At 39.7% G+C, this 52,571-nt stretch overlaps 4 protein-coding genes and 1 long non-coding RNA gene across 5 annotated transcripts; 3 read left to right on the top strand and 2 right to left on the bottom strand.

Annotated features, from left to right (window-relative positions):
* Positions 1 to 7,317: 7,317 nt before the first annotated feature.
* LOC145471585 (uncharacterized) lies at positions 7,318 to 15,164 on the top strand. Its single transcript, XM_081454867.1, has 5 exons — positions 7,318 to 8,954; positions 9,991 to 11,255; positions 12,622 to 12,770; positions 13,462 to 13,541; positions 15,138 to 15,164. The coding sequence occupies exons 1-5, from the start codon at positions 7,746 to 7,748 to the stop codon at positions 15,162 to 15,164; spliced, it is 2,730 nt and encodes a 909-aa protein (XP_081310993.1). The 5' UTR covers positions 7,318 to 7,745.
* A 1,616-nt stretch (positions 15,165 to 16,780) lies between these two features.
* Positions 16,781 to 20,800, top strand: LOC145471587 (uncharacterized). Its single transcript, XM_081454870.1, has 7 exons — positions 16,781 to 17,817; positions 18,221 to 18,250; positions 18,604 to 18,645; positions 18,786 to 18,809; positions 18,920 to 18,961; positions 19,441 to 19,470; positions 19,742 to 20,800. The coding sequence occupies exons 1-7, from the start codon at positions 17,751 to 17,753 to the stop codon at positions 19,936 to 19,938; spliced, it is 432 nt and encodes a 143-aa protein (XP_081310996.1). The 5' UTR covers positions 16,781 to 17,750; the 3' UTR covers positions 19,939 to 20,800.
* An 18,606-nt stretch (positions 20,801 to 39,406) lies between these two features.
* LOC145471584 (uncharacterized) lies at positions 39,407 to 41,469 on the top strand. The gene is made up of 2 exons (XR_014043088.1): positions 39,407 to 39,647; positions 41,360 to 41,469. It is a non-coding gene; the product is annotated as an uncharacterized LOC145471584 (long non-coding RNA).
* A 1,401-nt stretch (positions 41,470 to 42,870) lies between these two features.
* On the bottom strand, positions 42,871 to 49,255 carry LOC145471586 (uncharacterized; the record flags this gene model as incomplete). Its single annotated transcript, XM_081454869.1, has 6 exons — positions 42,871 to 43,855; positions 44,257 to 44,390; positions 46,543 to 46,635; positions 47,422 to 47,725; positions 48,128 to 48,342; positions 49,109 to 49,255. Coding segments are annotated over 6 exons (1,374 nt in total), but the record flags the coding sequence as incomplete, so codon positions are not given.
* Positions 49,250 to 52,295, bottom strand: LOC145471583 (uncharacterized). The gene is made up of 2 exons (XM_081454866.1): positions 51,912 to 52,295; positions 49,250 to 51,716 (listed from the first exon to the last, which is right to left on the bottom strand). Exon 2 carries the CDS (start codon positions 49,771 to 49,773, stop codon positions 49,312 to 49,314), a length of 462 nt encoding a protein of 153 aa, XP_081310992.1. The 5' UTR covers positions 49,774 to 51,716; positions 51,912 to 52,295; the 3' UTR covers positions 49,250 to 49,311.
* Positions 52,296 to 52,571: the final 276 nt, after the last annotated feature.

The following is a 52,571-nucleotide window of genomic DNA, read 5'->3' as shown; positions in this document are numbered from 1 at the left end:
GCTCGAGCGGGACGGGTGATAGCGGGCAATCATCCTCGATTTCAATTACATGTACTGCCGAGTTATCTGGAGCACTAGAGGAGCAAGGCATTTGTTCTTCCATTGCGAAAAAGGTGGTTACGACGAAGAAAATACCCGAGCGTGTGGTCTGTTGGCGTACTCAATGATGATGTGGAAAAAATGATTGAATGGTGCAAGAACGATGCTTTACGAACTACGAGAATTTTCACAGGTATAAAATAGGCTCTTTGTACGATCCGGTCACATGGTACAGAATTAATTCCGCTGGGACGCAAGTTACACAGTGGGATTTTCAAAACAAAGGAAAGTCGTCCTAGACTGGTGCGAGTTCCTTTGTTTTGGAAATCCCACTGTGTAACTTGCGTAATTAACTCCGTACCATGTGACCGGATCGTGCAAAGAGCCTCACTTCCTGTGATCTTTTTATTCATTATTGCATAACTTCATAACTTCACAGCTTGATGTAAGTTACTCTGCTCGATCTTGTACGAAGGTTATTTTTGCATGATTTTCTCGGATGTACTAGTTTATCAACTATTTAAATTGGAATTGAAATAAAGTTTGCACTCATGCGTGTACGCATTGTTTCCCAAATATAGAAATGAGACAAACAGCGGTGACAAACATCAGATATAAACACATCACTTGTTATCTTTTACTTGACGTTTCGTATGCTTCTGCATACATCTTCAGAAGCGGCGGTTAATGCAAAATTGCGGTTAAATATACAGGAACACTAACTTATTACCGCACCTTTCAATTACATGCGGACTCTTACATTCAAAGCTCAACCGAAAAATGCGTTTTTCGCTACCGCCAATCAAATGTTCGGCGGCGCCTCCCAGCTTCCGACCACTGCCGAGCACTGTTTCGTTGTCTGAACTGTGCTCAGCGATTTGATTACCGCGAGCTCGGCAGTAATCGGAAACTGGGAGGCGCCGTCGAACATTTCATTGACGGTAGCGAAAAACGCATTTGTCGATTGCGCTTTGAATTTAAGTGTCCGCATGTTACTGAAAGCTCCAGTAACTATTAACTATGAAGTTACAATAGAGGTGACAAAACACTAATAAAAAACGGTTGTTTTAAAGCGAGCTAGGGACGCACAAGCAGACATATTTCTGCCCAGGAACATAACCTCTTTTACTGTGATTAACACTTGAGAGGGCATTGAGAAAATAAAGACTGGGACAAAAACAGTCTGAACAATCATGCGAGCGTTTACAAGTTGAATGGCTGTTATTGAAAGACACGAAAGTCAAATTCGAGGTTCGATAAAAGTTAAATTCGTAGAAGACACGAAAGTTAGATTCGAGAAAGGTTATGCAATTAACTGTACAATTGCTAAACTGACAGTTTATATCGGCGGGCTAAAATAGCCCGTCAAATTCTCCATTTTATCCCGGAAAACGCGCCACAGTGCCAGACACAATGATAGTGTTGAGATATAAAGCAAAAAAAAAAATAAAATGCGCGCGGAAACGCGCTTTTGATGATATGGCATCAGTGCTGGCTGAAAAGGAACCCCAATTTAGTTTTCCAGCTTCAAGCTTGTGCGGTAGTATTAAACAAAACTTGAAAGGATTCGACAACAAGTTTATTTATACTCAGCTCACAAATAGAATTAAATGAACAGAAATAAGTTAATATAAAAAGAGTACATGGCCGCTTGAAATAACCTTAATGGATTCAAAAAAAAATAAATGACACGAATAACGTTGCTTAACTATAGTCGCTTAACTATAGGCTGAAGGGGTATCTTAACTCCCACGACACGGGATTTTGGTCAGGATTTGACTGAAAAAGTGGGTTATCGAAAGTGTGCTATTTGGTCTTCTTAAACTACCTAATAACAAACTTAAAAAAGACAATCTCATTTCTTTTGTGATTTTTAATACAGTACTAGGAATATCCGATCTAACAATGTTGTCAAAACTCTTGGGAGTTCTTCTCTGCGTTATTCTTTTCCATAAAAGTTTCACTTCCCTAGCTGGCTGCGTTATAAACCGTTTTCCTTTAAATATTCTGCAAAAATAAAAAAAAATAATAAACACTCACCTTCACATACAAGCCACCAATAAACTATGACGTTACCAGGATGCCCTAGCAGAACTCGAGAATTTTTTTAGTTCAAGCAGTTTCCTAATTAAGCGGAGCGACCTTTGTCCAACATTAAAGGCTATTATGCCAATACGGAAATAAATGTTAGGATTCTCTCACCCTATACAGCTAGTCATCTTCAAGCACTTGACTCCAGCGACTTCAGAACCCGTACAGCAAAGGAAAATTCCTGGTCATTTAACCGGACGCTGGTTTATCTTGTCAAGGATCGAATCCTACTTCAACTAGCCAATCTAAGCGTCACGTGGTTTTCTGCGAAAAAAAGAAAAAGAAAAAGAAAGAACCAAAACATACTAAGGAAAAGAAAACAACACTCAAATGGTCAAAGTGGTCATTTAACCGGACACTGGTTTATCTGGTCAAGGGGTAGTGCATTCGCATTGGTTTTGTCTTGTTTTGTTTTTTTTTTCCATTTTTATGACCTTTTCTTATAGAGATCCTTGGCAATGCCACTTGTGTGTATATAATGTGTATATATATATGTTATTAGAGTGGAAAAGGAGGGAATACTCAAAAAACAAGCAGGGTGATTTTTTAAGAAAAATCACCCTCAATGGGGTGAATCTGTTGAACAAGACACCCCAGAAAGGTGTTTTTTTTCCTTGAAATCACCCCACAAGTGTCCAGGATAACAAAAAATAACCCCAACAGGGTTGATTTTGCGTCCCACAAGGGTTAATATTGCAAATCGTGCCACCCCAGAGAGATGTGGCTTTCGGTCTAAAACACCCCAGTAGGGTTCGTAATCACAACCGCAAACCTTGATAGGGATGTAGTTTTCAAAGCAAAACACCTCACTGAAATGTTGTTTGACTTGAAATCACCCCAAAAGGTGTGAAATTAGGTGGAGAAAACCCACCCTGGATATGAAAATACCTAACAAGGGGTACGATTTGAAATTTACACACCCTGCAAGGATGAATCTGCCAAAAAAAACACCCCACCGTAGAAATTGTCACTGAATTTTACATACTGAAAGAGCTTTTGGGGGTGAAAGTTGACTGTGACCAACCCTCGGAAGGATAAATTTCTGAGAAAAACCACCCTTGGTATCGAAATGGGGGTGAAACGAGAAGATTAAAAAGCTTTATACCTCAATGTTAGGGTTAGGGAGGAATCTTGGCTGGGCCAAAGTAGGGTGTTTAAATCAATTTCCTCACCCCAAAAGTTTGAAAAACTTGAAAAGCTTGAAGCTTGAAAACATTGATTTTCACCTCTCTCAAACAGGAAAACCGATCACCAGTATAAAAAAAACATACCGCATCAGATGAAACCGCTAAAAGCCAGCAAGATAACAACACCCAAGATAATAATGGCCAGTTGCAAGTTCCCATGAACACTGAAAACAGCAGTGCCTAAAAATTATAAATGACATAGAAACAGTAATTACACATCGTGATAAAAAAGACCCTTCAATTAGTAAACAATTTCATCAACCTTTTGTTTTATTGCAAGGATATTCTCTATTGCCTTACTTTGTTAACAAGTTCATGTTGTGTTTTTGGAGGAGCCCTTCAATTTTTGTTCTGTTGTATTGCAAGGACATTTTGTATTACCTTACATTATTAACGAGTTCATGTCTTTTTCTGGAGAATATTACATTTTGAATACCATTACACCAAGTATTACTAAATGCTTTTATAGTGTGCATCCTTGTAAAATGGACACCCTTAAAACAAAATTTTCAATAAGACAATTTATGCTGTCATAAATTTAGTGAGGACAATGACTAGTATATAACCCTTGAACAGTAGCAACTCTACTCAGTCCCACATAATGAATGTGTGGAATAGTTGTTCTAGTGTTGAAGTTGACAACTAATTTTGACAATGTTGACAACTAGTTTCAATGAAGATCTGCCACAGGATGAGCTAGAGAATGGATTTTGAAGTAATCATCAATGACTTCTCTCATTGAAGAATATTTTTAGGTATGTTTTTTAGGATGTATTAGAAGAATGAAGTCACAGGTCAATCAGTCGATGGTCCTTGGGGTGAAATCATGATAAATGTTAAGCTTGAAGCTTGAAAACATTGATTTTCACCTCTCTCAAACAGGAAAACCGATCACCAGTATAAAAAAAACATACCGCATCAGATGAAACCGCTAAAAGCCAGCAAGATAACAACACCCAAGATAATAATGGCCAGTTGCAAGTTCCCATGAACACTGAAAACAGCAGTGCCTAAAAATTATAAATGACATAGAAACAGTAATTACACATCGTGATAAAAAAGACCCTTCAATTAGTAAACAATTTCATCAACCTTTTGTTTTATTGCAAGGATATTCTCTATTGCCTTACTTTGTTAACAAGTTCATGTTGTGTTTTTGGAGGAGCCCTTCAATTTTTGTTCTGTTGTATTGCAAGGACATTTTGTATTACCTTACATTATTAACGAGTTCATGTCTTTTTCTGGAGAATATTACATTTTGAATACCATTACACCAAATATTACTAAATGCTTTTATAGTGTGCATCCTTATAAAATGGACACCCTTAAAACAAAATTTTCAATAAGACAATTTATGCTGTCATAAATTTAGTGAGGACAATGACTAGTATATAACCCTTGAACAGTAGCAGCTCTACTCAGTCCCACATAATGAATGTGTGGAATAGTTGTTCTAGTGTTGAAGTTGACAACTAATTTTGACAATGTTGACAACTAGTTTCAATGAAGATCTGCCCCAGGATGAGCTAGAGAATGGATTTTGAAGTAATCATCAATGACTTCTCTCATTGAAGAATATTTTTAGGTATGTTTTTTAGGATGTATTAGAAGAATGAAGTCACAGGTCAATCAGTCGATGGTCCTTGGGATGAAATCATGATAAATGTTAATCGTTGACTCGGAATATAATGTAATAAATACAGTGAGATTAAAAGCATCTTCATGGATGTGGAGTGGTTAACCAAGTTACAACTCTATAAATTCTGGAAGTTGAACTGTGAGGCATGGATTTAGTAGTGGTGTAACTTTGGCAATTTTCAATCAATCATCTGCCGGGAGAATGAAAGATGATAGATTTGAACTGTTAGAGGTCTCATTAATATAAATTTAAAACACTCAGCCCAGCAGCACAATTAGAGCTGATCATATGTGGGACTGCTGTTACATTAGCTCTGAGGTTGATATAAGATTCGAGCTTTGCAAGTAGCAAGTCAGATGGCTTCAGAGTTCAAAAGCTCAACGACTACAAATCAGTAATATATGAAAGTGATAATTTTGCAGCTTAAGGCAAATGATAAAGTTGCCTTACTGTTAGAAAAATATTTATTTCTCTTTGAAAAAATACTGAATTAAAACTGGTAATAACTGTGGATGGAAGTAATTCCAAAGATCTCAGTTGACCGGGTTACTAGCATGATTTGATGCCCTAAACTATGCAATCACTCAGCTAAACAGAAAAAAATCTAAGAACAAACAAAGATCAAAATTGAACTGACTGTTCGGTAAATAATGGGATGGTGAAATCATGAATTATTCGAAACGTCAATACACTGTAAGAGATCTTTCTGTATTTTCTCACCCAACAATTTCAATATTACTACGATTAAAATTCGCTCTCTATAAATACGAAGATTTAGTCTGTAATTTGATTTTATCTCAGCACAATCCGTAGAAATCGAGGTCTTCCAAAGCGTAAATTCCTTGGAGACACATGCGCATGCCCCATGCATAACTAATGAGCAAATGAAACACGCTTGTGCTTCATTTGGGATTAATGTTTCTCAATAATTTTCATTGAAGTGTTGTGACTAATCTATAAAACTGTCTTTCGAAGGAAATACGAAAACAAATTGCATGCGTTGACCTCACAGCTTTGTTTGTTTTACGGTCAATTCGTATTGATGTGATGATGGTATTACCAGGGAAAAAGTCGGATAAGAATGAACATAACGCAACTAAAACAGCAATTATTAAAACGCTATCGAATACCTTTCTCGTCCCCGAGATCGCATGCGTTCACTTGTCTGCTTATCGACGATCCACTTCTCTGCGACTCAAGCCATTTCTCTCTGATGGCAAAAAGGGAAATTTAGCACTAACCAGATTCCGTGCCGCACTTGACATCGGACTCAGAGAACAAAAAGCATTTTACAGACTTTTTTCGACATGCCGCCATTGTCGGGCGAATTGAGCACGTCTTTTTCGACCACGTCATATGAAAGATAAGATACCACCCATATTTGGATCAACCTCGTCCCCAGGGCTTATTTGGATAATCACGATCAAATCGCTGAAAGTGAAAGGGAAACTTGTTATTTCAGAGCTGACCTGAATTGTTTTTGCGATTACTAAAATGGCAAAAGATTTTGTAAACAGTTTCGATCACAGTCCATTTTTGGTCGAGGTAAGACTATACTGAATAATAATGGCTTTTTCCAGCCGTAGAGAACTCCTTTTTTGCTTATATTAAGTTTACTTCAATTCACGGTTAAATTGTCCTAATCAAAAGAATAAATTTATCCTGTGTTTAAATTTTGTTTCTCCAAGCTGGATTAGCACTATCCAAGGATTAAACTAAAGGTTAAATTTAACCCACCTAGCGAGGTGAATTAACGTGCTAATCGGATGAAAATGCGGACAAACAAGTCAAAATGGCGGACATTTTGCTTAAAGTACTGGGCCCGGTACGGAATGCTCTGAGTAGTTACCAAATATGGACGGACCATTCTTCGGCGATACGCCAACTTTTTAGTTTTTTACACGACTAGTGCGAAGGAAGAAGTCTCAACATTTGTGCTCTCAGAAATAGAAATCGTTTCATGCTGTAATGTAAAAATGAAAGATCAGTGATTCAGTGATGCCTGATTCAGTAAGCTTCGCCCAGCGTACAAATCTCATTTTAATTTAATCATTTTTGTTAGTCTTCATAGAAGACAAGTATAGTTGAGATATAACTATCGGGCTTTCTGTTTCTCTTTATTCAACAACAAGTTCGCATCAATTTTGTAGGAAAACGATCTTCGCAGCGCAGCAACATTTGGACCATTTTAGGATTTGACATTTTAAATTTAAGTTTTTAATCTTATTGTAATTAATATACTCGCGTCTCATAAGTTTAGGATTTGAACTTTTATTATACTGCATATTTGTATTCATAATTTTATTTTCTGAGGGCCACAAGTTTATTAGCCTTTGGTTATTAAGCGTTTAACCCTCGTTAAATAATGTCTATTATTATTATTATTATTATTATTATTATAGTCTTCACGTAATGTTTGCTTAGAGTCCTTAGGGCCGAGACCAAACCATGGTCCTGGGGCACTAGAGGATAGCCAGTTTTTTTGCTTGATAGCACCCTCCTAAAAATGTTTATTAATATTATTATTATTATTATTATTATTATTATTATCACTATTATCATAACCATCATAATTATCCCTTCCCTTCCCTAATACTCCAGCTACAGACCGGTTTTACTAGCTTAATGGAGTTTAATCGAAGGATAGTTAAACGGTGAATAAACACAATTTTATTCCTCGATTAATTATCCCGCTAACCTCGGGTTATGTTATTCGGGTTTTGAACAACCGGGGTCTGGCCTTCATTTGGCAGAGTCTGCATTTTACGCGAAAATACGGTGGAGAGCAGATGCTATGGAGTTGTACGCATCTAGAGTCATTCTGTTCAAATAGAAAACTCTCTCAAACAGTTACAGCTTTAGTTACAACATGTGCTTATCCAATTCTATATTTTTTTCAGACTTTCGATGACGGTGCTACTGTACTGACGAAGTGTTCAGTAGAAAGACTACAATCCATCCTGAGCCCAGATGAAGCCAAGAACAACCGGCTGATCGTCAGCAGTTACAAGAACGCCGTCCAGCAGTTTTGTAATGAAGGCAAAAGTGACGACAAGATCATGATTGTCGCCTTCGAGAAGGAGTCCAGCGATCCCTCTGGCTTGATTTTGCTCAAAAAACGGAGTTACGAAGCCAGCAAATTAACATCTATTTCAGGGCATGCAGTTGCCAGCGACATGAGGGCCACGACCCGGAAACTGATGTGGGAGGTCAGCTATTGTGTTAGAAGAGCTGACAAGCGTTCCTTGTGTTTAGGAGACATTCTTCTTTCCTGTGCCATAGAAGAGGTTAGAAATAGAGCGAAGAATGATCCCCACGGAGCTAGTACCTACATCTGGCTTGTTCTAGCAGGAGGATTCTCCAATGTACCTGCTCTACGCCTGTATCTGGCACATGGGTTTGAGATCATTGGTGTTTACGAAGTAGAAAGCGAGGTCTTGATGGCAGTACGTAATGTTGGTGACGAAAGCACACGTAGGGTTTTAAAGCAGGTGAAAGGCAAATTGGAAAGCACTTTCCTTCTACCTGTCCTTAAGAATGCTGCCGCTGTACAGCCAGCGATAACATGGATGGCGCCCAATGACATTTTCGCAACCAGCAGCACCGGGGAAAGCCAAGAAAGCCAAAGTACAGAGGTTTCTGGGGTGAAGTTATTCTCACAACAGTCTTCTGTAGCTACGGGAAAAGCAACGGCAGAAAGCGAGTTGCAGGCTACATCCAGCAGTAGCAAGCTCGAAACCCAGATAGCGTGTCCTCACGAAACCCAGGAAGACCAATTTTCTGACGAGGAAGTTATCTGCGAACAATCACTCGAAATCCATATGGCGAGTCCTCAAGAAACCCAGGAGGACGAAATCCAGATGGCGACTCCTCAAGAAACCCAGGAAGACCAATTTCCGCATTCAGGAGTTTCTGACGAGGAAGTTATCTCCGAACAATCACCTGCGGCTACAAAAGTAGGAGACAACCCAGTAGAACAAGAAGATGAAGAGGACGAGGTAAGCAAATAAAAACTAAGACTTAAAGAGGAGAGGTTCTCGGGCCACTAGATCGTTACTGAGATAGAAAGCTACACAGTGAAACCTCCATATAAGAAAGTTCTGCATTGCTAAAAAAAAAACGTTTAACAGTGCTTTTGACCCTATGTTCTTGATCAGTAGAGTTCTACTGGTATACTAATGCAAATGCTGTAATCGGATTGACTGAGCCATTGAACACTATCAGCCATTAGTGTGCAGTGGCTGGAGATCGTCTTGGAAATGGCGACTTTTTTTCGTTTTTCCAAAGTTTTGGAGGAAAATTTTGATGCAAATGGATAATTGAATTTCTGACAAGCCTAAACGAAGGACATTTAGGGTTTCTTGACTTTTAAAAAAGTTGAAATTATTGAAAAAGCTGATGCGCAACTTCGATTTTAAATGGCACTTAAATCCGAGCGATCTTTTTCAGGCGCAAAGTTTAATAATGCGTCAAGAAATAATTGGAAACCGTTATTTGAAGTAAATTTTAGTAAGAGTTCTACTAAAACAATTAGATTATGCGCTCTCGATAGTTGGTTCGGCCATCGGCCTCATCAACTATCACCTTATAGAAATCTGGAGCTCATAATCTAATTGTTAAATAGAACAATGCATACAATATCTCTGTCTCATTGTCCTACGCACCAGGAATACGAGGACACGGCGGGCACTAAGAAAGGTACAAGTTGCGCTGTGCACGATGACGCGCAAGTCGGTGTTGATTCTAGACTTAATATTGTTTCGCAAGTGATCCGTGGTTTGGAAGGAAATAGGGAACTTTCCTCAGACGTTCGCGCCTCCTACACTCAATCTAAATTTTCACCATGTATGCAGGAATTATTTACTTCCTAAGACCTCGCCCTGATTAGTTTGTTGACGCTGCGCGCTTGGCGCGTTAGCTCTTTATGCCGGCTAGAGGTTGACCAGAAACTCGTAGCGTTGATATAGAATCTCTCTTAATTGCAATTCGCACAAAAGTCCTGATGGTTATTCTAATATTGTATCTTACTTGTAGGAGGAAAGTGAAAGCGAGACGCCAAGCCAGCCAAAAAGAAGAAAAAGGGCACATGGTTCACTAAAACAACGAGTAGCTAGAATTGTCGGTGGTGAAACTCAAGAAGATCTCGAGCGGTACGTGTCTAGCTTGGAGTTCAGGTCTTACAGAGACAATTTGAATCTCTTGCACGCGCAAAGCGTTTTAAGATGCGTGGAAGGAATTCCGCAACAAGAAATGATACAAAACATAGTATCTATGACTGAGAAATTGAAGGGAGATATTTCCCATCCTTTTCTGCAGCAACTACAATTAGCTAGACAGCTTGAGAGCTTAAGCAAAATTCGAGATGAGCATATCTTGAATACTGCGAAGTGGCTGATTGACGAAGGAATGGTATCGTTAAAAATTACAGCATGGAGGGATATCGTACGGATTGCCTGGATTGTTTACCGTTACCCCGTACTAGGCCAAGTGCAATTAAGTTGGTCAGAAGCAAAGATTGTGCTGCCTGCTTTGCGAGATCTTTTTGATGAAAAGGTCGCGAGAAACGAGCCCTTGCCTAACAACGTAATCAGGGCACAGCAGTCCAGATGTGACGCACCGTACCTGCGCATTTCCCTTGAATTTCCAAACACACCTCCCGGGGATGGGGATGGATTATGTGACCTTAGAGTTACACAGCTACATGGCGTGTTTGTTAATGACGAAAAAGTAAACGGTGTTCAGGAAATCAATTTTGTCCAACGGGTCTACCCCAGTTCGTTCGATCAGATCGAAGGAGTCCCAGCAGATTTTGTTGAAATGCGAAGCAGGCTATTAGGCTTTGACACACAAGAGGCGCCAAGGGGTCCCGGAAGAAGGGACTGTCAAGTACCACAACCTCTGTGGCGCGAGGGAAGACAATTTTTACAGGAGGAACTCCAGGGACTCAAAGGAGACATAGATTGCGATCAGGCGAGAATCCTGGGTGACTGTTATGGTGTGGACATCTATAACAGGCTATTGCTGGACATTCGTGGTGTCTATAACGCGGAAACGCTGCCAGAGGAAGATGAGCCTGTTCCAACACTACAAAGGCTTGAGATGGCCAAAAGGGCATTGCGTACAGGATATGCTTTTCCGACAAATCACTATTTTGTCACGAATGATTTGTGGCAAGAATTTCAGGAGGCTATCCGACAAAGAAAAGGCGGTTTCTCCGGAGAGCAGTTTGTTCATCCCTCTCTTTGCAGGAGGGAACGATACAGGATGGAAGTTAATGCAAATGCCAGGAGACGAAACAGGTATGCTGAATAAATAGCTTTCATTACTGATTGTTTCTATCAGTGAACATAAGAGCAGTGAGTCTGCCTGGAGATCCTATGAAGATTTGGCAAGGACGAGGAGAGAGCTGTATTAAAGGGACACTGTCACGATATATTTGCCAAAAGCTGTTATAAATTCACCAAATGGTCCCTACATTTATGTAATAACTTAATTAGCTCTAACTAAACGATTAAAAGCAATTTCGTTACGAACATCGACACAGCAGCATCATTTTTGCACACTTTGAACGATTTTCCAGCCAAACTTGAATTTTTTTAAACCTGACAGCCTAACGCTTTTTAAAAAATCCATATTGCAATCCGTTTCCATCCTCGCTATTGTTAGCCATTCTCACTTCCTAGTGGGTTTTAATCATTTGTCGGGTACTGCTCTGCAAAATAAAACTATAATTGTTCAGCTTCCAGTGAATTGTGAAACGACCAATTTATTTTCCGTTAAACGTGATCTCGACCCCCTTTACCACCCTCAGTGGTAAGTGCAGTGTCCCTTTAATAATAACTTGCCCTCTCGTGAAACCTGGTATAGGTTTGATATATGAAGGAGCTGTGAAGTTCTGTGACATTATCCTTGCCTGGAGATCTTCATAGTATTTGGCACCAGGGTCGAGATGGTGAACAGAAGGCTTTGGAGTCTAGATATAACAAATATGTATATTTTTGACCCACGATTTTTTGCAATATAAAAATATATAGTCCAATTTTACGATTGAATTGACGAGTGCATCCTTCTAAATTCATACGTTTTCTAATTTTATCATTTTCCTTATACACCCATTCTCAGCTAACAGGGACCATTGATGTCACACGCTTTGAGCTTTCTTTTATTTTCCTATCTGACATTCTATATCACTGAAATGTATTTTATTTAGATCTTAAATACCAAACGACATACCCAGAGAAATGTCATTGAATTAGCTTTTCAGGTTACTCTTTAGTAAATATTTGTATTATCCCTAGTTGCTGAAAATAGGTTGTCACATGGCAGAAAATTTCTTTTCAAATGTCCTTTAAGCCAGTTAACGCTTTGGACTTTCCAATGAAACCATGCTCATTTTGTACATATTTCACATAAGTTTATATTGAACACATTCTCCGTTATCTGTAACGGTAATTTACATTAAGCAACAACACATGTTATTATCCATTTAGAAGTGTATAAAAATATTTAAAAGATGATTTGAAAAGTTAAAGGGTTACCAGTTCCCAGAAATAACTAAAAACCTAAAAATGTCAGGCAACTGGTTTAAATAATGTAAATTAAATGTTTACAGCGGAGGTAATATAGTTATACAAAAAAATATGTTAAAATTATCCTCATGATTAGGACAAAGATTGTTTCTTCCGGATACGATGTTTCAAAGGCGGATTTTTTCAACGTCGTATATAATGCAGTGCGCAAGTTCCGAGGACACGCAAATCTAACGACTCTGCCGTATTCCCAGCTAAAGCGACTAGCAGAACACCTTCTGAAGGGTGAGGCAATAGACAGACAGCCACAACTCACAGTACCGGAACAAGAGCATCTTTGCAGTGACAGCTAATCGCAGTGACAGTTAATCATAAGACTGAGTTTGGGTTTCCTGTTGTATGGAACCATTTGGAAGCCGGTCACGGAAATCATCGTAGTTATATAAACAACTTACATAAACACAGCAGCTGTGAAATTAAAGCCTGAAAAAAGATCAGACCTAAACGGGATTTGAACCCATGACCTCTGCGATACCGGTGCAGTGCTCTACCAACTGAGCTATCAAGCCAACTGGAAGCTGATCATGTTGTGAGTTCGTTATATACGCGTAGACGGTGAAGAATGCAAGTGAATATATGAAAGATCATATATTTGAACTGCGGAGAAAGATATGAAGACACGATTGATCATCGCAGTTATATAAACAGCTGTAGCAGTTGTGAATTTAAAGCCTGAGAAAAGATCAGGCCTGAACGGGATTCGAGCCCTGGACCTCTGCAATACCGGTGCAGTTCTCTACCAACTGAGCTATCAAGGCAACTGGGAAGAGTATGAGAAGCGTACGGTGAGGCAGAAGCATACCTTGGGAGAAAATACAAAGAAGTCGAGGGAGTTCCAAATACGATGAAACTTCATTCTGCGGTTGGCAACTCAGCAGAAAAAGTACTGGTGAGGTAAACGTTCTTGTTATTGCAGTAGCTACCTTCATGACGAAGAATTCCAAGCAGATTCAACTTGTGGGTGAAAAGCAGTATTACAAATTGACCAAGATGACGGTGAGTTGGAGGTCTCCTTCATAATAAGACGAAAAGTAATAAGTTTCAAGTGGCTTGCTCAAAAGGATGGGTTGGGGCTTGAAAGGTACAGCATTATCTGCGTAATGGAGCCTCCGGTACCTATTGGCAAAACTGGACGCGCCTTTTAATGTTACAGATCGAGCAACTTAAAATCTTTGAAAATGAAAACAATGTACCTGATGGCCGCCTTACCACCAGTGTCTACAGGAAACCAACACATACTGATCAGTACCTAGCGTATGATTCACACCACCCTCAGTCAGTAAAGCGCGGTATTGTGAAGTGTTTGTACGACCGGGCTAAACGTGTCGTGACCAAACCATCAGTAATCACTGGAGAGAAGAAACATCTGTCATCTGTACTTGTTTCTAACGGATATCCCTCCTCTTTTGTACAGAAGATCACAAAAGCACGAACAACCCCAAGAAGAGAGCCCGTCGCGGAATTTAAATCCAACGCCGTTTTACCTTATGTCCAAGGAGTTTCGGAGTCTCTCCACCGCTGCCTTGAACAACAAGGCATTCGCACCGTCTTCAAGTCCGACACGACACTTCGGTCACACTTAGTGCAACCAAAGGACACCGTCAACCCGGCTAAACAAGATGGTGTTGACTACAGGATTCCCTGTGAGTGCGGCAAAGTCTACATCGGGGAAACAGGGAGATCTATGCAGGAGAGGATCAAAGAGCACGACAGGGATATACGACTCGCCCGTACTCAGACCTCCGCCGTTTCTGAACACACCCACGAGACCGGCCACTATCCTATCTGGAATGAGGTCAAGTTTATTGATCGAGATCCTCACTGGTACACACGTAGGGTCAAGGAAGCTATTCACATAAGACTTCACCCTAATAACATCAACAAGGATAGTGGAATTGAAATTCCTGAAGCATGGATGCCCACGATCAAAAAACACAACAACAGGAGAACGGTACAACAGCGGACCACTGAGGGAACACCTACTCGCCAGAACAATGGAACAATAGGAGGATCGAAATGCACCAATCACAGCCGACCTTTGTGATGTAAATGATACCGTGCAATCAGTCGACCTTATCGCCTGAAGACTAGCAGTAAGCAATCGAAACGTCGCGATCTACATCTCAAGTGACTACATCGTGAGACAAACGATAATACACTTTATTATTACATCTACCAGGATGAATAACAAAAACCTTTTCCTCGACAATGTACTAAAACTTGACTGAAAACACTAATTGTGGTACTTTTGTTAGAAAGAACTGAAAAGAGGGGTATTTTGATAACTGCTTTTCACATTCCATTTCCATTTAATTCAGTTTTTGCTTTGAGTGGTTGTAAATTACATTACTTAACGAAATTAAGTATATGTTGCAAAGAACTGCAGAGACTCGAACACATTGCTATTAATACTCCGTTCAAAGTCATAGTCAATTTTTCATTTTAATTGTGTTAAGTTTACTAGGAGTAGTTAACCAAGTGTGTAGCTCACATTTTCTCTCGTGAGAATGAAAGCTCACAAAGCATGAGTTTCGCTAGACCTGTGATTTTCTATCGTTACTGTCCTTTGTACATTACGTTATCATGTTTCAGGCCGTTTCTGCTTATCTTTGGGCCTAACATACCGTTTAAAAAGTTTGCAGAAAAATAGTTTCGTTTGTAGCATTTATGGTCAAATGAGTGCAGACTTTTAGATTCCCAAAGTAAAACCGTAACAGGAAACATAAAAAACGGAAGTTTCATATCGATAAAAATATGATTAAACTTGTAAAATTGCTAAAAAGTTATTTCTGTCAAGTTTCAAGTTAGCACAAATGATATAGCAAGTTAACTTTTTCCCATATACATTGCTAATTAAAAGCGACAAAACGTTACTTGCAGTGACATCTAACCATTATGAGTATAAATCTACTAGCATTCTACCACGAATGCTACTCTCTGATTGGTTACGCTACTCACTGTCTACTCTGTGATAGACAGTGAGTGGCGTAGCAGTGTGCCCTTGTACCTTGTAATTAAAATGACGGCCGCTTCTTGGCGTTTTGGAAGAGGATTTAGATAAAGTTTTGAAGGACGAGTAGATTTATACTAAAACAATCAGATTGCTCGCACTCCATTGCTATTGCGTGATAGTTGAAAAGTTAAAGGTTGAAGGGTTGAACACTTTTTCGTTTAACTTGCAAACTACTTTGTCGTTTTTTGTGGAAATTCAGAAAATGAAAGTTTAGATGTTATTATATTCAGAAATGTTAGTAACTTAACAAACTGTAATGGGTGTATAACCAAAAGTTTCAATCAAAATGAAAAAAAATGAATATCGTTTAATGGCATATTCCTGAAGACTTGATACAGTTTTGTTATTCTAGATTAAGCCTACTCGACCCAGAGCTTTTTAACTCTGCCTTAGATGTGCGAAAACTGTCATCTGAGCCGGTCCCAAGCCCGGATAAAAGAGGAGGGTTGCGACTGGAGAAAATCTCTCCATTGCATAAAAAAGTAACGAGGAAACAGTAATTTCTTTCAGAAAATCGCATTTAGCATATTGTGCAGTAAGTGGTTAAATTGCCGGTGCTAAGGACCTTACCTTGCCAAAGTTTTTGCTCCGCCAATATTTTGCAAACGTCATCACATTGAGTGTTACTTTACAGACATGAACGTAACCTCGAGTTCACTTTTTGATCTGTCGAAAAAGGACGAAGAATCCCCGCAATCGATAGACAATACATACATTTCCCCCCTAACATGAAATAAACTTTTCCCTTGAGCATACGGACATTCTTTCAGCATGCAAACGAGGTAGACCGCTGCCGTTTGGATAGCACCATATCATTTCTCGTCCCAAGGCCTCGCTCCTTTTGGTCAGCAACAAGAATCGCGACCTCTGGCCGGATCCGATTTTCTGAACATCCGCTGAGAATTTGTTTCGTACTCTCAGCCAATCAGATTTGTCAGACTTGACTCTGAGTATGTGCAGAGTGACGGGAAGTCCGCGATTCACGAACTTCCGGTGTTGAACCCGGCCAGAGGTCAAGAGTCCTGGTGCTGACCAAAAACGGCGCGGCCCCTGGGGTCGAGGATATGGCACTATATAAAACTGACGTGAAATTTGTAACCAGCCTCTTTCGTCTCGTTAAGTTGGACCAAGGTGAGCTACCTTAAAGACTTATCTGAACGCCGTTCGTTATTTCGGTAAAATTTAAAGCAAGCGAACTAGACCTAGGTCAGGAACATTTTAAACAAACCGAGGAGATTCGCTGATAATTTAAATCTTTAAACTAGACATCGAGCGAAACATTGATAGGTAGGCCTGTCCCGATTGCGCTGGAAAAATCGCAAGTGCTCAAAACATGGCAAAAAAGTACTTAACTAGTGCTCGATTTCTATAAAAAGTGCTTGAAATTTAGAAATGGTGCACGAAAATTGCTCGCAGTTTACGTTTATTTCCCAGCAGATGTTTATACATATTCCTAGTTTTATCAAACTTTTAACTAAACACGAAGTCACGATCCAATGAAAATCGCCTGTTCCCACGGTTAAAAGGACCATAGCACGCGCATTTCCATGACAACAGTCAGCCGATCAGGCGACAAGCTAAAATTACTCGTACTCGGCTTTACTGAAAACGTTTCAAACACAAAATATTGCATTTAACATATGGAAAATTGTGAAAAATGTGCTGAAATGTTTTCCAAAAAGCCAAAACATGCTCAAATTCTGCTCAAAAGTCAATTAAGTGCTCACAAGTGCTGCAAATGTAAAATAACGCTCCAATTTCGCCTACCCTCCTTTCGCGCGCTCCTAGCCCCCAGGATTTCGCGCGGCCATTTTTTTCTCGCAAATTTCTTTCGCGTCACGCACGACGGACTAAGCGAAAGAGGGACTACTCGTAGTCTAGTACAGTGCGGTTCGGAGCGGGCAAGATGGGCGTGTCTCTTGCTCGCTCGACATTGCTTGCATTGTTCCCGCGGAAAACTAAAAAACTCTCAACACCACCATGTAATAAATCCTTTTATTAGCAAGCTTTTTTGGCCAAGAGAGCTCGTCTGGCCTTTGTCTTGGTCAATAACAACGCAAAAGAACGAGGCCAATATTCAGGCAAGCATCTTGACCGACAAAGATTGTCAACAACTTATGTATAATGATACAGTTACAGTCGTGGAATAAACTGTTCAGGTTAATTTAAGATGTTACGATTAACGTAATGCGATGCATTTGTGTTATACGTTTCCCCGTTTAGACATTCAACACAAGATGTCATCAAGTCAAACCAACGGTAACACCTTTACTCATTTGTCTACTGAATGGATATTTTTATTTGTGCATTTCTTTCTTTTTTTAAAAGAGCCACAAAGAAAATTTAGGGGCTTTTTCAAACGGGTAAACTCTCAAATTCCTGTTTGTAGCACAACAACAACAACAACAAAACACACAAAAAGATTAACTCAATTCAAAGCTTCCTGAAAAGAGCTGCGTTACTCAAGCAGTCTAAGGCCAGGGTCAGGAATGTAAAGTAGAATTATGGTTGGGCAGCTACATCTTTTGTTCTATTTGTTTTACGAAGCTGAATTTTTCCCTTGTCATAAAGGTGGCCAAAGATGGTTATAATTTAGCATAGCCCTAACTGTGGAGGCCACTAAAGATACACACTAAAAACGAGTATTTTGCTTTTCCCGCAGAAAACAAGGGAGAGACAGAACCTTCTGCAGGTAACATATAAACAACTGTCAATTTTTATTTTTAGGATCTGTCTACACTATACCGAACGGCTCATTATGTCGACATGAAAGATACTCCGGCCTGGTATGAGCAGAAACGACCGCGCAGCTTGGCTCCGTTACGTTTTGTGTGAACGAAAGGCCTATCCTATATGGTTTTCGCGCCGGCCCAATAACTATACGCTATAGTGTAGACATAGCCTTATTAGGTCAGACTAACAAAAATGAGGTTTTACGTGAATCGGACAAGGGTGCGAAACCTCTGAATAGTAAAAGTTTTAAAATAACAGGATGATATTGAGGTTTAATTCATTGCAAAATGACATTTGTTTGGTTTTCTACAGGGGACGACATAAGAGAGGTGGTGCAGTTAAAGGAGAAAGAAGGTAACATGTGAAAAACCTGTCAAAAAAATAAAGTTTCAGGGACAAAGGATGTGAAACTTTTAATAGTACAAGTTCGAAAATTGCAGTTTGATTTCGAAGTTTAATTGGTAAGAAAATGACTTTTTTTGTCTTTTCTACAGTTGTGCCGGAAAAGACAGATGGAGGTGAGAAACGAGCTTCAATAACCTCTATTATCATTGTTATACATTATAAAATTTCTGCAAAAAAGGAAAAGTTGAGAACATAACTGACATACACGTTGGTTTCTCTATAGATCCTAAAGAAAATGTGGAAGCCCTGAGGGCAGAAATAAGCGGTAAATATACCAAAGTTTGTCATTACTACTTTTTTGAAAACGACGACGTTTCGACCTTAGGCTAACATCACTATCCAGTCAATACTATATTTTATGATAACTGCAGAAATTCTCGCCCGCTCATTGGCTAATTTTCATTGTCAATATGCGGACAGACACATGAATTTATAATTTATGTGATGCGGCAACGAGCGAGAGCGGACAATTTGACAATTTGTTATGTAAAAAAACAAACTGACGTTAGTTTTTCATGCGTCTGTCCTGTTATTGAAGATGAATTTCTTTCCTGGCTTTATCAAATTCTAGAAATATTGTTATACTATTTCCATTGTAAATATCTATTGCTAATGTAGTATTTAATGTAGTTTTTATTATCTGTATTTTTTAGAGGGCCAAAACATGATTTGTAATGTTAGTTACTGTTACGTGTCACCCTCATAAAATAAAGTCTCTTACTTACTTACAATATTCTTTTTCAGAATTAAAAGAGCAGTTGAAGCTCTCAAACAGTAAGTTTTCAAATTCTGTTTGTCTGTATATAATTCTTGATAGCCAAAGAAACACAAACTCGCCAGTCATGTAAAAAGCTTGCAAAATACAGTAATGCCTTTTGCTCATTGGTTGTAATATTATCTGACGTTTGATTGACTGTTGTCCTAAATCGGAGTGAGTAATACTTGTTTGTGACGCTAGCAAGAAAATTTCCCTAAAATAGGAAAAATAGAAATGTGTTAAACAAAAAACTTATCTCACAATTTTATGTCTTTCTTTCATTTTTAGTGCGCTGTTGGCGTTGCAAAAGAAAAGGCCACAGGGCCAAGGATTGTACAGAAAGAGGGGGAGGGAGAAGGCAGTGGGGTGGCCATGGGAGGGGACGTGGGTGGGGGAGAGGAAGGGGAGGGGGAAGGGGAGGGGGAAGAGGGGGGGGAAGAATGGTAGTCAGTATGGGAGGGGCAACATTTTCCGTCTCGTCTTAAATTTATTCTTATTTAACATAAACGGGGGGGAGAGAGACAGAAAATGCCAATAGGGAGGGGAATGGGGGCTAAGAGGGGGGCTATATTTCTAAGGGTAAGGGCATAAGTTATATAAATTTTGTAAATAGACGTTGAAATTAGTGTATGTAATAATAATAATAAAAAAAAATGTAAAACATATATACCAAAAAAAAATCGTTAAGATGTATTGTTAATCTTGCATTCTAAAAAGTTGAATTGCTGTAAATAGTTTTGTAAATAGAATTGTAAAATACACGATGTTAACTTAAGTCTTATTTATTGTAAATGTTGTTGTACATAAAATTGTATATATTTTAACCTCTGTAGAAACAACTATGTAAATATATTATTGTAGCTTTAGACTTGGGCTCGGCGCTTCCCACGGGAACATGTAGTGTCTTTACAGTCTAAGTGCCTATTGGACGTTACACATTGTCAAATGTCAAACCCTTTTCTGTAACAAAAAACACACAATGAAGAGCTTAATAAAAGTGTCCACCGTTTTATTTATTGTGTATATTTTGTTTTGTAACCCCCCTTAGCTGAGCCAAAATCCCCTTTCCAGGTCTTACATTCATAGATTGACATAGATTTATTGATTGATATCATGTATTCGTAGGATATTGTAGTTGTTAGAATAAAGTTGTTCTTTCCAGATAAAAATATTTCTTTGATGATAAAATGGCGTGTGGTACCTCAAGAGGAATAGGGGTCTGATTATGGCTGAAGGACCTTATAGGGTAGCATAAAAAAATCGTTTCCATCAGAATTCAGCTTCCGATAAACGACTCTAAAGACTTTTAAGTGCCGATATGAAGTATCACTCTTTAATCTCTGACGTGATTAAATAATATACACTTAAATATGAAATATCAAATGATACTGGCTGAAATAGAGAGAACTATTCAAATATTCAAAACATTGAAAATATTGCGAGTCCAAAGATTTGTTGCAAGTCTTAGCAAAACTGATAGATTTTAGAATCAGATATGAAATAAATGTTAGGATTCTCTCACCCCCACGCATGCAGTTAGCCGTCTGCAAGCACTTGACTCCAGCGACTCCAGAACCCGTACAGCAAAGAACAATTCCTGGTCATTTCACCGGACGCTGGTTTATCTCGTCAAGGATCGAATGCTACTTCAACTAGCCAATCTAAGTGTCACGTGGTTTTCTGCGAAAAAAAAAACCAAAAAAACAAAGAAAGAACCAACCGAAACATACTAAGGAAATGAAAACAGCACTCACTCAACCCCTCCCTTCCCCCCTCCCCCCCCCCCCTGCCAAAACCTAGAGTCAGACTGGAGAAGACATGTATGTAAGTTGTCCGGTTCGTGCGTGCTGGAATACACCCCAGCTGCCCGTAACCAGTAGTCAACTTATTCCCATGAGATGAACACAACACTCGGTAAGTATGTTACCTACACAGATACTACATAATTTAGTTGGTAAAGCAGCTTGATACGGGTTAACTGGCAAGCCATTAAGTGCCGATATGAAGTGTCACTCTTTAATCTCTGACGTGATTAAATAATATACACTTAAATATGAAATATCAAATGATACTGGCTGAAATAGAGAGAACTATTCAAATATTCAAAACATTGAAAATATTGCGAGTCCAAAGATTTGTTGCAAGTCTTAGCAAAACTGATAGATTTTAGAATCAGATATGAAATAAATGTTAGGATTCTCTCACCCCCACGCATGCAGTTAGCCGTCTGCAAGCACTTGACTCCAGCGACTCCAGAACCCGTACAGCAAAGAACAATTCCTGGTCATTTCACCGGACGCTGGTTTATCTCGTCAAGGATCGAATGCTACTTCAACTAGCCAATCTAAGTGTCACGTGGTTTTCTGCGAAAAAAAAAACCAAAAAAACAAAGAAAGAACCAACCGAAACATACTAAGGAAATGAAAACAGCACTCACTCAACCCCTCCCTTCCCCCCTCCCCCCCCCCCTGCCAAAACCTAGAGTCAGACTGGAGAAGACATGTATGTAAGTTGTCCGGTTCGTGCGTGCTGGAATACACCCCAGCTGCCCGTAACCAGTAGTCAACTTATTCCCATGAGATGAACACAACACTCGGTAAGTATGTTACCTACACAGATACTACATAATTTAGTTGGTAAAGCAGCTTGATACGGGTTAACTGGCAAGCCATTAAGTGCCGATATGAAGTGTCACTCTTTAATCTCTGACGTGATTAAATAATATACACTTAAATATGAAATATCAAATGATACTGGCTGAAATAGAGAGAACTATTCAAATATTCAAAACATTGAAAATATTGCGAGTCCAAAGATTTGTTGCAAGTCTTAGCAAAACTGATAGATTTTAGAATCAGATATGAAATAAATGTTAGGATTCTCTCACCCCCACGCATGCAGTTAGCCGTCTGCAAGCACTTGACTCCAGCGACTCCAGAACCCGTACAGCAAAGAACAATTCCTGGTCATTTCACCGGACGCTGGTTTATCTCGTCAAGGATCGAATGCTACTTCAACTAGCCAATCTAAGTGTCACGTGGTTTTCTGCGAAAAAAAAAACCAAAAAAACAAAGAAAGAACCAACCGAAACATACTAAGGAAATGAAAACAGCACTCACTCAACCCCTCCCTTCCCCCCTCCCCCCCCCCCCTGCCAAAACCTAGAGTCAGACTGGAGAAGACATGTATGTAAGTTGTCCGGTTCGTGCGTGCTGGAATACACCCCAGCTGCCCGTAACCAGTAGTCAACTTATTCCCATGAGATGAACACAACACTCGGTAAGTATGTTACCTACACAGATACTACATAATTTAGTTGGTAAAGCAGCTTGATACGGGTTAACTGGCAAGCCATTAAGTGCCGATATGAAGTGTCACTCTTTAATCTCTGACGTGATTAAATAATATACACTTAAATATGAAATATCAAATGATACTGGCTGAAATAGAGAGAACTATTCAAATATTCAAAACATTGAAAATATTGCGAGTCCAAAGATTTGTTGCAAGTCTTAGCAAAACTGATAGATTTTAGAATCAGATATGAAATAAATGTTAGGATTCTCTCACCCCCACGCATGCAGTTAGCCGTCTGCAAGCACTTGACTCCAGCGACTCCAGAACCCGTACAGCAAAGAACAATTCCTGGTCATTTCACCGGACGCTGGTTTATCTCGTCAAGGATCGAATGCTACTTCAACTAGCCAATCTAAGTGTCACGTGGTTTTCTGCGAAAAAAAAAACCAAAAAAACAAAGAAAGAACCAACCGAAACATACTAAGGAAATGAAAACAGCACTCACTCAACCCCTCCCTTCCCCCCTCCCCCCCCCCTGCCAAAACCTAGAGTCAGACTGGAGAAGACATGTATGTAAGTTGTCCGGTTCGTGCGTGCTGGAATACACCCCAGCTGCCCGTAACCAGTAGTCAACTTATTCCCATGAGATGAACACAACACTCGGTAAGTATGTTACCTACACAGATACTACATAATTTAGTTGGTAAAGCAGCTTGATACGGGTTAACTGGCAAGCCATTAAGTGCCGATATGAAGTGTCACTCTTTAATCTCTGACGTGATTAAATAATATACACTTAAATATGAAATATCAAATGATACTGGCTGAAATAGAGAGAACTATTCAAATATTCAAAACATTGAAAATATTGCGAGTCCAAAGATTTGTTGCAAGTCTTAGCAAAACTGATAGATTTTAGAATCAGATATGAAATAAATGTTAGGATTCTCTCACCCCCACGCATGCAGTTAGCCGTCTGCAAGCACTTGACTCCAGCGACTCCAGAACCCGTACAGCAAAGAACAATTCCTGGTCATTTCACCGGACGCTGGTTTATCTCGTCAAGGATCGAATGCTACTTCAACTAGCCAATCTAAGTGTCACGTGGTTTTCTGCGAAAAAAAAAACCAAAAAAACAAAGAAAGAACCAACCGAAACATACTAAGGAAATGAAAACAGCACTCACTCAACCCCTCCCTTCCCCCCTCCCCCCCCCCCTGCCAAAACCTAGAGTCAGACTGGAGAAGACATGTATGTAAGTTGTCCGGTTCGTGCGTGCTGGAATACACCCCAGCTGCCCGTAACCAGTAGTCAACTTATTCCCATGAGATGAACACAACACTCGGTAAGTATGTTACCTACACAGATACTACATAATTTAGTTGGTAAAGCAGCTTGATACGGGTTAACTGGCAAGCCATTAAGTGCCGATATGAAGTGTCACTCTTTAATCTCTGACGTGATTAAATAATATACACTTAAATATGAAATATCAAATGATACTGGCTGAAATAGAGAGAACTATTCAAATATTCAAAACATTGAAAATATTGCGAGTCCAAAGATTTGTTGCAAGTCTTAGCAAAACTGATAGATTTTAGAATCAGATATGAAATAAATGTTAGGATTCTCTCACCCCCACGCATGCAGTTAGCCGTCTGCAAGCACTTGACTCCAGCGACTCCAGAACCCGTACAGCAAAGAACAATTCCTGGTCATTTCACCGGACGCTGGTTTATCTCGTCAAGGATCGAATGCTACTTCAACTAGCCAATCTAAGTGTCACGTGGTTTTCTGCGAAAAAAAAAAACCAAAAAAACAAAGAAAGAACCAACCGAAACATACTAAGGAAATGAAAACAGCACTCACTCAACCCCTCCCTTCCCCCCTCCCCCCCCCCCCTGCCAAAACCTAGAGTCAGACTGGAGAAGACATGTATGTAAGTTGTCCGGTTCGTGCGTGCTGGAATACACCCCAGCTGCCCGTAACCAGTAGTCAACTTATTCCCATGAGATGAACACAACACTCGGTAAGTATGTTACCTACACAGATACTACATAATTTAGTTGGTAAAGCAGCTTGATACGGGTTAACTGGCAAGCCATTAAGTGCTGATATGAAGTGTCACTCTTTAATCTCTGACGTGATTAAATAATATACACTTAAATATGAAATATCAAATGATACTGGCTGAAATAGAGAGAACTATTCAAATATTCAAAACATTGAAAATATTGCGAGTCCAAAGATTTGTTGCAAGTCTTAGCAAAACTGATAGATTTTAGAATCAGATATGAAATAAATGTTAGGATTCTCTCACCCCCACGCATGCAGTTAGCCGTCTGCAAGCACTTGACTCCAGCGACTCCAGAACCCGTACAGCAAAGAACAATTCCTGGTCATTTCACCGGACGCTGGTTTATCTCGTCAAGGATCGAATGCTACTTCAACTAGCCAATCTAAGTGTCACGTGGTTTTCTGCGAAAAAAAAAACCAAAAAAACAAAGAAAGAACCAACCGAAACATACTAAGGAAATGAAAACAGCACTCACTCAACCCCTCCCTTCCCCCCTCCCCCCCCCCCTGCCAAAACCTAGAGTCAGACTGGAGAAGACATGTATGTAAGTTGTCCGGTTCGTGCGTGCTGGAATACACCCCAGCTGCCCGTAACCAGTAGTCAACTTATTCCCATGAGATGAACACAACACTCGGTAAGTATGTTACCTACACAGATACTACATAATTTAGTTGGTAAAGCAGCTTGATACGGGTTAACTGGCAAGCCATTAAGTGCCGATATGAAGTGTCACTCTTTAATCTCTGACGTGATTAAATAATATACACTTAAATATGAAATATCAAATGATACTGGCTGAAATAGAGAGAACTATTCAAATATTCAAAACATTGAAAATATTGCGAGTCCAAAGATTTGTTGCAAGTCTTAGCAAAACTGATAGATTTTAGAATCAGATATGAAATAAATGTTAGGATTCTCTCACCCCCACGCATGCAGTTAGCCGTCTGCAAGCACTTGACTCCAGCGACTCCAGAACCCGTACAGCAAAGAACAATTCCTGGTCATTTCACCGGACGCTGGTTTATCTCGTCAAGGATCGAATGCTACTTCAACTAGCCAATCTAAGTGTCACGTGGTTTTCTGCGAAAAAAAAAACCAAAAAAACAAAGAAAGAACCAACCGAAACATACTAAGGAAATGAAAACAGCACTCACTCAACCCCTCCCTTCCCCCCTCCCCCCCCCCCCTGCCAAAACCTAGAGTCAGACTGGAGAAGACATGTATGTAAGTTGTCCGGTTCGTGCGTGCTGGAATACACCCCAGCTGCCCGTAACCAGTAGTCAACTTATTCCCATGAGATGAACACAACACTCGGTAAGTATGTTACCTACACAGATACTACATAATTTAGTTGGTAAAGCAGCTTGATACGGGTTAACTGGCAAGCCATTAAGTGCCGATATGAAGTGTCACTCTTTAATCTCTGACGTGATTAAATAATATACACTTAAATATGAAATATCAAATGATACTGGCTGAAATAGAGAGAACTATTCAAATATTCAAAACATTGAAAATATTGCGAGTCCAAAGATTTGTTGCAAGTCTTAGCAAAACTGATAGATTTTAGAATCAGATATGAAATAAATGTTAGGATTCTCTCACCCCCACGCACGCATGCAGTTAGCCGTCTGCAAGCACTTGACTCCAGCGACTCCAGAACCCGTACAGCAAAGAACAATTCCTGGTCATTTCACCGGACGCTGGTTTATCTCGTCAAGGATCGAATGCTACTTCAACTAGCCAATCTAAGTGTCACGTGGTTTTCTGCGAAAAAAAAAACCAAAAAAACAAAGAAAGAACCAACCGAAACATACTAAGGAAATGAAAACAGCACTCACTCAACCCCTCCCTTCCCCCCTCCCCCCCCCCCTGCCAAAACCTAGAGTCAGACTGGAGAAGACATGTATGTAAGTTGTCCGGTTCGTGCGTGCTGGAATACACCCCAGCTGCCCGTAACCAGTAGTCAACTTATTCCCATGAGATGAACACAACACTCGGTAAGTATGTTACCTACACAGATACTACATAATTTAGTTGGTAAAGCAGCTTGATACGGGTTAACTGGCAAGCCATTAAGTGCCGATATGAAGTGTCACTCTTTAATCTCTGACGTGATTAAATAATATACACTTAAATATGAAATATCAAATGATACTGGCTGAAATAGAGAGAACTATTCAAATATTCAAAACATTGAAAATATTGCGAGTCCAAAGATTTGTTGCAAGTCTTAGCAAAACTGATAGATTTTAGAATCAGATATGAAATAAATGTTAGGATTCTCTCACCCCCACGCATGCAGTTAGCCGTCTGCAAGCACTTGACTCCAGCGACTCCAGAACCCGTACAGCAAAGAACAATTCCTGGTCATTTCACCGGACGCTGGTTTATCTCGTCAAGGATCGAATGCTACTTCAACTAGCCAATCTAAGTGTCACGTGGTTTTCTGCGAAAAAAAAAACCAAAAAAACAAAGAAAGAACCAACCGAAACATACTAAGGAAATGAAAACAGCACTCACTCAACCCCTCCCTTCCCCCCTCCCCCCCCCCCTGCCAAAACCTAGAGTCAGACTGGAGAAGACATGTATGTAAGTTGTCCGGTTCGTGCTGCTGGAATACACCCCAGCTGCCCGTAACCAGTAGTCAACTTATTCCCATGAGATGAACACAACACTCGGTAAGTATGTTACCTACACAGATACTACATAATTTAGTTGGTAAAGCAGCTTGATACGGGTTAACTGGCAAGCCATTAAGTGCCGATATGAAGTGTCACTCTTTAATCTCTGACGTGATTAAATAATATACACTTAAATATGAAATATCAAATGATACTGGCTGAAATAGAGAGAACTATTCAAATATTCAAAACATTGAAAATATTGCGAGTCCAAAGATTTGTTGCAAGTCTTAGCAAAACTGATAGATTTTAGAATCAGATATGAAATAAATGTTAGGATTCTCTCACCCCCACGCATGCAGTTAGCCGTCTGCAAGCACTTGACTCCAGCGACTCCAGAACCCGTACAGCAAAGAACAATTCCTGGTCATTTCACCGGACGCTGGTTTATCTCGTCAAGGATCGAATGCTACTTCAACTAGCCAATCTAAGTGTCACGTGGTTTTCTGCGAAAAAAAAAACCAAAAAAACAAAGAAAGAACCAACCGAAACATACTAAGGAAATGAAAACAGCACTCACTCAACCCCTCCCTTCCCCCCTCCCCCCCCCCCTGCCAAAACCTAGAGTCAGACTGGAGAAGACATGTATGTAAGTTGTCCGGTTCGTGCGTGCTGGAATACACCCCAGCTGCCCGTAACCAGTAGTCAACTTATTCCCATGAGATGAACACAACACTCGGTAAGTATGTTACCTACACAGATACTACATAATTTAGTTGGTAAAGCAGCTTGATACGGGTTAACTGGCAAGCCATTAAGTGCCGATATGAAGTGTCACTCTTTAATCTCTGACGTGATTAAATAATATACACTTAAATATGAAATATCAAATGATACTGGCTGAAATAGAGAGAACTATTCAAATATTCAAAACATTGAAAATATTGCGAGTCCAAAGATTTGTTGCAAGTCTTAGCAAAACTGATAGATTTTAGAATCAGATATGAAATAAATGTTAGGATTCTCTCACCCCCACGCATGCAGTTAGCCGTCTGCAAGCACTTGACTCCAGCGACTCCAGAACCCGTACAGCAAAGAACAATTCCTGGTCATTTCACCGGACGCTGGTTTATCTCGTCAAGGATCGAATGCTACTTCAACTAGCCAATCTAAGTGTCACGTGGTTTTCTGCGAAAAAAAAAACCAAAAAAACAAAGAAAGAACCAACCGAAACATACTAAGGAAATGAAAACAGCACTCACTCAACCCCTCCCTTCCCCCCTCCCCCCCCCCCTGCCAAAACCTAGAGTCAGACTGGAGAAGACATGTATGTAAGTTGTCCGGTTCGTGCGTGCTGGAATACACCCCAGCTGCCCGTAACCAGTAGTCAACTTATTCCCATGAGATGAACACAACACTCGGTAAGTATGTTACCTACACAGATACTACATAATTTAGTTGGTAAAGCAGCTTGATACGGGTTAACTGGCAAGCCATTAAGTGCCGATATGAAGTGTCACTCTTTAATCTCTGACGTGATTAAATAATATACACTTAAATATGAAATATCAAATGATACTGGCTGAAATAGAGAGAACTATTCAAATATTCAAAACATTGAAAATATTGCGAGTCCAAAGATTTGTTGCAAGTCTTAGCAAAACTGATAGATTTTAGAATCAGATATGAAATAAATGTTAGGATTCTCTCACCCCCACGCATGCAGTTAGCCGTCTGCAAGCACTTGACTCCAGCGACTCCAGAACCCGTACAGCAAAGAACAATTCCTGGTCATTTCACCGGACGCTGGTTTATCTCGTCAAGGATCGAATGCTACTTCAACTAGCCAATCTAAGTGTCACGTGGTTTTCTGCGAAAAAAAAAACCAAAAAAACAAAGAAAGAACCAACCGAAACATACTAAGGAAATGAAAACAGCACTCACTCAACCCCTCCCTTCCCCCCTCCCCCCCCCCCTGCCAAAACCTAGAGTCAGACTGGAGAAGACATGTATGTAAGTTGTCCGGTTCGTGCGTGCTGGAATACACCCCAGCTGCCCGTAACCAGTAGTCAACTTATTCCCATGAGATGAACACAACACTCGGTAAGTATGTTACCTACACAGATACTACATAATTTAGTTGGTAAAGCAGCTTGATACGGGTTAACTGGCAAGCCATTAAGTGCCGATATGAAGTGTCACTCTTTAATCTCTGACGTGATTAAATAATATACACTTAAATATGAAATATCAAATGATACTGGCTGAAATAGAGAGAACTATTCAAATATTCAAAACATTGAAAATATTGCGAGTCCAAAGATTTGTTGCAAGTCTTAGCAAAACTGATAGATTTTAGAATCAGATATGAAATAAATGTTAGGATTCTCTCACCCCCACGCATGCAGTTAGCCGTCTGCAAGCACTTGACTCCAGCGACTCCAGAACCCGTACAGCAAAGAACAATTCCTGGTCATTTCACCGGACGCTGGTTTATCTCGTCAAGGATCGAATGCTACTTCAACTAGCCAATCTAAGTGTCACGTGGTTTTCTGCGAAAAAAAAAACCAAAAAAACAAAGAAAGAACCAACCGAAACATACTAAGGAAATGAAAACAGCACTCACTCAACCCCTCCCTTCCCCCCTCCCCCCCCCCCTGCCAAAACCTAGAGTCAGACTGGAGAAGACATGTATGTAAGTTGTCCGGTTCGTGCGTGCTGGAATACACCCCAGCTGCCCGTAACCAGTAGTCAACTTATTCCCATGAGATGAACACAACACTCGGTAAGTATGTTACCTACACAGATACTACATAATTTAGTTGGTAAAGCAGCTTGATACGGGTTAACTGGCAAGCCATTAAGTGCCGATATGAAGTGTCACTCTTTAATCTCTGACGTGATTAAATAATATACACTTAAATATGAAATATCAAATGATACTGGCTGAAATAGAGAGAACTATTCAAATATTCAAAACATTGAAAATATTGCGAGTCCAAAGATTTGTTGCAAGTCTTAGCAAAACTGATAGATTTTAGAATCAGATATGAAATAAATGTTAGGATTCTCTCACCCCCACGCATGCAGTTAGCCGTCTGCAAGCACTTGACTCCAGCGACTCCAGAACCCGTACAGCAAAGAACAATTCCTGGTCATTTCACCGGACGCTGGTTTATCTCGTCAAGGATCGAATGCTACTTCAACTAGCCAATCTAAGTGTCACGTGGTTTTCTGCGAAAAAAAAAACCAAAAAAACAAAGAAAGAACCAACCGAAACATACTAAGGAAATGAAAACAGCACTCACTCAACCCCTCCCTTCCCCCCTCCCCCCCCCCCTGCCAAAACCTAGAGTCAGACTGGAGAAGACATGTATGTAAGTTGTCCGGTTCGTGCGTGCTGGAATACACCCCAGCTGCCCGTAACCAGTAGTCAACTTATTCCCATGAGATGAACACAACACTCGGTAAGTATGTTACCTACACAGATACTACATAATTTAGTTGGTAAAGCAGCTTGATACGGGTTAACTGGCAAGCCATTAAGTGCCGATATGAAGTGTCACTCTTTAATCTCTGACGTGATTAAATAATATACACTTAAATATGAAATATCAAATGATACTGGCTGAAATAGAGAGAACTATTCAAATATTCAAAACATTGAAAATATTGCGAGTCCAAAGATTTGTTGCAAGTCTTAGCAAAACTGATAGATTTTAGAATCAGATATGAAATAAATGTTAGGATTCTCTCACCCCCACGCATGCAGTTAGCCGTCTGCAAGCACTTGACTCCAGCGACTCCAGAACCCGTACAGCAAAGAACAATTCCTGGTCATTTCACCGGACGCTGGTTTATCTCGTCAAGGATCGAATGCTACTTCAACTAGCCAATCTAAGTGTCACGTGGTTTTCTGCGAAAAAAAAAACCAAAAAAACAAAGAAAGAACCAACCGAAACATACTAAGGAAATGAAAACAGCACTCACTCAACCCCTCCCTTCCCCCCTCCCCCCCCCCCTGCCAAAACCTAGAGTCAGACTGGAGAAGACATGTATGTAAGTTGTCCGGTTCGTGCGTGCTGGAATACACCCCAGCTGCCCGTAACCAGTAGTCAACTTATTCCCATGAGAAGAACACAACACTCGGTAAGTATGTTACCTACACAGATACTACATAATTTAGTTGGTAAAGCAGCTTGATACGGGTTAACTGGCAAGCCATTAAGTGCCGATATGAAGTGTCACTCTTTAATCTCTGACGTGATTAAATAATATACACTTAAATATGAAATATCAAATGATACTGGCTGAAATAGAGAGAACTATTCAAATATTCAAAACATTGAAAATATTGCGAGTCCAAAGATTTGTTGCAAGTCTTAGCAAAACTGATAGATTTTAGAATCAGATATGAAATAAATGTTAGGATTCTCTCACCCCCACGCATGCAGTTAGCCGTCTGCAAGCACTTGACTCCAGCGACTCCAGAACCCGTACAGCAAAGAACAATTCCTGGTCATTTCACCGGACGCTGGTTTATCTCGTCAAGGATCGAATGCTACTTCAACTAGCCAATCTAAGTGTCACGTGGTTTTCTGCGAAAAAAAAAACCAAAAAAACAAAGAAAGAACCAACCGAAACATACTAAGGAAATGAAAACAGCACTCACTCAACCCCTCCCTTCCCCTCCCCCCCCCCCCTGCCAAAACCTAGAGTCAGACTGGAGAAGACATGTATGTAAGTTGTCCGGTTCGTGCGTGCTGGAATACACCCCAGCTGCCCGTAACCAGTAGTCAACTTATTCCCATGAGATGAACACACACTCGGTAAGTATGTTACCTACACAGATACTACATAATTTAGTTGGTAAAGCAGCTTGATACGGGTTAACTGGCAAGCCATTAAGTGCCGATATGAAGTGTCACTCTTTAATCTCTGACGTGATAAAATAATATACACTTAAATATGAAATATCAAATGATACTGGCTGAAATAGAGAGAACTATTCAAATATTCAAAACATTGAAAATATTGCGAGTCCAAAGATTTGTTGCAAGTCTTAGCAAAACTGATAGATTTAGAATCAGATATGAAATAAATGTTAGGATTCTCTCACCCCCACGCATGCAGTTAGCCGTCTGCAAGCACTTGACTCCAGCGACTCCAGAACCCGTACAGCAAAGAACAATTCCTGGTCATTTCACCGGACGCTGGTTTATCTCGTCAAGGATCGAATGCTACTTCAACTAGCCAATCTAAGTGTCACGTGGTTTTCTGCGAAAAAAAAAACCAAAAAAACAAAGAAAGAACCAACCGAAACATACTAAGGAAATGAAAACAGCACTCACTCAACCCCTCCCTTCCCCCCCCCCCCCCCCCCTGCCAAAACCTAGAGTCAGACTGGAGAAGACATGTATGTAAGTTGTCCGGTTCGTGCGTGCTGGAATACACCCCAGCTGCCCGTAACCAGTAGTCAACTTATTCCCATGAGATGAACACAACACTCGGTAAGTATGTTACCTACACAGATACTACATAATTTAGTTGGTAAAGCAGCTTGATACGGGTTAACTGGCAAGCCATTAAGTGCCGATATGAAGTGTCACTCTTTAATCTCTGACGTGATTAAATAATATACACTTAAATATGAAATATCAAATGATACTGGCTGAAATAGAGAGAACTATTCAAATATTCAAAACATTGAAAATATTGCGAGTCCAAAGATTTGTTGCAAGTCTTAGCAAAACTGATAGATTTTAGAATCAGATATGAAATAAATGTTAGGATTCTCTCACCCCCACGCATGCAGTTAGCCGTCTGCAAGCACTTGACTCCAGCGACTCCAGAACCCGTACAGCAAAGAACAATTCCTGGTCATTTCACCGGACGCTGGTTTATCTCGTCAAGGATCGAATGCTACTTCAACTAGCCAATCTAAGTGTCACGTGGTTTTCTGCGAAAAAAAAAACCAAAAAAACAAAGAAAGAACCAACCGAAACATACTAAGGAAATGAAAACAGCACTCACTCAACCCCTCCCTTCCCCCCTCCCCCCCCCCCCTGCCAAAACCTAGAGTCAGACTGGAGAAGACATGTATGTAAGTTGTCCGGTTCGTGCGTGCTGGAATACACCCCAGCTGCCCGTAACCAGTAGTCAACTTATTCCCATGAGATGAACACAACACTCGGTAAGTATGTTACCTACACAGATACTACATAATTTAGTTGGTAAAGCAGCTTGATACGGGTTAACTGGCAAGCCATTAAGTGCTGATATGAAGTGTCACTCTTTAATCTCTGACGTGATTAAATAATATACACTTAAATATGAAATATCAAATGATACTGGCTGAAATAGAGAGAACTATTCAAATATTCAAAACATTGAAAATATTGCGAGTCCAAAGATTTGTTGCAAGTCTTAGCAAAACTGATAGATTTTAGAATCAGATATGAAATAAATGTTAGGATTCTCTCACCCCCACGCATGCAGTTAGCCGTCTGCAAGCACTTGACTCCAGCGACTCCAGAACCCGTACAGCAAAGAACAATTCCTGGTCATTTCACCGGACGCTGGTTTATCTCGTCAAGGATCGAATGCTACTTCAACTAGCCAATCTAAGTGTCACGTGGTTTTCTGCGAAAAAAAAAACCAAAAAAACAAAGAAAGAACCAACCGAAACATACTAAGGAAATGAAAACAGCACTCACTCAACCCCTCCCTTCCCCCCTCCCCCCCCCCCCTGCCAAAACCTAGAGTCAGACTGGAGAAGACATGTATGTAAGTTGTCCGGTTCGTGCGTGCTGGAATACACCCCAGCTGCCCGTAACCAGTAGTCAACTTATTCCCATGAGATGAACACAACACTCGGTAAGTATGTTACCTACACAGATACTACATAATTTAGTTGGTAAAGCAGCTTGATACGGGTTAACTGGCAAGCCATTAAGTGCCGATATGAAGTGTCACTCTTTAATCTCTGACGTGATTAAATAATATACACTTAAATATGAAATATCAAATGATACTGGCTGAAATAGAGAGAACTATTCAAATATTCAAAACATTGAAAATATTGCGAGTCCAAAGATTTGTTGCAAGTCTTAGCAAAACTGATAGATTTTAGAATCAGATATGAAATAAATGTTAGGATTCTCTCACCCCCACGCATGCAGTTAGCCGTCTGCAAGCACTTGACTCCAGCGACTCCAGAACCCGTACAGCAAAGAACAATTCCTGGTCATTTCACCGGACGCTGGTTTATCTCGTCAAGGATCGAATGCTACTTCAACTAGCCAATCTAAGTGTCACGTGGTTTTCTGCGAAAAAAAAAACCAAAAAAACAAAGAAAGAACCAACCGAAACATACTAAGGAAATGAAAACAGCACTCACTCAACCCCTCCCTTCCCCCCTCCCCCCCCCCCCTGCCAAAACCTAGAGTCAGACTGGAGAAGACATGTATGTAAGTTGTCCGGTTCGTGCGTGCTGGAATACACCCCAGCTGCCCGTAACCAGTAGTCAACTTATTCCCATGAGATGAACACAACACTCGGTAAGTATGTTACCTACACAGATACTACATAATTTAGTTGGTAAAGCAGCTTGATACGGGTTAACTGGCAAGCCATTAAGTGCCGATATGAAGTGTCACTCTTTAATCTCTGACGTGATTAAATAATATACACTTAAATATGAAATATCAAATGATACTGGCTGAAATAGAGAGAACTATTCAAATATTCAAAACATTGAAAATATTGCGAGTCCAAAGATTTGTTGCAAGTCTTAGCAAAACTGATAGATTTTAGAATCAGATATGAAATAAATGTTAGGATTCTCTCACCCCCACGCATGCAGTTAGCCGTCTGCAAGCACTTGACTCCAGCGACTCCAGAACCCGTACAGCAAAGAACAATTCCTGGTCATTTCACCGGACGCTGGTTTATCTCGTCAAGGATCGAATGCTACTTCAACTAGCCAATCTAAGTGTCACGTGGTTTTCTGCGAAAAAAAAAACCAAAAAAACAAAGAAAGAACCAACCGAAACATACTAAGGAAATGAAAACAGCACTCACTCAACCCCTCCCTTCCCCCCTCCCCCCCCCCCCTGCCAAAACCTAGAGTCAGACTGGAGAAGACATGTATGTAAGTTGTCCGGTTCGTGCGTGCTGGAATACACCCCAGCTGCCCGTAACCAGTAGTCAACTTATTCCCATGAGATGAACACAACACTCGGTAAGTATGTTACCTACACAGATACTACATAATTTAGTTGGTAAAGCAGCTTGATACGGGTTAACTGGCAAGCCATTAAGTGCCGATATGAAGTGTCACTCTTTAATCTCTGACGTGATTAAATAATATACACTTAAATATGAAATATCAAATGATACTGGCTGAAATAGAGAGAACTATTCAAATATTCAAAACATTGAAAATATTGCGAGTCCAAAGATTTGTTGCAAGTCTTAGCAAAACTGATAGATTTTAGAATCAGATATGAAATAAATGTTAGGATTCTCTCACCCCCACGCATGCAGTTAGCCGTCTGCAAGCACTTGACTCCAGCGACTCCAGAACCCGTACAGCAAAGAACAATTCCTGGTCATTTCACCGGACGCTGGTTTATCTCGTCAAGGATCGAATGCTACTTCAACTAGCCAATCTAAGTGTCACGTGGTTTTCTGCGAAAAAAAAAACCAAAAAAACAAAGAAAGAACCAACCGAAACATACTAAGGAAATGAAAACAGCACTCACTCAACCCCTCCCTTCCCCCTCCCCCCCCCCCTGCCAAAACCTAGAGTCAGACTGGAGAAGACATGTATGTAAGTTGTCCGGTTCGTGCGTGCTGGAATACACCCCAGCTGCCCGTAACCAGTAGTCAACTTATTCCCATGAGATGAACACAACACTCGGTAAGTATGTTACCTACACAGATACTACATAATTTAGTTGGTAAAGCAGCTTGATACGGGTTAACTGGCAAGCCATTAAGTGCCGATATGAAGTGTCACTCTTTAATCTCTGACGTGATTAAATAATATACACTTAAATATGAAATATCAAATGATACTGGCTGAAATAGAGAGAACTATTCAAATATTCAAAACATTGAAAATATTGCGAGTCCAAAGATTTGTTGCAAGTCTTAGCAAAACTGATAGATTTTAGAATCAGATATGAAATAAATGTTAGGATTCTCTCACCCCCACGCATGCAGTTAGCCGTCTGCAAGCACTTGACTCCAGCGACTCCAGAACCCGTACAGCAAAGAACAATTCCTGGTCATTTCACCGGACGCTGGTTTATCTCGTCAAGGATCGAATGCTACTTCAACTAGCCAATCTAAGTGTCACGTGGTTTTCTGCGAAAAAAAAAACCAAAAAAACAAAGAAAGAACCAACCGAAACATACTAAGGAAATGAAAACAGCACTCACTCAACCCCTCCCTTCCCCCCTCCCCCCCCCCTGCCAAAACCTAGAGTCAGACTGGAGAAGACATGTATGTAAGTTGTCCGGTTCGTGCGTGCTGGAATACACCCCAGCTGCCCGTAACCAGTAGTCAACTTATTCCCATGAGATGAACACAACACTCGGTAAGTATGTTACCTACACAGATACTACATAATTTAGTTGGTAAAGCAGCTTGATACGGGTTAACTGGCAAGCCATTAAGTGCCGATATGAAGTGTCACTCTTTAATCTCTGACGTGATTAAATAATATACACTTAAATATGAAATATCAAATGATACTGGCTGAAATAGAGAGAACTATTCAAATATTCAAAACATTGAAAATATTGCGAGTCCAAAGATTTGTTGCAAGTCTTAGCAAAACTGATAGATTTTAGAATCAGATATGAAATAAATGTTAGGATTCTCTCACCCCCACACGCATGCAGTTAGCCGTCTGCAAGCACTTGACTCCAGCGACTCCAGAACCCGTACAGCAAAGAACAATTCCTGGTCATTTCACCGGACGCTGGTTTATCTCGTCAAGGATCGAATGCTACTTCAACTAGCCAATCTAAGTGTCACGTGGTTTTCTGCGAAAAAAAAAACCAAAAAAACAAAGAAAGAACCAACCGAAACATACTAAGGAAATGAAAACAGCACTCACTCAACCCCTCCCTTCCCCCCCTCCCCCCCCCCTGCCAAAACCTAGAGTCAGACTGGAGAAGACATGTATGTAAGTTGTCCGGTTCGTGCGTGCTGGAATACACCCCAGCTGCCCGTAACCAGTAGTCAACTTATTCCCATGAGATGAACACAACACTCGGTAAGTATGTTACCTACACAGATACTACATAATTTAGTTGGTAAAGCAGCTTGATACGGGTTAACTGGCAAGCCATTAAGTGCCGATATGAAGTGTCACTCTTTAATCTCTGACGTGATTAAATAATATACACTTAAATATGAAATATCAAATGATACTGGCTGAAATAGAGAGAACTATTCAAATATTCAAAACATTGAAAATATTGCGAGTCCAAAGATTTGTTGCAAGTCTTAGCAAAACTGATAGATTTTAGAATCAGATATGAAATAAATGTTAGGATTCTCTCACCCCCACGCATGCAGTTAGCCGTCTGCAAGCACTTGACTCCAGCGACTCCAGAACCCGTACAGCAAAGAACAATTCCTGGTCATTTCACCGGACGCTGGTTTATCTCGTCAAGGATCGAATGCTACTTCAACTAGCCAATCTAAGTGTCACGTGGTTTTCTGCGAAAAAAAAAACCAAAAAAACAAAGAAAGAACCAACCGAAACATACTAAGGAAATGAAAACAGCACTCACTCAACCCCTCCCTTCCCCCCTCCCCCCCCCCCTGCCAAAACCTAGAGTCAGACTGGAGAAGACATGTATGTAAGTTGTCCGGTTCGTGCGTGCTGGAATACACCCCAGCTGCCCGTAACCAGTAGTCAACTTATTCCCATGAGATGAACACAACACTCGGTAAGTATGTTACCTACACAGATACTACATAATTTAGTTGGTAAAGCAGCTTGATACGGGTTAACTGGCAAGCCATTAAGTGCCGATATGAAGTGTCACTCTTTAATCTCTGACGTGATTAAATAATATACACTTAAATATGAAATATCAAATGATACTGGCTGAAATAGAGAGAACTATTCAAATATTCAAAACATTGAAAATATTGCGAGTCCAAAGATTTGTTGCAAGTCTTAGCAAAACTGATAGATTTTAGAATCAGATATGAAATAAATGTTAGGATTCTCTCACCCCCACGCATGCAGTTAGCCGTCTGCAAGCACTTGACTCCAGCGACTCCAGAACCCGTACAGCAAAGAACAATTCCTGGTCATTTCACCGGACGCTGGTTTATCTCGTCAAGGATCGAATGCTACTTCAACTAGCCAATCTAAGTGTCACGTGGTTTTCTGCGAAAAAAAAAACCAAAAAAACAAAGAAAGAACCAACCGAAACATACTAAGGAAATGAAAACAGCACTCACTCAACCCCTCCCTTCCCCCCTCCCCCCCCCCCTGCCAAAACCTAGAGTCAGACTGGAGAAGACATGTATGTAAGTTGTCCGGTTCGTGCGTGCTGGAATACACCCCAGCTGCCCGTAACCAGTAGTCAACTTATTCCCATGAGATGAACACAACACTCGGTAAGTATGTTACCTACACAGATACTACATAATTTAGTTGGTAAAGCAGCTTGATACGGGTTAACTGGCAAGCCATTAAGTGCCGATATGAAGTGTCACTCTTTAATCTCTGACGTGATTAAATAATATACACTTAAATATGAAATATCAAATGATACTGGCTGAAATAGAGAGAACTATTCAAATATTCAAAACATTGAAAATATTGCGAGTCCAAAGATTTGTTGCAAGTCTTAGCAAAACTGATAGATTTTAGAATCAGATATGAAATAAATGTTAGGATTCTCTCACCCCCACGCATGCAGTTAGCCGTCTGCAAGCACTTGACTCCAGCGACTCCAGAACCCGTACAGCAAAGAACAATTCCTGGTCATTTCTGGCGTTTGATTCCATATTGATTTCCTGGGATTATTGTCATGTCAGAGGAAGGAGTGGAAACTAGGTTCCAGGCGTGACGGAGTGTTCTCTTTGTATTGTGAGCCATTTTGAGAGCGAAGTGGTAAATTTGAAATTCTAAACAAACTTGTTTCTCGTGAGGATGGTAAGTAATGTCGTGTTGTGTTTTTAGTTTGCTTAATTACATGAAAAGTGCTGGAGCTTGTGCATGCTTCTTGTTTCGGCGGAGAGATAGCCAGCGCGAATTTTTCGATAGACCGTATGGAAGCAAATGTCATCATGATATCATCGTAATATTCAATCAAGTAAAAATCTCCTCTTTGCCCATCGATCTAGTGTAAAGTCATGACATTATTATTAGAATGAATAATCCAGAATGTCTTCTTTTGCCTGTGATAAAGTGATAAATCATGCTACAATACAATGCTGTCCCTTACTGACAACAAATAAAAGCTGACCACAAGCAAACAGCAGCGAAACCAACCGATTTTGATATTATTATATTCAGTGTCTGTTTTGTTATTTTCGGGACGATTTCATAGCGAATAATTTGATGTAATAGTCCCACGTGGTAATGATATTTTGATATGTGAGAGGCACATTGTGATTCAAATAATTTCTCGACATTATCATTTTACTATCACCAAAATATCAATTAAATATCAAAATGTCAGTTACCAAACTAATGATATTCTATCAGGATCTATGGATCCAGAGCATTTCCTGTATCAGCTCCAGAACTTTGGGAACAAGCTACCCAGTGATATACGTTCATGCCATAATTCAAGTCTATTTAAACCTATACACCAGACGTATCTTTATAAAAAATGTTATTTTAGCTTGTAGAAAGAGTTTTTAAAGGGCTATTTTTATGTCTTTTGTTATTATTATTATTGTTATTATTACTATTATTATTATTATAATTATTATTATTATTATTATTAATAATGGTAATAGGACTGGGTGGAGTCCAATTTGGTCTGTAATCACACAAGTGATTAACAAAATCGGACGACCGCGAAGAGGGTGTCCGATTTGTTATTCACGAGTGTGATTACAGACTGAATTGGACAACACGATGTCCCGTTACCAATTAATCATAACAATTACAATTTCCCACAAAAGCAAAAATTCATTTGAAAAAAGAGCATTTAATAGTCATTTTAAATATCATAATTAAAAATATGGAGAATAGCTTGCAAAGTGGCTGTTAAGTTTCTTTCAAAACAGTCACCAGAGACTAAACCTCCACAATTTTACAAAGTCAGTCTCTTGAATTGGTTACCATAGTAATTGCAATCAATGTTGTGGTTGGTGGATTTAGTGGAGAGGACTTAACATGATTGGCTCATGTAACTCTCCGATTACAGGTGTCCGATTACAGCCAACTGTCCGATTACACTGTCCGATTACAGCTTTGCAGATTAATTAGAGCAAAATACAGCAGTTTATGCACCAATCACATTTGAGGAAATTGTAATTGTTATGATCATTATTTCTTTTTGCTGGTCAATTACGTCCAAATTCTTGGTGGTTTGAAATTTTCCATTTCAGGAATTTTTGAGATAGGAACATTTTGTAGGGTTGTTCCTAATGTTCTGTTGTAACAGAACGTGTTCTTGGATATCATTTGATGCTTTCTGGAAATTTCTATGGCTTGAAAATTTGGCAAGGGATTTTTGGGGGGTCAAAATTTTGGTTCATGGGATTTTGGGGGTTTTGTTTGAGGCCCTAGGATTTTGGGTGGTTCATCATTTGATCGTCCCTGTCAATTGAAATCCAGAGTACCCCCAGCTCGGGGAGTATGAGGCTTCATTGAATGAAATTTAATTCCATTTCATTTCCTTCCACTTGCAGTAGCTGTCTTTGGCAGAGAGGACCCATGCCTTCTACTGGGACTCAAATGCACCAATGAATGAATGTGTGCCTAGACCCAAATCCGGAGAATAAAAAAAGTTTTTTGATTAGTTTTCCTGTTCTTCACATTGGTTTGTCTTTTGTTGATTTCTTTCCCCTTATCTCTAATACATATTGACTATTAGTTACATTATCATTAAAGTATAAGTACATGAATAAAGACAGATTGTTATCATCATCATCCTTGCTTAGATTCAAAATAACCAATAAAGAAGTCTAGCCACCCAATGTGTTCATCTGTCTTTCTTCATTCACTTATATTACAATAATAATAATAATAATAACTTTTTATGGTCTGCCAGGAGAGAGACACTTTTTCAGGAAGGAACCAAGCCACTAATATTTGTTAGCCTTCATTAGACACTCGTGAATCTATCTATCTATTGCGTAGATGTTTGGCTTTGGAAAACACAACAGCCTATTTTCCATTTAGATAAATAACAACAAAAGGCAACTGAAACAATCAATTTAAATTTCCTGTCAATAATCTTTAATGTGTAAACAACATTATTCAACTGCTAGTGTCTGTGCAGAACACAAAAAGCACTCTTCATTCAGAATTAACCTTCCGAAAACAACAACTAGAAAGCTAATTATTGAAATTATCATTTCTCGTAATATTAAGTTGAAGATTATTGTCTTGCTCAGTAACTCCTGTTACCATAGTTATAGGGCACAGGTATTAAGTTTCCTATCTCCTGCCTTTCTCCTAATAATTGCAACTCTGGTGATATTAATTTCATGTCATTTGTTTGACAGTACCAATATTATGTCTAATAAAGCCAGAAATCCATTAAGTCTCCCATTAAGTTTTGAGGCCTGCATGAGCTCTCTCATGTTTCTTGGCTGGACAATAATTTTTATAGAGTAAAATTGTTTATCAATCAGCAAGTATCTGAGTATTTATTGGCCTTTTTTGTTGAGAATTAAGTCATTTGATTGCAGCACTGCTCTGTGCGTCGGAAAGTTTTGAAACTGTGAATACAAAAAGCAAGTTTTAAAAAGAGTAAATGACAGCAAAGACCTTATGGGCTCAACCACTGTTTACTTAATATCTTTCACAGGCTTCCTAATCACTGAAAAGAGTGCACGAGTGGATAAACAATCGATCTTGAAACAAAAATTTGTGAGCCGAGGAGGTCTCATTAGCCCAGTTCAAAACTGGAAATTTCATGTGTGCCCTATATAGAGGGCTGGTCTGGCAGTTTTAATGGGTAATGTGGCATCTCTCGTAGCGTATAATATGATTGGGTTGCTACCCTAGCCAAAAACAAAAGACCAAACAATTGAAGCAATGACTTAGACTTCAAAACAATAGAAGCTGCTTACAATACCAAAGAAAAGCAAGTTATGAGAGCTGCTACACTACCAGTATTAATACTTGCCATTTGCATCAAAGGGAGGAATGGACATCAGCCTCACTTCCATTGACGGGCCAAAAATCTACAGAATTTGTAGATATGCATAGAATTTTGAATTTCACTTCATGCAAAAATCGCCCTTGTTCCAATTAAGAATAATAATATCATTGTCATTTGCATTTGTACATGTGGAGTCAATTTAACTGGCTCAATAAAGCAATTACTGGCTCAAATGATTGAGGTGATGTCATTCCAAGTCACTAAAGCTACATATTAAATCAACCTCTCATTCACTTGCATTTGGGAAACTGGGACAACGAATTCATGGAACGACTGAGAAATTATCGGTACCCTGTCTCGGTAATGACGATAACATTTATCTTCAACTAAATTATTCTTATTCTGTTAGGCCCTCTTGTTTGAAAACATGCAACTTTCAGTCAAGCTCTCATGCGGGTCACAAGATTTTGAGGAAAAAAATTGGGATGTGAACTTTTGCGAATTGATTCTGGTCTTTGGGAAGTGAAACTGCTTTTGGGAAATCAGATGGTTTTTCACTGCTCGGAGCTTGACTGTAAGACTGCACGGAGAGAGTTAGTCTTTGACTGCCTTGTGGATGGTACGAGTGGAAGTCATGAGTTTGTAGACGCCGGCTCGCTTTTTGGTGGCTTGCAATTGTACAGGAACAAGGCTGTCGATGCCTTCTTTCCACTCTTCACCTGAGAGTTCAAGCTTATACAAGTTGGTGCCTATGTGTTTGTAATACAACAGCGTTGCCTCTCTTTCTCTTATGGACTGGACCTGGCCAATAAAAACCTTTGGATTCTGATAGGTGCTCTCCTCTGTGACAACAGCCACGAAATCGCCCCTGTTTACATCCACACAACCCTCTTCTGGTTGCTCAGCAGTCGCATCTTCCTCTTCGTCGAGACGGCCCTCTGCGTAATCTCTGGCCAAGTCAACTGCCAGCCGTTTCTTCTGATTTGCTGTGCGCCGATCATACGTAGTTTGTGCTTGTTTACGTGAATGCCTGAGCGCAGATGCCAAGGAAACCTTGAGAGAGTCGGTACAGTCCCTGTTAAAATCATAGAACAATGTCTGAGTTATGATTGACCAAAGACTTAAAAATGCCAGCCAGTGAGCGAAAAGAAAAAATGTACATTTCATAATAGGCCACTTTCAAAAATACCACAATACTTCTTGTTAAAAATATATATTTTATAATAGGCCACTTTCAAAAATACCATAATACTATTTGTTTGCCCTCTAAAATTTTGCATAAGAACTGTTTCCAGTTTCACCTGGGACTGAGAATGGTCCCAAGAGAAAATAGAAATAAATTATTTGAATCCTTTGATTTTAAGCTAAGAATGTTTCATGCGAGTCAAAGAAAGATTGACCTCTTGACTCAACTTCACTATTTTTAAGATTAAATGTGCACTCTGAATTACTAAGAATAACTATGCGTCCACTCACGATTTGTCGTATGCCCATGTGATGAACGAAGATCGAAGGATGTTTATAGAGGCCAGCTTTCCCGTAAGGCCATATAGCACACTCTTCAAGTGAGCGGAGAAGGAGGCAGCAGTGAAGTGACCACCATTCTTGTTCTGGAGACAAAAAGGGGCAGTGCATTTGCATTGGTTTTGTCTTGTTTTGTTTTTTTCCATTTTTATGACCTCTTCTTATAGAGATCCTTGCCAATACCACTTGTGTGTATATAATGTGTATATATATAGGTTATTAGAGTGGAGAAAGGAGTGAATACTCAAAAAAACAAGCAGAGTGAATCTGTTGAACAAGACACCCCAGAAAGGTTTTCTTTTTCCCCTGAAATCACCCTACAAGTGTCCAGGATAACAAAAAATAACCCCAACGGGGTTGATTTTGCATCACACAAGGGTTAATATTGCAAATCGTGCCACCCCAGAGAGATGTGGCTTTCGGTCTAAAACACCCCACTAGGGTTCGTAATAATAACCGTGAACCTTGACAGGAATGTAGTTTTCAAAACAAAATACCTCACCAAGCCTACAAATAATTTTTGTTTATAGGCAGGTCATTTGTCACGACAAAGACAAGTTTTGACCTGACAAAAAGCCAGTCTGGTCGGACAAAAAAAATTGTTTGTCATTATAAATTAAAAAGAGACATTTGAGACATTTTGGTATTTCAGTGTAGACTCTTCGCCAAAACATTGGTTGCAAATTCAAATAGCTTAAAAGTCAACTGAGTGTAAAATTGCTACTAGCACCAGCAAGGGGACCTTTACATTATGTCTGGTATTAATTTACCTGTTGAAAATTGACAAATTTACAAACGCTTATACCCCTAGTCACACAAGCGTTTCCAATGTAACAAGTTTCCCACAATGTCTAGGGACTGAACAGGAAAAGGGATGAAACAACCTCCCACACGGACACCTTGTCAGTATAAAACCTCACAATAACATTCAGAGACTTGAAAATTGGCCGAAACGAATTCTTCGACTTTTTCTGAAAGCAAGTTTCCTCTGAAAGCTTTCGGGGTCAATTGAATAAAAAATTGGCGTAATTATTTAAAATGTGGAATTGGAGGCGGTCGTGACTATAAAGCGTGACCAATTTGTACATTCACGCTTTTCACAAAAACATGTCTGTGGTACGGAAACTATATTTCAACCACACTGCCAGACGTAAAAAAAACTATAAAAGGTTAAAAATTAAACTGAGTTTTGATCATACGGACTAGAAAAACATTTGGCTACATTTTAGAGGTTTTAAAGTTTTTGAAAGCGATTGCATTCAGATAAACGAAACGTGAGTATTTGGGCTGTGTATTCAATTTCCATAATATCTTTAATCAGGTCAATGTATTACAACTGAAAATTAATTCCACAACACTTGGTGGCAACAAACAACGAGTAATTACATAAGACCTCAGTTCTAAGTAGTTTTTCAGACGAACATAATTCAGACTAAATGGGGCTTCACGATCTTTCACAACGCCACCGCAAAATGCGTAAATTAACACGCAGGAATAGTGGTACTGTTGTGATATGTTTACAATTCGACATAACATTTGAGACGGCGCACTGCGCGTGATAAAATTCTCAGAATTAGAATAAAACAAAACCGATAACAATGCTTTTTTCCGTAGCATTGTGTGGCAGTATAACAAAATAAGTTGTCCCATATTCAGCCACAAACTTCCAGTTAAAATATTTTTCATTTTAGCGGAAATGCCCGGTCAGAGTGTCCAACCAGGCTAAGCTTTTACCTGTCAAAACCTCAAATTTACCAGACGATTGTCCAATGACCGACTGTTATTTGCAGGCTTGCCTCACTGAAATGTTGTTTGACTTGAAATCACCCCAAAAAGGTGTGAAATTAGGTGCAGAAAACCCACCCTGGATATGAAAATTTCCTAACTAGGGGTAAGATTTGAAATTTACACACCCTGCAAGGATGAATCTGCCAAAAAAAACACCCCACCGTAGAAATTGTCACTGAATTTTACATACTGAAAGAGCTTTTGGGGGTGAAAGCTGACTGTGACCAACCCTTGAAGGATGAAATTTCTAAGAAAAACCACTCTTGGTATCGAAATGGGGGTGAAACGAGAAGATTAAACAGCTTTATGCCTCAACGTTAGGGTTAGGGTTAGGGAGGATCCTTGGCTGGGATCAATTTCCTCACCCCAAAAGTCCAGAGGTTGAAATCTAACTTACACAAGATGTGAGGATATCATTTGGTAACTTGGTCAAAACAGGTTAAACCTTACCAGCAGTAGGTAGCTTTGGCTTGACTCTGTAACCAAATGCGGCCGATAATCCTTTATGTACGACAACAAAAGTCGACAGAGCTCGTCTTCGGGCTGAAAAAGATCAGTGGCATTGACCTCAATGTCTGGTCAATCATCAAACTAAATGATAAGTCAATACTTTTGGGTGCAGAACAGCCTTTGTACAAATTTCTAACAATTAAAGATTGGAATAAATGGCCAAACTAACCAGCTTGAAAATGGAATCAACATCAACAGATATAAACAAATGTTTATGGATGGAGTTTTACATCCATGTCAATCAGTAGAAATTTTAGGTAAATCATCTCAGATCACCATTAGTGGTGCAGGATCACAAAACTGGCTACCCTTTTATGATGAGATCAATGTATTGTAAATAAATTATGCTTATGCCACAAATGCTTAAATGGGCAATGCCCAGAGTACTTTGGAGATAAATTAGTGCGTATCAGCAACATGTCGACCAGAATCTCACACTATGGTGATATAACTATACGCTGTTCTAGAAATAAACGTGACACAGAAGGTGGAAAAACTCTTCTTGTTACAGCTGCAAAACTTTGGAACTCTCTACCTATTACTATAAGATCTGGCACCAGTATTAATGCCTGCAAACAGAATTCTTGTAAGGAAGGTTATGCTGGCTTGGATAGCTTTCCCATTTCATAAATGTTTTATCCTTTTAATATTACATTTACTGTCTTTGCCCTTTTCAATATTATTTTGTAAATTAGCTCTATCTATTTAAGGGGAGGGCCAGAAGTTTACCAATCGTCAACTGTAATGTGTCACCCTCGGTAAACAAACTTATTTATTTATTTACTTAATTTACTGGAACCAGAGAGGAAATTGTCTAACCTGTAGAGACAGCTCATCTCGTCCAGAAAACTTTCTGGTCTTGTAATTGTTAAAGTGGAGGATAATAGCCCCACTATCCTTGACAAGCAGGTAATTCTTCCCAGCTGAGGTCTTTGGGTCGAAGTTCCTGGCCTCTTCCCCTGACAGCACTTCCAGGGTCCTGATTTCCAGCCCCCGTGACGGGGGAATGAACACATACAGGGATAGCATAATGAGATCGCAAAATTCCTTGGCTTTGAACTTCATTGGACCAGTCAATTCAAACTTTTCTCGCTGGGTGCTAACAGCAGAAACCACTTCCTCCCTTTTTTTAAAGACAAAACCAAAAACAAAAAAAGGAAAGAGGTTCACACAGGTTTGGCTGTCCAGGACAAAGGGAAAGGGAACAATTCAGGATAAAAGTACTGCAGCCAAGAGAGATCTATCTTGCTAACCGCAAACAAACAATGGTTAGTCAGTTTACTTTCAAGTGCCAATTCCTCCTGAAGCTCTAAGCTAGCCTCAAACTAGTATCCGTAATCATGTGATTGCTAACTAACACAATTGATTCTTAACAATCTGTAGTCTACATCTAGTTATGCGAGAGCTTCACTCTTTTTTAGCCAATCAGAACCAAGTCATTTTTCCAGGTATAATATTGCTGGTACTAATCGCAGTCTCTCCTGTCACAGAGTGAACAAAAAACAGTTTCCATGCCAAGACTTACCAAGGGATCCAGCGATTTTGGGCAGAAAGATCTTCCATTGTGGACGGCCTTTCCAAGTCACCTTCTTTCTGGAGAATTCGAGCTTGAACTCTCAGCTGACGGATAATGGGGACCCCTTTGAAATCAGGAGCATGCTCTCTGTGCACAAATTTGATTGGGTAGAGAAGTGAGCTGATGTGATTTGAAACCGTCGCAGAGCTGCAATTTCGTTCTTCCTGTGAGGAAACAGAACAGGTTAATTGAGGCTCGGAACAGCCAAAAATCAATAAGTAAATAAATAGATGTAAACGAAAGAAAAGGAAAAGAAAAGAATCAACATGTAGCAGAAATTCATCAGAGGCAAGAGTCTCTGGGTTAAAGTTTTCAAGCTCGAAAGGAAAAATTTCACCCACCAAGCAGTAAATCAGTGATATTAAAATTTTCCAATTTGTTGGGAATTTCTTTCTTTCAGAAAAAATATGGAATAATACTACTACTAATAATAACAACTATTATTGACTTCTTAACGTATAGAGTCAACTTATTAGCAGCTAGCTATTTATAATTTCTCTTTAATTCGATAAAGACAACGTCCAAAACAGATTTAAGGTTATTGTTAGCATAAAACAAGTTTCAACGGCAGATCGGTAAAAAGATATCGCATTGCTGATAACACATTGTGAGTAATCAACACAACTTAGTACACGTCGTAAGGTTAAAAGTCCACTAATTTATGGCGAGAAGTTACTTTAAAACAATACCTCAGATGCAAAAGATATAGGTCCCAATCATAGCGTAATTTATCTGTGATGTTAACGTGCATAGCGAAAATCCTCCAATATTCGTCATTTTCAGCAGTTTCTTTACACACAGGTATTACGGGCTCACATTTTTTTACGAAACTAACTGATGTGGTTTTCAGTCCCCGGCCGTGAGTTCCCTTGGGCGTTTCTACTAAGGTGTCAAAACTTAATACGAAAGCCTGTAAAGAATTTCTCTCACCTTCAAAAATTCAACGTAAGCTTCGATCAAGGGAACTCTCAAAAAGCAATGTGGTAGAAGCTCTTCATCACGGCCTAAAGTAGTTCTAACGTAACCCAGAAAGCCTGCGAAGAAGATAAAAAAGGAGAGGTTATATGTTAAATCGCGTCACCCAAATATCGGTTATCATCACTTAGGCGCAAACGTGGAAATTAAGGCCAAAATTAAAAAAAGAAACAAAGATACTTACAAAGCATTCTCTCTTGAGCCTTCTCGTAAGTAGAAAGGGTCACCGGTGCTTTCTCTCTTTCAAAGTTGACTTTCTGGGTAAAGAATCTCTTTACGGAAGCCAAAAACTTTCTGACTGCCTCGGGTAGCTCACCGAATTTAACCGAATACGGGGTTTTGCGCTTGTTCCCTCTCTGCGCTGAATGCAGGGTAGATTCCGCATGAAATTCACCCGCAACGACGTCGTCTTCATTGTCGGCCTCTCTCTGCGCTGAATTCAGGGTAGGTAACGCGTGAATTTTACCCTCAGCGACGCCGTCTTCATTTTCGAAGAGTGGTTCTACCAACTTTTCCTGCTCGAGCGGGACGGGTGATAGCGGGCAATCATCCTCGATTTCAATTACATGTACTGCCGAGTTATCTGGAGCACTAGAGGAGCAAGGCATTTGTTCTTCCATTGCGAAAAAGGTGGTTACGACGAAGAAAATACCCGAGCGTGTGGTCTGTTGGCGTACTCAATGATGATGTGGAAAAAATGATTGAATGGTGCAAGAACGATGCTTTACGAACTACGAGAATTTTCACAGGTATAAAATAGGCTCTTTGTACGATCCGGTCACATGGTACAGAATTAATTCCGCTGGGACGCAAGTTACACAGTGGGATTTTCAAAACAAAGGAAAGTCGTCCTAGACTGGTGCGAGTTCCTTTGTTTTGGAAATCCCACTGTGTAACTTGCGTAATTAACTCCGTACCATGTGACCGGATCGTGCAAAGAGCCTCACTTCCTGTGATCTTTTTATTCATTATTGCATAACTTCATAACTTCACAGCTTGATGTAAGTTACTCTGCTCGATCTTGTACGAAGGTTATTTTTGCATGATTTTCTCGGATGTACTAGTTTATCAACTATTTAAATTGGAATTGAAATAAAGTTTGCACTCATGCGTGTACGCATTGTTTCCCAAATATAGAAATGAGACAAACAGCGGTGACAAACATCAGATATAAACACATCACTTGTTATCTTTTACTTGACGTTTCGTATGCTTCTGCATACATCTTCAGAAGCGGCGGTTAATGCAAAATTGCGGTTAAATATACAGGAACACTAACTTATTACCGCACCTTTCAATTACATGCGGACTCTTACATTCAAAGCTCAACCGAAAAATGCGTTTTTCGCTACCGCCAATCAAATGTTCGGCGGCGCCTCCCAGCTTCCGACCACTGCCGAGCACTGTTTCGTTGTCTGAACTGTGCTCAGCGATTTGATTACCGCGAGCTCGGCAGTAATCGGAAACTGGGAGGCGCCGTCGAACATTTCATTGACGGTAGCGAAAAACGCATTTGTCGATTGCGCTTTGAATTTAAGTGTCCGCATGTTACTGAAAGCTCCAGTAACTATTAACTATGAAGTTACAATAGAGGTGACAAAACACTAATAAAAAACGGTTGTTTTAAAGCGAGCTAGGGACGCACAAGCAGACATATTTCTGCCCAGGAACATAACCTCTTTTACTGTGATTAACACTTGAGAGGGCATTGAGAAAATAAAGACTGGGACAAAAACAGTCTGAACAATCATGCGAGCGTTTACAAGTTGAATGGCTGTTATTGAAAGACACGAAAGTCAAATTCGAGGTTCGATAAAAGTTAAATTCGTAGAAGACACGAAAGTTAGATTCGAGAAAGGTTATGCAATTAACTGTACAATTGCTAAACTGACAGTTTATATCGGCGGGCTAAAATAGCCCGTCAAATTCTCCATTTTATCCCGGAAAACGCGCCACAGTGCCAGACACAATGATAGTGTTGAGATATAAAGCAAAAAAAAAAATAAAATGCGCGCGGAAACGCGCTTTTGATGATATGGCATCAGTGCTGGCTGAAAAGGAACCCCAATTTAGTTTTCCAGCTTCAAGCTTGTGCGGTAGTATTAAACAAAACTTGAAAGGATTCGACAACAAGTTTATTTATACTCAGCTCACAAATAGAATTAAATGAACAGAAATAAGTTAATATAAAAAGAGTACATGGCCGCTTGAAATAACCTTAATGGATTCAAAAAAAAATAAATGACACGAATAACGTTGCTTAACTATAGTCGCTTAACTATAGGCTGAAGGGGTATCTTAACTCCCACGACACGGGATTTTGGTCAGGATTTGACTGAAAAAGTGGGTTATCGAAAGTGTGCTATTTGGTCTTCTTAAACTACCTAATAACAAACTTAAAAAAGACAATCTCATTTCTTTTGTGATTTTTAATACAGTACTAGGAATATCCGATCTAACAATGTTGTCAAAACTCTTGGGAGTTCTTCTCTGCGTTATTCTTTTCCATAAAAGTTTCACTTCCCTAGCTGGCTGCGTTATAAACCGTTTTCCTTTAAATATTCTGCAAAAATAAAAAAAAATAATAAACACTCACCTTCACATACAAGCCACCAATAAACTATGACGTTACCAGGATGCCCTAGCAGAACTCGAGAATTTTTTTAGTTCAAGCAGTTTCCTAATTAAGCGGAGCGACCTTTGTCCAACATTAAAGGCTATTATGCCAATACGGAAATAAATGTTAGGATTCTCTCACCCTATACAGCTAGTCATCTTCAAGCACTTGACTCCAGCGACTTCAGAACCCGTACAGCAAAGGAAAATTCCTGGTCATTTAACCGGACGCTGGTTTATCTTGTCAAGGATCGAATCCTACTTCAACTAGCCAATCTAAGCGTCACGTGGTTTTCTGCGAAAAAAAGAAAAAGAAAAAGAAAGAACCAAAACATACTAAGGAAAAGAAAACAACACTCAAATGGTCAAAGTGGTCATTTAACCGGACACTGGTTTATCTGGTCAAGGGGTAGTGCATTCGCATTGGTTTTGTCTTGTTTTGTTTTTTTTTTCCATTTTTATGACCTTTTCTTATAGAGATCCTTGGCAATGCCACTTGTGTGTATATAATGTGTATATATATATGTTATTAGAGTGGAAAAGGAGGAATACTCAAAAAACAAGCAGGGTGATTTTTTAAGAAAAATCACCCTCAATGGGGTGAATCTGTTGAACAAGACACCCCAGAAAGGTGTTTTTTTTCCTTGAAATCACCCCACAAGTGTCCAGGATAACAAAAAATAACCCCAACAGGGTTGATTTTGCGTCCCACAAGGGTTAATATTGCAAATCGTGCCACCCCAGAGAGATGTGGCTTTCGGTCTAAAACACCCCAGTAGGGTTCGTAATCACAACCGCAAAC

Source organism: Orbicella franksi, unplaced genomic scaffold (genome assembly GCF_964199315.1).
Source record: "Orbicella franksi unplaced genomic scaffold, jaOrbFran1.1 SCAFFOLD_120, whole genome shotgun sequence".
Taxonomy (NCBI): Eukaryota; Metazoa; Cnidaria; class Anthozoa; order Scleractinia; family Merulinidae; genus Orbicella; species Orbicella franksi.
The sequence above is the reverse complement of the archived record's forward strand: the minus strand, read 5'-3'. Positions and strand labels throughout refer to the sequence as shown.

Bases quoted from the DNA above. Each gene is read 5' to 3' on its own strand.
- LOC145471587 (XM_081454870.1), top strand. From the start codon at position 17,751: ATGCATTTGTGTTATACGTTTCCCCGTTTAGACATTCAACACAAGATG. The intron at 18,646-18,785 runs GTAACATGTGAA...TCTTTTCTACAG, and splicing joins GCAGTTAAAGGAGAAAGAAG to TTGTGCCGGAAAAGACAGAT. The intron at 18,810-18,919 runs GTGAGAAACGAG...GTTTCTCTATAG, and splicing joins GCCGGAAAAGACAGATGGAG to ATCCTAAAGAAAATGTGGAA.
- LOC145471585 (XM_081454867.1), top strand. From the start codon at position 7,746: ATGCTATGGAGTTGTACGCATCTAGAGTCATTCTGTTCAAATAGAAAA. The intron at 8,955-9,990 runs GTAAGCAAATAA...TCTTACTTGTAG, and splicing joins AAGAAGATGAAGAGGACGAG to GAGGAAAGTGAAAGCGAGAC. The intron at 11,256-12,621 runs GTATGCTGAATA...CCTCATGATTAG, and splicing joins AATGCCAGGAGACGAAACAG to GACAAAGATTGTTTCTTCCG.
- LOC145471583 (XM_081454866.1), bottom strand. From the start codon at position 49,773: ATGGAAGAACAAATGCCTTGCTCCTCTAGTGCTCCAGATAACTCGGCA.